Source organism: Procambarus clarkii, chromosome 71 (assembly GCF_040958095.1).
Source record: "Procambarus clarkii isolate CNS0578487 chromosome 71, FALCON_Pclarkii_2.0, whole genome shotgun sequence".
Classification (NCBI taxonomy): Eukaryota; Metazoa; Arthropoda; class Malacostraca; order Decapoda; family Cambaridae; genus Procambarus; species Procambarus clarkii.
The window spans coordinates 29,441,519-29,513,607 of record NC_091220.1 but is presented as its reverse complement, the minus strand read 5'-3'; the positions used below and the strand labels follow the sequence as shown (position 1 = coordinate 29,513,607).

Sequence of the window (72,089 nt, the reverse complement as noted above, 5' to 3'; positions counted from 1 at the left end):
CTTCAAATCACAGAGCGAGGTTTCGTATTATTTAGATCCAAGAAAAGACATATGACAATGTTGTTTCCAATACAAATGATAAAAATCAATGTGTTTTCATTAGTATTAACTAAAATGTTACTTATTTTCCGTTTATATTACCGATGGAAGATGTACACGAAAATCGCTCTATTCCGGCTGAAACGTCGATATATGCAATAAAAACAGAACTTCTCCCCTTTTCAATATCTTACTCAGTATTTTAACGAGAAACAAATAGATGATTGAAAATGAAGTATTTAAGGTTATTATCTAATCAATTATGTGTTTGCATCATTTTTATCGTATATTTATGAATTAATACCCATAGACTGTAAATTCACAAAAACGTGGAAAACGGTAAAATATTGCCTAATTCGATGATATTTTGTTTAAGTCACAAAGGAAAAGGGGATGATAAACGTCAAAATATTGCTAATTTCGATGATTTTTCGTACGAAACAAAATGCAAGAAAACTTGCTTAAAATGCAATATTTTGCGAAATTCTGATATTTGACGGCCAAATCACATATCGTGATTCTACATGAAATAGAATCGAAATATTGGTTAAAATGAATATATTTACGTAGTATTAAACTACATGAAAAAGGTGAAAAAAGTCACTATTTAACCATATTTGAGGATTTTAACTTCAAATCATAGAGCGAGGTTTCGTATTATTTAGATCCAAGAAAAGACATATGACAATGTTGTTTCCAATACAAATGATAAAAATCAATGTGTTTTCATTAGAATTAACTAAAATGTTCCTGATTTTCCGTTTATATTACGGATGGAAGATGTACACGAAAATCGCTCTATTCCGGCTGAAACGTCGATATATGCAATAAAAATAGAACTTCTCCCCTTTTCAATATCTTACTCAGTATTTTAACGAGAAACAAATAGATGATTGAAAATGAAGTATTTAAGGTTATTATCTAATCAATTATGTGTTTGCATCATTTTTATCGTATATATATGAATTAATACCCATAGACTGTAAATTCACAAAAACGTGGAAAACGGCAAAATATTGCCTAATTCGATGATATTTTGTTTAAGTCACATAAAGGAAAAGGGGATGATAAACGTCAAAATATTGCTAAATTCGATGATTTTTCGTACGAAACAAAATGCAAGAAAACTTGCTAAAAATGCAATATTTTGCGAAATTCTGATATTTGACGGCCAAATCACATATCGTGATTCTACATGAAATAGAATCGAAATATTGGTTAAAATGAATATATTTACGTAGTATCAAACAACATGAAAAACGTGAAAAAGTCCCTATTTAACCATATTTGAGGATTTTATCTTCAAATCATAGAGCGAGGTTTCGTATTATTTAGATCCCAGAAAAGACATATGACAATGTTGTTTCCAATACAAATGATAAAAATCAATGTGTTTTCATTAGAATTAACTAAAATGTTCCTGATTTTCCGTTTATATTACCGAGGTAAGATATACACGTAAAACCGCTCTAATCCGGGTGAAACGTCGATATATGCAATAAAAACCGAACTTCTCCCCTTTTCAATATCTTACTCAGTATTTTAACGAGAAACAAATAGATGATTGAATATGAAGTATTTAAGGTTATTATCTAATCAATTATGTGTTTGCATCATTTTTATCGTATATATATGAATTAATACCCATAGACTGTAAATTCACAAAAACGTGGAAAACGGCAAAATATTGCCTAATTCGATGATATTTTGTTTAAGTCACATAAAGGAAAAGGGGATGATGAACGTCAAAATATTGCTAAATTCGATGATTTTTCGTACGAAACAAAATGCAAGAAAACTTGCTTAAAATGCAATATTTTGCGAAATTCTGATATTTGACGGCCAAATCACATATCGTGATTCTACATGAAATAGAATCGAAATATTGGTTAAAATGAATATATTTACGTAGTATCAAACTACATGAAAAACGTGAAAAAGTCCCTATTTAACCATATTTGAGGATTTTATCTTCAAATCATAGAGCGAGGTTTCGTATTATTTAGATCCCAGAAAAGACATATGACAATGTTGTTTCCAATACAAATGATAAAAATCAATGTGTTTTCATTAGAATTAACTAAAATGTTCCTGATTTTCCGTTTATATTACCGAGGTAAGATATACACGTAAAACCGCTCTAATCCGGGTGAAACGTCGATATATGCAATAAAAACCGAACTTCTCCCCTTTTCAATATCTTACTCAGTATTTTAACGAGAAACAAATAGATGATTGAATATGAAGTATTTAAGGTTATTATCTAATCAATTATGTGTTTGCATAATTTTTATCGTATATATATGAATTAATACCCATAGACTGTAAATTCACAAAAACGTGGAAAACGGCAAAATATTGCCTAATTCGATGATATTTTGTTTAAGTCACATAAAGGAAAAGGGGATGATAAACGTCAAAATATTGCTAAATTCGATGATTTTTCGTACGAAACAAAATGCAAGAAAACTTGCTTAAAATGCAATATTATGCGAAATTCTAAGATTTGAAGGCCAAATCACATATCGTGATACTACATGAAATAGTATCGAAATATTGGTACAAATGAATATATTTACGTAATATCAAACTACATGAAAAACGTGAAAAAAGTCAATACTTAACCATATTTGAGGATTTTAACTTCAAATCACAGAGCGAGGTTTCGTATTATTTAGATCCAAGAAAACACATATGACAATGTTGTTTCCAATACAAATGATAAAAATCAATGTGTTTTCATTAGAATTAACTAAAATGTTCCTGATTTTCCGTTTATATTACCGAGTGAAGATATACACGTAAAACCGCTCCAATCCGGCTGAAACGTCGATATATGCAATAAAAACCGAACTTCTCCCCTTTTCAATATCTTACTCAGTATTTTAACAAGAAACAAATAGATGATTGAAAATGAAGTATTTAAGGTTATTATCTAATCAATTATGTGTTTGCATAATTTTTATCGTATATATATGAATTAATACCCATAGACTGTAAATTCACAAAAACGTGGAAAACGGCAAAATATTGCCTAATTCGATGATATTTTGTTTAAGTCACATAAAGGAAAAGGGGATGATAAACGTCAAAATATTGCTAAATTCGATGATTTTTCGTACGAAACAAAATGCAAGAAAACTTGCTTAAAATGCAATATTATGCGAAATTCTAAGATTTGAAGGCCAAATCACATATCGTGATACTACATGAAATAGTATCGAAATATTGGTAAAAATGAATATATATACGTAATATCAAACTACATGAAAAACGTGAAAAAAGTCAATATTTAACCATGTTTGAGGATTTTAACTTCAAATCACAGAGCGAGGTTTCGTATTATTTAGATCCAAGAAAAGACATATGACAATGTTGTTTCCAATACAAATGATAAAAATCAATGTGTTTTCATTAGTATTAACTAAAATGTTACTGATTTTCCGTTTATATTACCGATGGAAGATGTACACGAAAATCGCTCTATTCCGGCTGAAACGTCGATATATGCAATAAAAACAGAACTTCTCCCCTTTTCAATATCTTACTCAGTATTTTAACGAGAAACAAATAGATGATTGAAAATGAAGTATTTAAGGTTATTATCTAATCAATTATGTGTTTGCATCATTTTTATCGTATATTTATGAATTAATACCCATAGACTGTAAATTCACAAAAACGTGGAAAACGGTAAAATATTGCCTAATTCGATGATATTTTGTTTAAGTCACAAAGGAAAAGGGGATGATAAACGTCAAAATATTGCTAATTTCGATGATTTTTCGTACGAAAAAAATGCAAGAAAACTTGCTTAAAATGCAATATTTTGCGAAATTCTGATATTTGACGGCCAAATCACATATCGTGATTCTACATGAAATAGAATCGAAATATTGGTTAAAATGAATATATTTACGTAGTATTAAACTACATGAAAAAGGTGAAAAAAGTCACTATTTAACCATATTTGAGGATTTTAACTTCAAATCATAGAGCGAGGTTTCGTATTATTTAGATCCAAGAAAAGACATATGACAATGTTGTTTCCAATACAAATGATAAAAATCAATGTGTTTTCATTAGAATTAACTAAAATGTTCCTGATTTTCCGTTTATATTACGGATGGAAGATGTACACGAAAATCGCTCTATTCCGGCTGAAACGTCGATATATGCAATAAAAATAGAACTTCTCCCCTTTTCAATATCTTACTCAGTATTTTAACGAGAAACAAATAGATGATTGAAAATGAAGTATTTAAGGTTATTATCTAATCAATTATGTGTTTGCATCATTTTTATCGTATATATATGAATTAATACCCATAGACTGTAAATTCACAAAAACGTGGAAAACGGCAAAATATTGCCTAATTCGATGATATTTTGTTTAAGTCACATAAAGGAAAAGGGGATGATAAACGTCAAAATATTGCTAAATTCGATGATTTTTCGTACGAAACAAAATGCAAGAAAACTTGCTAAAAATGCAATATTTTGCGAAATTCTGATATTTGACGGCCAAATCACATATCGTGATTCTACATGAAATAGAATCGAAATATTGGTTAAAATGAATATATTTACGTAGTATCAAACAACATGAAAAACGTGAAAAAGTCCCTATTTAACCATATTTGAGGATTTTATCTTCAAATCATAGAGCGAGGTTTCGTATTATTTAGATCCCAGAAAAGACATATGACAATGTTGTTTCCAATACAAATGATAAAAATCAATGTGTTTTCATTAGAATTAACTAAAATGTTCCTGATTTTCCGTTTATATTACCGAGGTAAGATATACACGTAAAACCGCTCTAATCCGGGTGAAACGTCGATATATGCAATAAAAACCGAACTTCTCCCCTTTTCAATATCTTACTCAGTATTTTAACGAGAAACAAATAGATGATTGAATATGAAGTATTTAAGGTTATTATCTAATCAATTATGTGTTTGCATCATTTTTATCGTATATATATGAATTAATACCCATAGACTGTAAATTCACAAAAACGTGGAAAACGGCAAAATATTGCCTAATTCGATGATATTTTGTTTAAGTCACATAAAGGAAAAGGGGATGATAAACGTCAAAATATTGCTAAATTCGATGATTTTTCGTACGAAACAAAATGCAAGAAAACTTGCTTAAAATGCAATATTTTGCGAAATTCTGATATTTGACGGCCAAATCACATATCGTGATTCTACATGAAATAGAATCGAAATATTGGTTAAAATGAATATATTTACGTAGTATCAAACTACATGAAAAACGTGAAAAAGTCCCTATTTAACCATATTTGAGGATTTTATCTTCAAATCATAGAGCGAGGTTTCGTATTATTTAGATCCCAGAAAAGACATATGACAATGTTGTTTCCAATACAAATGATAAAAATCAATGTGTTTTCATTAGAATTAACTAAAATGTTCCTGATTTTCCGTTTATATTACCGAGGTAAGATATACACGTAAAACCGCTCTAATCCGGGTGAAACGTCGATATATGCAATAAAAACCGAACTTCTCCCCTTTTCAATATCTTACTCAGTATTTTAACGAGAAACAAATAGATGATTGAATATGAAGTATTTAAGGTTATTATCTAATCAATTATGTGTTTGCATAATTTTTATCGTATATATATGAATTAATACCCATAGACTGTAAATTCACAAAAACGTGGAAAACGGCAAAATATTGCCTAATTCGATGATATTTTGTTTAAGTCACATAAAGGAAAAGGGGATGATAAACGTCAAAATATTGCTAAATTCGATGATTTTTCGTACGAAACAAAATGCAAGAAAACTTGCTTAAAATGCAATATTATGCGAAATTCTAAGATTTGAAGGCCAAATCACATATCGTGATACTACATGAAATAGTATCGAAATATTGGTACAAATGAATATATTTACGTAATATCAAACTACATGAAAAACGTGAAAAAAGTCAATACTTAACCATATTTGAGGATTTTAACTTCAAATCACAGAGCGAGGTTTCGTATTATTTAGATCCAAGAAAACACATATGACAATGTTGTTTCCAATACAAATGATAAAAATCAATGTGTTTTCATTAGAATTAACTAAAATGTTCCTGATTTTCCGTTTATATTACCGAGTGAAGATATACACGTAAAACCGCTCCAATCCGGCTGAAACGTCGATATATGCAATAAAAACCGAACTTCTCCCCTTTTCAATATCTTACTCAGTATTTTAACAAGAAACAAATAGATGATTGAAAATGAAGTATTTAAGGTTATTATCTAATCAATTATGTGTTTGCATAATTTTTATCGTATATATATGAATTAATACCCATAGACTGTAAATTCACAAAAACGTGGAAAACGGCAAAATATTGCCTAATTCGATGATATTTTGTTTAAGTCACATAAAGGAAAAGGGGATGATAAACGTCAAAATATTGCTAAATTCGATGATTTTTCGTACGAAACAAAATGCAAGAAAACTTGCTTAAAATGCAATATTATGCGAAATTCTAAGATTTGAAGGCCAAATCACATATCGTGATACTACATGAAATAGTATCGAAATATTGGTAAAAATGAATATATATACGTAATATCAAACTACATGAAAAACGTGAAAAAAGTCAATATTTAACCATGTTTGAGGATTTTAACTTCAAATCACAGAGCGAGGTTTCGTATTATTTAGATCCAAGAAAAGACATATGACAATGTTGTTTCCAATACAAATGATAAAAATCAATGTGTTTTCATTAGTATTAACTAAAATGTTACTGATTTTCCGTTTATATTACCGATGGAAGATGTACACGAAAATCGCTCTATTCCGGCTGAAACGTCGATATATGCAATAAAAACAGAACTTCTCCCCTTTTCAATATCTTACTCAGTATTTTAACGAGAAACAAATAGATGATTGAAAATGAAGTATTTAAGGTTATTATCTAATCAATTATGTGTTTGCATCATTTTTATCGTATATTTATGAATTAATACCCATAGACTGTAAATTCACAAAAACGTGGAAAACGGTAAAATATTGCCTAATTCGATGATATTTTGTTTAAGTCACAAAGGAAAAGGGGATGATAAACGTCAAAATATTGCTAATTTCGATGATTTTTCGTACGAAAAAAATGCAAGAAAACTTGCTTAAAATGCAATATTTTGCGAAATTCTGATATTTGACGGCCAAATCACATATCGTGATTCTACATGAAATAGAATCGAAATATTGGTTAAAATGAATATATTTACGTAGTATTAAACTACATGAAAAAGGTGAAAAAAGTCACTATTTAACCATATTTGAGGATTTTAACTTCAAATCATAGAGCGAGGTTTCGTATTATTTAGATCCAAGAAAAGACATATGACAATGTTGTTTCCAATACAAATGATAAAAATCAATGTGTTTTCATTAGAATTAACTAAAATGTTCCTGATTTTCCGTTTATATTACGGATGGAAGATGTACACGAAAATCGCTCTATTCCGGCTGAAACGTCGATATATGCAATAAAAATAGAACTTCTCCCCTTTTCAATATCTTACTCAGTATTTTAACGAGAAACAAATAGATGATTGAAAATGAAGTATTTAAGGTTATTATCTAATCAATTATGTGTTTGCATCATTTTTATCGTATATATATGAATTAATACCCATAGACTGTAAATTCACAAAAACGTGGAAAACGGCAAAATATTGCCTAATTCGATGATATTTTGTTTAAGTCACATAAAGGAAAAGGGGATGATAAACGTCAAAATATTGCTAAATTCGATGATTTTTCGTACGAAACAAAATGCAAGAAAACTTGCTTAAAATGCAATATTTTGCGAAATTCTGATATTTGACGGCCAAATCACATATCGTGATTCTACATGAAATAGAATCGAAATATTGGTTTAAATGAATATATTTACGTAGTATCAAACTACATGAAAAACGTGAAAAAGTCCCTATTTAACCATATTTGAGGATTTTATCTTCAAATCATAGAGCGAGGTTTCGTATTATTTAGATCCCAGAAAAGACATATGACAATGTTGTTTCCAATACAAATGATAAAAATCAATGTGTTTTCATTAGAATTAACTAAAATGTTCCTGATTTTCCGTTTATATTACCGAGGTAAGATATACACGTAAAACCGCTCTAATCCGGGTGAAACGTCGATATATGCAATAAAAACCGAACTTCTCCCCTTTTCAATATCTTACTCAGTATTTTAACGAGAAACAAATAGATGATTGAATATGAAGTATTTAAGGTTATTATCTAATCAATTATGTGTTTGCATAATTTTTATCGTATATATATGAATTAATACCCATAGACTGTAAATTCACAAAAACGTGGAAAACGGCAAAATATTGCCTAATTCGATGATATTTTGTTTAAGTCACATAAAGGAAAAGGGGATGATAAACGTCAAAATATTGCTAAATTCGATGATTTTTCGTACGAAACAAAATGCAAGAAAACTTGCTTAAAATGCAATATTATGCGAAATTCTAAGATTTGAAGGCCAAATCACATATCGTGATACTACATGAAATAGTATCGAAATATTGGTACAAATGAATATATTTACGTAATATCAAACTACATGAAAAACGTGAAAAAAGTCAATACTTAACCATATTTGAGGATTTTAACTTCAAATCACAGAGCGAGGTTTCGTATTATTTAGATCCAAGAAAACACATATGACAATGTTGTTTCCAATACAAATGATAAAAATCAATGTGTTTTCATTAGAATTAACTAAAATGTTCCTGATTTTCCGTTTATATTACCGAGTGAAGATATACACGTAAAACCGCTCCAATCCGGCTGAAACGTCGATATATGCAATAAAAACCGAACTTCTCCCCTTTTCAATATCTTACTCAGTATTTTAACAAGAAACAAATAGATGATTGAAAATGAAGTATTTAAGGTTATTATCTAATCAATTATGTGTTTGCATAATTTTTATCGTATATATATGAATTAATACCCATAGACTGTAAATTCACAAAAACGTGGAAAACGGCAAAATATTGCCTAATTCGATGATATTTTGTTTAAGTCACATAAAGGAAAAGGGGATGATAAACGTCAAAATATTGCTAAATTCGATGATTTTTCGTACGAAACAAAATGCAAGAAAACTTGCTTAAAATGCAATATTATGCGAAATTCTAAGATTTGAAGGCCAAATCACATATCGTGATACTACATGAAATAGTATCGAAATATTGGTAAAAATGAATATATATACGTAATATCAAACTACATGAAAAACGTGAAAAAAGTCAATATTTAACCATGTTTGAGGATTTTAACTTCAAATCACAGAGCGAGGTTTCGTATTATTTAGATCCAAGAAAAGACATATGACAATGTTGTTTCCAATACAAATGATAAAAATCAATGTGTTTTCATTAGTATTAACTAAAATGTTACTGATTTTCCGTTTATATTACCGATGGAAGATGTACACGAAAATCGCTCTATTCCGGCTGAAACGTCGATATATGCAATAAAAACAGAACTTCTCCCCTTTTCAATATCTTACTCAGTATTTTAACGAGAAACAAATAGATGATTGAAAATGAAGTATTTAAGGTTATTATCTAATCAATTATGTGTTTGCATCATTTTTATCGTATATTTATGAATTAATACCCATAGACTGTAAATTCACAAAAACGTGGAAAACGGTAAAATATTGCCTAATTCGATGATATTTTGTTTAAGTCACAAAGGAAAAGGGGATGATAAACGTCAAAATATTGCTAATTTCGATGATTTTTCGTACGAAAAAAATGCAAGAAAACTTGCTTAAAATGCAATATTTTGCGAAATTCTGATATTTGACGGCCAAATCACATATCGTGATTCTACATGAAATAGAATCGAAATATTGGTTAAAATGAATATATTTACGTAGTATTAAACTACATGAAAAAGGTGAAAAAAGTCACTATTTAACCATATTTGAGGATTTTAACTTCAAATCATAGAGCGAGGTTTCGTATTATTTAGATCCAAGAAAAGACATATGACAATGTTGTTTCCAATACAAATGATAAAAATCAATGTGTTTTCATTAGAATTAACTAAAATGTTCCTGATTTTCCGTTTATATTACGGATGGAAGATGTACACGAAAATCGCTCTATTCCGGCTGAAACGTCGATATATGCAATAAAAATAGAACTTCTCCCCTTTTCAATATCTTACTCAGTATTTTAACGAGAAACAAATAGATGATTGAAAATGAAGTATTTAAGGTTATTATCTAATCAATTATGTGTTTGCATCATTTTTATCGTATATATATGAATTAATACCCATAGACTGTAAATTCACAAAAACGTGGAAAACGGCAAAATATTGCCTAATTCGATGATATTTTGTTTAAGTCACATAAAGGAAAAGGGGATGATAAACGTCAAAATATTGCTAAATTCGATGATTTTTCGTACGAAACAAAATGCAAGAAAACTTGCTTAAAATGCAATATTTTGCGAAATTCTGATATTTGACGGCCAAATCACATATCGTGATTCTACATGAAATAGAATCGAAATATTGGTTTAAATGAATATATTTACGTAGTATCAAACTACATGAAAAACGTGAAAAAGTCCCTATTTAACCATATTTGAGGATTTTATCTTCAAATCATAGAGCGAGGTTTCGTATTATTTAGATCCCAGAAAAGACATATGACAATGTTGTTTCCAATACAAATGATAAAAATCAATGTGTTTTCATTAGAATTAACTAAAATGTTCCTGATTTTCCGTTTATATTACCGAGGTAAGATATACACGTAAAACCGCTCTAATCCGGGTGAAACGTCGATATATGCAATAAAAACCGAACTTCTCCCCTTTTCAATATCTTACTCAGTATTTTAACGAGAAACAAATAGATGATTGAATATGAAGTATTTAAGGTTATTATCTAATCAATTATGTGTTTGCATAATTTTTATCGTATATATATGAATTAATACCCATAGACTGTAAATTCACAAAAACGTGGAAAACGGCAAAATATTGCCTAATTCGATGATATTTTGTTTAAGTCACATAAAGGAAAAGGGGATGATAAACGTCAAAATATTGCTAAATTCGATGATTTTTCGTACGAAACAAAATGCAAGAAAACTTGCTTAAAATGCAATATTATGCGAAATTCTAAGATTTGAAGGCCAAATCACATATCGTGATACTACATGAAATAGTATCGAAATATTGGTACAAATGAATATATTTACGTAATATCAAACTACATGAAAAACGTGAAAAAAGTCAATACTTAACCATATTTGAGGATTTTAACTTCAAATCACAGAGCGAGGTTTCGTATTATTTAGATCCAAGAAAACACATATGACAATGTTGTTTCCAATACAAATGATAAAAATCAATGTGTTTTCATTAGAATTAACTAAAATGTTCCTGATTTTCCGTTTATATTACCGAGTGAAGATATACACGTAAAACCGCTCCAATCCGGCTGAAACGTCGAAATATGCAATAAAAACCGAACTTCTCCCCTTTTCAATATCTTACTCAGTATTTTAACAAGAAACAAATAGATGATTGAAAATGAAGTATTTAAGGTTATTATCTAATCAATTATGTGTTTGCATAATTTTTATCGTATATATATGAATTAATACCCATAGACTGTAAATTCACAAAAACGTGGAAAACGGCAAAATATTGCCTAATTCGATGATATTTTGTTTAAGTCACATAAAGGAAAAGGGGATGATAAACGTCAAAATATTGCTAAATTCGATGATTTTTCGTACGAAACAAAATGCAAGAAAACTTGCTTAAAATGCAATATTATGCGAAATTCTAAGATTTGAAGGCCAAATCACATATCGTGATACTACATGAAATAGTATCGAAATATTGGTAAAAATGAATATATTTACGTAATATCAAACTACATGAAAAACGTGAAAAAAGTCAATATTTAACCATGTTTGAGGATTTTAACTTCAAATCACAGAGCGAGGTTTCGTATTATTTAGATCCAAGAAAAGACATATGACAATGTTGTTTCCAATACAAATGATAAAAATCAATGTGTTTTCATTAGTATTAACTAAAATGTTACTGATTTTCCGTTTATATTACCGATGGAAGATGTACACGAAAATCGCTCTATTCCGGCTGAAACGTCGATATATGCAATAAAAACAGAACTTCTCCCCTTTTCAATATCTTACTCAGTATTTTAACGAGAAACAAATAGATGATTGAAAATGAAGTATTTAAGGTTATTATCTAATCAATTATGTGTTTGCATCATTTTTATCGTATATTTATGAATTAATACCCATAGACTGTAAATTCACAAAAACGTGGAAAACGGTAAAATATTGCCTAATTCGATGATATTTTGTTTAAGTCACAAAGGAAAAGGGGATGATAAACGTCAAAATATTGCTAATTTCGATGATTTTTCGTACGAAACAAAATGCAAGAAAACTTGCTTAAAATGCAATATTTTGCGAAATTCTGATATTTGACGGCCAAATCACATATCGTGATTCTACATGAAATAGAATCGAAATATTGGTTAAAATGAATATATTTACGTAGTATTAAACTACATGAAAAAGGTGAAAAAAGTCACTATTTAACCATATTTGAGGATTTTAACTTCAAATCATAGAGCGAGGTTTCGTATTATTTAGATCCAAGAAAAGACATATGACAATGTTGTTTCCAATACAAATGATAAAAATCAATGTGTTTTCATTAGAATTAACTAAAATGTTCCTGATTTTCCGTTTATATTACCGATGGAAGATGTACACGAAAATCGCTCTATTCCGGCTGAAACGTCGATATATGCAATAAAAACAGAACTTCTCCCCTTTTCAATATCTTACTCAGTATTTTAACGAGAAACAAATAGATGATTGAAAATGAAGTATTTAAGGTTATTATCTAATCAATTATGTGTTTGCATCATTTTTATCGTATATTTATGAATTAATACCCATAGACTGTAAATTCACAAAAACGTGGAAAACGGTAAAATATTGCCTAATTCGATGATATTTTGTTTAAGTCACAAAGGAAAAGGGGATGATAAACGTCAAAATATTGCTAATTTCGATGATTTTTCGTACGAAACAAAATGCAAGAAAACTTGCTTAAAATGCAATATTTTGCGAAATTCTGATATTTGACGGCCAAATCACATATCGTGATTCTACATGAAATAGAATCGAAATATTGGTTAAAATGAATATATTTACGTAGTATTAAACTACATGAAAAAGGTGAAAAAAGTCACTATTTAACCATATTTGAGGATTTTAACTTCAAATCATAGAGCGAGGTTTCGTATTATTTAGATCCAAGAAAAGACATATGACAATGTTGTTTCCAATACAAATGATAAAAATCAATGTGTTTTCATTAGAATTAACTAAAATGTTCCTGATTTTCCGTTTATATTACCGATGGAAGATGTACACGAAAATCGCTCTATTCCGGCTGAAACGTCGATATATGCAACAAAAATAGAACTTCTCCCCTTTTCAATATCTTACTCAGTATTTTAACGAGAAACAAATAGATGATTGAAAATGAAGTATTTAAGGTTATTATCTAATCAATTATGTGTTTGCATCATTTTTATCGTATATATATGAATTAATACCCATAGACTGTAAATTCACAAAAACGTGGAAAACGGCAAAATATTGCCTAATTCGATGATATTTTGTTTAAGTCACATAAAGGAAAAGGGGATGATAAACGTCAAAATATTGCTAAATTCGATGATTTTTCGTACGAAACAAAATGCAAGAAAACTTGCTTAAAATGCAATATTTTGCGAAATTCTGATATTTGACGGCCAAATCACATATCGTGATTCTACATGAAATAGAATCGAAATATTGGTTAAAATGAATATATTTACGTAGTATCAAACTACATGAAAAACGTGAAAAAGTCCCTATTTAACCATATTTGAGGATTTTAACTTCAAATCATAGAGCGAGGTTTCGTATTATTTAGATCCCAGAAAAGACATATGACAATGTTGTTTCCAATACAAATGATAAAAATCAATGTGTTTTCATTAGAATTAACTAAAATGTTCCTGATTTTCCGTTTATATTACCGAGGTAAGATATACACGTAAAACCGCTCTAATCCGGGTGAAACGTCGATATATGCAATAAAAACCGAACTTCTCCCCTTTTCAATATCTTACTCAGTATTTTAACGAGAAACAAATAGATGATTGAATATGAAGTATTTAAGGTTATTATCTAATCAATTATGTGTTTGCATCATTTTTATCGTATATATATGAATTAATACCCATAGACTGTAAATTCACAAAAACGTGGAAAACGGCAAAATATTGCCTAATTCGATGATATTTTGTTTAAGTCACATAAAGGAAAAGGGGATGATAAACGTCAAAATATTGCTAAATTCGATGATTTTTCGTACGAAACAAAATGCAAGAAAACTTGCTTAAAATGCAATATTATGCGAAATTCTAAGATTTGAAGGCCAAATCACATATCGTGATACTACATGAAATAGTATCGAAATATTGGTACAAATGAATATATTTACGTAATATCAAACTACATGAAAAACGTGAAAAAAGTCAATATTTAACCATGTTTGAGGATTTTAACTTCAAATCACAGAGCGAGGTTTCGTATTATTTAGATCCAAGAAAAGACATATGACAAAGTTGTTTCCAATACAAATGATAAAAATCAATGTGTTTTCATTAGTATTAACTAAAATGTTACTGATTTTCCGTTTATATTACCGATGGAAGATGTACACGAAAATCGCTCTATTCCGGCTGAAACGTCGATATATGCAATAAAAACAGAACTTCTCCCCTTTTTAATATCTTACTAAGTATTTTAACGAGAAACAAATAGATGATTGAAAATGAAGTATTTAAGGTTATTATCTAATCAATTATGTGTTTGCATCATTTTTATCGTATATAAATGAATTATTACCCATAGACTGAAAATTCACAAAAACGTGGAAAAACGGTAAAATATTGCCTAATTCGATGATATTTTGTTTAAATCACATAAAGGAAAAGGGGATGATAAACGTCAAAATATTGCTAAATTCGATGATTTTTCGTACGAAACAAAATGCAAGAAAACTTGCTTAAAATGCAATATTATGCGAAATTCTGAGATTTGAAGGCCAAATCACATATCGTGATACTACATGAAATAGTATCGAAATATTGGTAAAAATGAATATATTTACGTAATATCAAACTACATGAAAAACGTGAAAAAGTCAATATATAACCATATTTGAGGATTTTAACTTCAAATCACAGAGCGAGGTTTCGTATTATTTAGATCCAAGAAAAGACATATGACAATGTTGTTTCCAATACAAATGATAAAAATCAATGTGTTTTCATTGGTATTAACTAAAATGTTACTGATTTTCCGTTTATATTACCGATGGAAGATGTACACGAAAATCGCTCTATTCCGGCTGAAACGTCGATATATGCAATAAAAACAGAACTTCTCCCCTTTTCAATATCTTACTCAGTATTTTAACGACAAACAAATAGATGATTGAAAATGAAGTATTTAAGTAATCAATTATGTGTTTGCATCAATTTTATCGTATATATATGAATTAATACCCATAGACTGTAAATTCACAAAAACGTGGAAAACGGCAAAATATTGCCTAATTCGATGATATTTTGTTTAAGTTACATAAAGGAAAAGGGGATGATAAACGTCAAAATATTGCTAAATTCGATGATTTTTCGTACGAAACAAAATGCAAGAAAACTTACTTAAAATGCAATATTATGCGAAATTCTGAGATTTGAAGGCCAAATCACATATCGTGATACTACATGAAATAGTATCGAAATATTGGTAAATATGAATATATTTACGTAATATCAAACTACATGAAAAACGTGAAAAAAGTCAATATATAACCATATTTGAGGATTTTAACTTCAAATCACAGAGCGAGGTTTCGTATTATTTAGATCTAAGAAAAGACATATGACATTGTTGTTTCCAATACAAATGATAAAAATCAATGTGTTTTCATTAGTATTAACTAAAATGTTACTGATTTTCCGTTTATATTACCGATGGAAGATGTACACGAAAATCGCTCTATTCCGGCTGAAACGTCGATATATGCAATAAAAACAGAACTTCTCCCCTTTTCAATATCTTACTCAGTATTTTAACGAGAAACAAATAGATGATTGAAAATGAAGTATTTAAGGTTATTATCTAATCAATTATGTGTTTGCATCATTTTTATCGTATATATATGAATTAATACCCATAGACTGTAAATTCACAAAAACGTGGAAAACGGTAAAATATTGCCTAATTCGATGATATTTTGTTTAAGTCACAAAGGAAAAGGGGATGATAAACGTCAAAATATTGCTAAATTCGATGATTTTTCGTACGAAACAAAATGCAAGAAAACTTGCTTAAAATGCAATATTTTGCGAAATTCTGATATATGACGGCCAAATCACAAATCGTGATTCTACATGAAATAGAATCGAAATATTGGTTAAAATGAATATATTTACGTAGTATCAAACTACATGAAAAACGTGAAAAAGTCCCTATTTAACCATATTTGAGGATTTTAACTTCAAATCATAGAGCGAGGTTTCGTATTATTTAGATCCAAGAAAAGACATATGACAATGTTGTTTCCAATACAAATGATAAAAATCAATGTGTTTTCATTAGTATTAACTAAAATGTTACTGATTTTCCGTTTATATTACCGATGGAAGATGTACACGAAAATCGATCTATTCCGGCTGAAACGTCGATATATGCAATAAAAACAGAACTTCTCCCCTTTTCAATATCTTACTCAGTATTTTAACGAGAAACAAATAGATGATTGAAAATGAAGTATTTAAGTAATCAATTATGTGTTTGCATCAATTTTATCGTATATATATGAATTAATACCCATAGACTGTAAATTCACAAAAACGTGGAAAACGGCAAAATATTGCCTAATTCGATGATATTTTGTTTAAGTCACATAAAGGAAAAGGGGATGATAAACGTCAAAATATTGCTAAATTCGATGATTTTTCGTACAAAACAAAATGCAAGAAAACTTACTTAAAATGCAATATTATGCGAAATTCTGAGATTTGAAGGCCAAATCACATATCGTGATACTACATGAAATAGTATCGAAATATTGGTAAATATGAATATATTTACGTAATATCAAACTACGTGAAAAACGTGAAAAAAGTCAATATATAACCATATTTGAGGATTTTAACTTCAAATCACAGAGCGAGGTTTCGTATTATTTAGATCCAACAAAAGACATATGACAATGTTGTTTCCAATACAAATGATAAAAATCAATGTGTTTTCATTAGTATTAACTAAAATGTTACTGATTTTCCGTTTATATTACCGATGGAAGATGTACACGAAAATCGCTCTATTCCGGCTGAAACGTCGATATATGCAATAAAAACAGAACTTCTCCCCTTTTCAATATCTTACTCAGTATTTTAACGAGAAACAAATAGATGATTGAAAATGAAGTATTTAAGGTTATTATCTAATCAATTATGTGTTTGCATCATTTTTATCGTATATATATGAATTAATACCCATAGACTGTAAATTCACAAAAACGTGGAAAACGGTAAAATATTGCCTAATTCGATGATATTTTGTTTAAGTCACAAAGGAAAAGGGGATGATAAACGTCAAAATATTGCTAAATTCGATGATTTTTCGTACGAAACAAAATGCAAGAAAACTTGCTTAAAATGCAATATTTTGCGAAATTCTGATATTTGTCGGCCAAATCACATATCGTGATTCTACATGAAATAGAATCGAAATATTGGTTAAAATGAATATATTTACGTAGTATCAAACTACATGAAAAACGTGAAAAAGTCCCTATTTAACCATATATGAGGATTTTAACTTCAAATCATAGAGCGAGGTTTCGTATTATTTAGATCCAAGAAAAGACATATGACAATGTTGTTTCCAATACACATGATAAAAATCAATGTGTTTTCATTAGAATTAACTAAAATGTTCCTGATTTTCCGTTTATATTACCGAGGTAAGATATACACGTAAAACCGCTCTAATCCGGGTGAAACGTCGATATATGCAATACAAACCGAACTTCTCCCCTTTTCAATATCTTACTCAGTATTTTAACGAGAAACAAATAGATGATTGAATATGAAGTATTTAAGGTTATTATCTAATCAATTATGTGTTTGCATAATTTTTATCGTATATATATGAATTAATACCCATAGACTGTAAATTCACAAAAACGTGGAAAACGGCAAAATATTGCCTAATTCGATGATATTTTGTTTAAGTCACATAAAGGAAAAGGGGATGATAAACGTCAAAATATTGCTAAATTCGATGATTTTTCGTACGAAACAAAATGCAAGAAAACTTGCTTAAAATGCAATATTATGCGAAATTCTAAGATTTGAAGGCCAAATATTGCCTAATTCGATGATATTTTGTTTAAGTCACATAAAGGAAAAAGGGATGATAAACGTCAAAATATTGCTAAATTCGATGATTTTTCGTACGAAACAAAATGCAAGAAAACTGGCTTAAAATGCAATATTATGCGAAATTCTGAGATTTGAAGGCCAAATCACATATCGTGATACTACATGAAAGAGAATCGAAATATTGGTATAAATGAATATATTTACGTAGTATCAAACTACATGAAAAACGTGAAAAAAGTCACTTTAATCATATTTGGGGATTTTAACTTCAAATCATACAGCGAGGTTTCGTATTATTTAGATCCAAGAAAAGACATATGACAATGTTGTTTCCAATACAAATGATAAAAATCAATGTGTTTTCATTAGTATTAACTAAAATGTTACTGATTTTCCGTTTATATTACCGATGGAAGATGTACACGAAAATCGCTCTATTCCGGCTGAAACGTCGATATATGCAATAAAAACAGAACTTCTCCCCTTTTCAATATCTTACTCAGTATTTTAACGAGAAACAAATAGATGATTGAAAATGAAGTATTTAAGGTAATTATCTAATCAATTATGTGTTTGCATCATTTTTAGCGTATTTATATGAATTAATACCCATAGACTGTAAATTCACAAAAACGTGGAAAACGGCAAAATATTGCCTAATTCGATGATATTTTATTTAAGTCACATAAAGGAAAAGGGGATGATAAACGTCAAAATATTGCTAAATTCGATGATTTTTCGTACGAAACAAAATGCAAGAAAACTTGCTTAAAATGCAATATTATGCGAAATTCTGAGATTTGAAGGCCAAATCACATATCGTGATACTACATGAAATAGTATCGAAATATTGGTACAAATGAATATATTTACGTAATATCAAACTACATGAAAACGTGAATAAAGTCAATACTTAACCATATTTGAGGATTTTAACTTCAAATCACAGAGCGAGGTTTCGTATTATTTAGATCCAAGAAAACACATATGACAATGTTGTTTCCAATACAAATGATAAAAATCAATGTGTTTTCATTAGTATTAACTAAAATGTTACTGATTTTCCGTTTATATTACCGATGGAAGATGTACACGAAAATCGCTCTATTCCGGCTGAAACGTCGATATATGCAATAAAAACAGAACTTCTCCCCTTTTCAATATCTTACTCAGTATTTTAACGAGAAACAAATAGATGATTGAAAATGAAGTATTTAAGGTTATTATCTAATCAATTATGTGTTTGCATCATTTTTATCGTATATATATGAATTAATACCCATAGACTGTAAATTCACAAAAACGTGAAAAACGGCAAAATATTGCCTAATTCGATGATATTTTGTTTAAGTCACATAAAGGAAAAGGGGATGATAAACGTCAAAATATTGCTAAATTCAATGATTTTTCGTACGAAACAAAATGCAAGAAAACTTGCTTAAAATGCAATATTTTGCGAAATTCTGATATTTGACGGCCAAATCACATATCGTGATTCTACATGAAATAGAATCGAAATATTGGTTAAAATGAATATATTTACGTAGTATCAAACTACATGAAAAACGTGAAAAAGTCACTATTTAACCATATTTGAGGATTTTAACTTCAAATCATAGAGCGAGGTTTCGTATTATTTAGATCCAAGAAAAGACATATGACAATGTTGTTTCCAACACAAATGATAAAAATCAATGTGTTTTCATTAGAATTAACTAAAATGTTCCTAATTTTCCATTTATATTACCGAGGGAAGATGTACACGTAAAACCGCTCTAATCCGGGTGAAACGTCGAAATATGCAATACAAACCGAACTTCTCCCCTTTTCAATATCTTACTCAGTATTTTAACGAGAAACAAATAGATGATTGAAAATGAAGTATTTAAGGTTATTATCTAATCAATTATGTGTTTGCATAATTTTTATCGTATATATATGAATTAATACCCATAGACTGTAAATTCACAAAAACGTGGAAAACGGCAAAATATTGCCTAATTCGATGATATTTTGTTTAAGTCACATAAAGGAAAAAGGGATGATAAACGTCAAAATATTGCTAAATTCGATGATTTTTCGTACGAAACAAAATGCAAGAAAACTGGCTTAAAATGCAATATTATGCGAAATTCTGAGATTTGAAGGCCAAATCACATATCGTGATACTACATGAAAGAGAATCGAAATATTGGTATAAATGAATATATTTACGTAGTACCAAACTACATGAAAAACGTGAAAAAAGTCACTTTAATCATATTTGAGGATTTTAACTTCAAATCATACAGCGAGGTTTCGTATTATTTAGATCCAAGAAAAGACATATGACAATGTTGTTTCCAATACAAATGATAACAATTAATGTGTTTTCATTAGTATTAACTAAAATGTTACTGATTTTCCGTTTATATTACCGATGGAAGATGTACACGAAAATCGCTCTATTCCGGCTGAAACGTCGATATATGCAATAAAAACAGAACTTCTCCCCTTTTCAATATCTTACTCAGTATTTTAACGAGAAACAAATAGATGATTGAAAATGAAGTATTTAAGGTTATTATCTAATCAATTATATGTTTGCATCATTTTTAGCGTATATATATGAATTAATACCCATAGACTGTAAATTCACAAAAACGTGGAAAACGGCAAAATATTGCCTAATTCGATGATATTTTATTTAAGTCACATAAAGGAAAAGGGGATGATAAACGTCAAAATATTGCTAAATTCGATGATTTTTCGTACGAAACAAAATGCAAGAAAACTTGCTTAAAATGCAATATTATGCGAAATTCTGAGATTTGAAGGCCAAATCACATATCGTGATACTACATGAAATAGTATCGAAATATTGGTAAAAATGAATATATTTACGTAATATCAAACTACATGAAAAACGTGAAAAAAGTCAATATATAACCATATTTGAGGATTTTAACTTCACATCACAGAGCGAGGTTTCGTATTATTTAGATCCAAGAAAAGACATATGAAAATGTTGTTTCCAATACAAATGATAAAAATCAATGTGTTTTCATTAGTATTAACTAAAATGTTACCGATTTTCCGTTTATATTACCGATGGAAGATGTACACGAAAATCGCTCTATTCCGGCTGAAACGTCGATATATGCAATAAAAACAGAACTTCTCCCCTTTTCAATATCTTACTCAGTATTTTAACGAGAAACAAATAGATGATTGAAAATGAAGTATTTAAGGTTATTATCTAATCAATTATGTGTTTGCATCATTTTTAGCATATATATATGAATTAATACCCATAGACTGTAAATTCACAAAAACGTGGAAAACGGCAAAATATTGCCTAATTCGATGATATTTTATTTAAGTCACATAAAGAAAAAGGGGATGATAAACGTTAAAATATTGCTAAATTCGATGATTTTTCGTACGAAACAAAATGCAAGAAAACTTGCTTAAAATGCAATATTTTGCGAAATTCTGATATTTGACGGCCAAATCACAAATCGTGATTCTACATGAAATAGAATCGAAATATTGGTTAAAATGAATATATTTACGTAGTATCAAACTACATGAAAAACGTGAAAAAGTCCCTATTTAACCATATTTGAGGATTTTAACTTCAAATCATAGAGCGAGGTTTCGTATTATTTAGATCCAAGAAAAGACATATGACAATGTTGTTTCCAATACAAATGATAAAAATCAATGTGTTTTCATTAGTATTAACTAAAATGTTACTGATTTTCCGTTTATATTACCGATGGAAGATGTACACGAAAATCGCTCTATTCCGGCTGAAACGTCGATATATGCAATAAAAACAGAACTTCTCCCCTTTTCAATATCTTACTCAGTATTTTAACGAGAAACAAATAGATGATTGAAAATGAAGTATTTAAGTAATCAATTATGTGTTTGCATCAATTTTATCGTATATATATATGAATTAATACCCATAGACTGTAAATTCACAAAAACGTGGAAAACGGCAAAATATTGCCTAATTCGATGATATTTTGTTTAAGTCACATAAAGGAAAAGGGGATGATAAACGTCAAAATATTGCTAAATTCGATGATTTTTCGTACGAAACAAAATGCAAGAAAACTTACTTAAAATGCAATATTATGCGAAATTCTGAGATTTGAAGGCCAAATCACATATCGTGATACTACATGAAATAGTATCGAAATATTGGTAAATATGAATATATTTACGTAATATCAAACTACATGAAAAACGTGAAAAAAGTCAATATATAACCATATTTGAGGATTTTAACTTCAAATCACAGATCGAGGTTTCGTATTATTTAGATCCAAGAAAAGACATATGACAATGTTGTTTCCAATACAAATGATAAAAATCTATGTGTTTTCATTAGTATTAACTAAAATGTTACTGATTTTCCGTTTATATTACCGATGGAAGATGTACACGAAAATCGCTCTATTCCGGCTGAAACGTCGATATATGCAATAAAAACAGAACTTCTCCCCTTTTCAATATCTTACTCAGTATTTTAACGAGAAACAAATAGATGATTGAAAATGAAGTATTTAAGGTTATTATCTAATCAATTATGTGTTTGCATCATTTTTATCGTATATATATGAATTAATACCCATAGACTGTAAATTCACAAAAACGTGGAAAACGGTAAAATATTGCCTAATTCGATGATATTTTGTTTAAGTCACAAAGGAAAAGGGGATGATCAACGTCAAAATATTGCTAAATTCGATGATTTTTCGTACGAAACAAAATGCAAGAAAACTTGCTTAAAATGCAATATTTTGCGAAATTCTGATATTTGTCGGCCAAATCACATATCGTGATTCTACATGAAATAGAATCGAAATATTGGTTAAAATGAATATATTTACGTAGTATTAAACTACATGAAAAAGGTGAAAAAAGTCACTATTTAACCATATTTGAGGATTTTAACTTCAAATCATAGAGCGAGGTTTCGTATTATTTAGATCCAAGAAAAGACATATGACAATGTTGTTTCCAATACAAATGATAAAAATCAATGTGTTTTCATTAGAATTAACTAAAATGTTCCTGATTTTCCGTTTATATTACCGATGGAAGATGTACACGAAAATCGCTCTATTCCGGCTGAAACGTCGATATATGCAATAAAAATAGAACTTCTCCCCTTTTCAATATCTTACTCAGTATTTTAACGAGAAACAAATAGATGATTGAAAATGAAGTATTTAAGGTTATTATCTAATCAATTATGTGTTTGCATCATTTTTATCGTATATATATGAATTAATACCCATAGACTGTAAATTCACAAAAACGTGGTAAACGGCAAAATATTGCCTAATTCGATGATATTTTGTTTAAGTCACATAAAGGAAAAGGGGATGATAAACGTCAAAATATTGCTAAATTCGATGATTTTTCGTACGAAACAAAATGCAAGAAAACTTGCTTAAAATGCAATATTATGCGAAATTCTAAGATTTGAAGGCCAAATATTGCCTAATTCGATGATATTTTGTTTAAGTCACATAAAGGAAAAGGGGATGATAAACGTCAAAATATTGCTAAATTCGATGATTTTTCGTACGAAACAAAATGCAAGAAAACTTGCTTAAAATGCAATATTATGCGAAATTCTAAGATTTGAAGGCCAAATCACATATCGTGATACTACATGAAATAGTATCGAAATATTGGTACAAATGAATATATTTACGTAATATCAAACTACATGAAAAACGTGAAAAAAGTCAATACTTAACAATATTTGAGGATTTTAACTTCAAATCACAGAGCGAGGTTTCGTATTATTTAGATCCAAGAAAACACATATGACAATGTTGTTTCCAATACAAATGATAAAAATCAATGTGTTTTCATTAGAATTAACTAAAATGTTCCTGATTTTCCGTTTATATTACCGAGGGAAGATATACACGTAAAACCGCTCTAATCCGGCTGAAACGTCGATATATGCAATAAAAACCGAACTTCTCCCCTTTTCAATATCTTACTCAGTATTTTAACAAGAAACAAATAGATGATTGAAAATGAAGTATTTAAGGTTATTATCTAATCAATTATGTGTTTGCATAATTTTTATCGTATATATATGAATTAATACCCATAGACTGTAAATTCACAAAAACGTGGAAAACGGCAAAATATTGCCTAATTCGATGATATTTTGTTTAAGTCACATAAAGGAAAAGGGGATGATAAACGTCAAAATATTGCTAAATTCGATGATTTTTCGTACGAAACAAAATGCAAGAAAACTTGCTTAAAATGCAATATTATGCGAAATTCTAAGACTTGAAGGCCAAATCACATATCGTGTTACTACATGAAATAGTATCGAAATATTGGTAAAAATGAATATATTTACGTAATATCAAACTACATGAAAAACGTGAAAAAAGTCAATATTTAACCATGTTTGAGGATTTTAACTTCAAATCACAGAGCGAGGTTTCGTATTATTTAGATCCAAGAAAAGACATATGACAATGTTGTTTCCAATACAAATGATAAAAATCAATGTGTTTTCTTTAGTATTAACTAAAATGTTACTGATTTTCCGTTTATATTACCGATGGAAGATGTACACGAAAATCGCTCTATTCCGGCTGAAACGTCGATATATGCAATAAAAACAGAACTTCTCCCCTTTTCAATATCTTACTCAGTATTTTAACGAGAAACAAATAGATGATTGAAAATGAAGTATTTAAGGTTATTATCTAATCAATTATGTGTTTGCATCATTTTTATCGTATATATATGAATTAATACCCATAGACTGTAAATTCACAAAAACGTGGAAAACGGTAAAATATTGCCTAATTCGATGATATTTTGTTTAAGTCACAAAGGAAAAGGGGATGATAAACGTCAAAATATTGCTAATTTCGATGATTTTTCGTACGAAACAAAATGCAAGAAAACTTGCTTAAAATGCAATATTTTGCGAAATTCTGATATTTGACGGCCAAATCACATATCGTGATTCTACATGAAATAGAATCGAAATATTGGTTAAAATGAATATATTTACGTAGTATTAAACTACATGAAAAAGGTGAAAAAAGTCACTATTTAACCATATTTGAGGATTTTAACTTCAAATCATAGAGCGAGGTTTCGTATTATTTAGATCCAAGAAAAGACATATGACAATGTTGTTTCCAATACAAATGATAAAAATCAATGTGTTTTCATTAGAATTAACTAAAATGTTCCTGATTTTCCATTTATATTACCGAAGGAAGATGTACACGTAAAACCGCTCTAATCCGGGTGAAACGTCGATATATGCAATAAAAATACAATTTCTCCCCTTTTCAATATCTTACTCGGTATTTTAACGAGAAACAAATAGATGATTGAAAATGAAGTATTTAAGGTTATTATCTAATCAATAATGTGTTTGCATCATTTTTATCGTATATATATGAATTAATACCCATAGACTGTAAATTCACAAAAACGTGGAAAACGGCAAAATATTGCCAATTTCGATGATATTTTGTTTAAGTCACATAAAGGAAAAGGGGATGATAAACGTCAAAATATTGCTAAATTCGATGATTTTTCGTACGAAACAAAATGCAAGAAAACTTGCTTAAAATGCAATATTTTGCGAAATTCTGATATTTGACGGCCAAATCGCATATCGTGATTCTACATGAAATAGAATTGAAATATTGGTTAAAATGAATATATTTACGTAGTATCAAACTACATAAAAAAGGTGAAAAAAGTCACTTTAATCATATTTGAGGATTTTAACTTCAAATCATACAGCGAGGTTTCGTATTATTTAGATCCAAGAAAAGACATATGACAATGTTGTTTCCAATACAAATGATAAAAATCAATGTGTTTTCATTAGTATTAACTAAAATGTTACTGATTTTCCGTTTATATTACCGATGGAAGATGTACACGAAAATCGCTCTATTCCGGCTGAAACGTCGATATATGCAATCAAAACAGAACTTCTCCCCTTTTCAATATCTTACTCAGTATTTTAACGAGAAACAAATAGATGATTGAAAATGAAGTATTTAAGGTTATTATCTAATCAATTATGTGTTTGCATCATTTTTAGCGTATATATATGAATTAATACCCATAGACTGTAAATTCACAAAAACGTGGAAAACGGCAAAATATTGCCTAATTCGATGATATTTTGTTTAAGTCACATAAAGGAAAAGGGGATGATAAACGTCAAAATATTGCTAAATTCGATGATTTTTCGTACGAAACAAAATGCAAGAAAACTTGCTTAAAATGCAATATTATGCGAAATTCTAAGATTTGAAGGCCAAATCACATATCGTGATACTACATGAAAGAGAATCGAAATATTGGTATAAATGAATATATTTACGTAGTATCAAACTACATGAAAAACGTGAAAAAAGTCACTTTAATCATATTTGAGGATTTTAACTTCAAATCATACAGCGAGGTTTCGTATTATTTAGATCCAAGAAAAGACATATGACAATGTTGTTTCCAATACAAATGATAAAAATCAATGTGTTTTCATTAGTATTAACTAAAATGTTACTGATTTTCCGTTTATATTACCGATGGAAGATGTACACGAAAATCGCTCTATTCCGGCTGAAACGTCGATATATGCAATAAAAACAGAACTTCTCCCCTTTTCAATATCTTACTCAGTATTTTAACGAGAAACAAATAGATGATTGAAAATGAAGTATTTAAGGTTATTATCTAATCAATTATGTGTTTGCATCATTTTTAGCGTATATATATGAATTAATACCCATAGACTGTAAATTCACAAAAACGTGGAAAACGGCAAAATATTGCCTAATTCGATGATATTTTGTTTAAGTCACATAAAGGAAAAGGGGATGATAAACGTCAAAATATTGCTAAATTCGATGATTTTTCGTACGAAACAAAATGCAAGAAAACTTGCTTAAAATGCAATATTATGCGAAATTCTAAGATTTGAAGGCCAAATCACATATCGTGATACTACATGAAATAGTATCGAAATATTGGTACAAATGAATATATTTACGTAATATCAAACTACATGAAAACGTGAAAAAAGTCAATACTTAACCATATTTGAGGATTTTAACTTCAAATCACAGAGCGAGGTTTCGTATTATTTAGATCCAAGAAAACACATATGACAATGTTGTTTCCAATACAAATGATAAAAATCAATGTGTTTTCATTAGTATTAACTAAAATGTTACTGATTTTCCGTTTATATTACCGATGGAAGATGTACACGAAAATCGCTCTATTCCGGCTGAAACGTCGATATATGCAATAAAAACAGAACTTCTCCCCTTTTCAATATCTTACTCAGTATTTTATCGAGAAACAAATAGATGATTGAAAATGAAGAATTTAAGGTTATTATCTAATCAATTATGTGTTTGCATCATTTTTATCGTATATATATGAATTAATACCCATAGACTGTAAATTCACAAAAACGTGAAAAACGGCAAAATATTGCTTAATTCGATGATATTTTGTTTAAGTCACATAAAGGAAAAGGGGATGATAAACGTCAAAATATTGCTAAATTCGATGATTTTTCGTACGAAACAAAATGCAAGAAAACTTGCTTAAAATGCAATATTTTGCGAAATTCTGATATTTGACGGCCAAATCACATATCGTGATTCTACATGAAATAGAATCGAAATATTGTTTAAAATGAATATATTTACGTAGTATCAAACTACATGAAAAACGTGAAAAAGTCACTATTTAACCATATTTGAGGATTTTAACTTCAAATCATAGAGCGAGGTTTCGTATTATTTAGATCCAAGAAAAGACATATGACAATGTTGTTTCCAACACAAATGATAAAAATCAATGTGTTTTCATTAGAATTAACTAAAATGTTCCTAATTTTCCATTTATATTACCGAGGGAAGATGTACACGTAAAACCGCTCTAATCCGGGTGAAACGCCGATATATGCAATACAAATCGAACTTCTCCCCTTTTCAATATCTTACTCAGTATTTTAACGAGAAACAAATAGATGATTGAAAATGAAGTATTTAAGGTTATTATCTAATCAATTATGTGTTTGCATAATTTTTATCGTATATATATGAATTAATACCCATAGACTGTAAATTCACAAAAACGTGGAAAACGGCAAAATATTGCCTAATTCGATGATATTTTGTTTAAGTCACATAAAGGAAAAAGGGATGATAAACGTCAAAATATTGCTAAATTCGATGATTTTTCGTACGAAACAAAATGCAAGAAAACTGGCTTAAAATGCAATATTATGCGAAATTCTGAGATTTGAAGGCCAAATCACATATCGTGATACTACATGAAAGAGAATCGAAATATTGGTATAAATGAATATATTTACGTAGTATCAAACTACATGAAAAACGTGAAAAAAGTCACTTTAATCATATATGAGGATTTTAACTTCAAATCAAACAGCGAGGTTTCGTATTATTTAGATCCAAGAAAAGACATATGACAATGTTGTTTCCAATACAAATGATAACAATTAATGTGTTTTCATTAGTATTAACTAAAATGTTACTGATTTTCCGTTTATATTACCGATGGAAGATGTACACGAAAATCGCTCTATTCCGGCTGAAACGTCGATATATGCAATAAAAACAGAACTTCTCCCCTTTTCAATATCTTACTCAGTATTTTAACGAGAAACAAATAGATGATTGAAAATGAAGTATTTAAGGTTATTATCTAATCAATTATGTGTTTGCATCATTTTTAGCGTATATATATGAATTAATCAACCCGTTCTCACACAAGACAGTACATATATGACTAGTGCTTAAAGTCAATATGTGGAATGTGATTTAGTACATATGTGATATATTCCCAGTTAACTTTTTTACCAAGGCTCAAACTCTTCCTCACGTACCAATTTACGTCTCACAGTACTCGTCCATCAACGTAGATAGCTGAATAGTCGTGATTGGTTCAATTATAACGAAAATTGTAGTTTTCAGGTCCCACATGGGTTGTGAAATTCACCTACTATTGTCCATGCTCTTATAATATTACAGATCAGCTACATCCTATTGAAGGCTCGTAGTTTTGTTTTGAGAAATATTAGTTGTTCTTAGTAAATTATAATAAGCACAATAAATTATTACATAGAATAAGTGCTTCACCAATCAATATTATATACCATAGTTTGTGCTTTAGAAATCTTTAAAGAATGTTTTGTAGGAACGCTAACAGAAAACGATGTTATGTTGGAATGTATATAGGGTAAACTACTGCAAACAGGATGGTATGGTGTGGATTATTGGAAACTATAGGATTAGTATAGGGTCCACTACCACCTGTTAGGTGGGTAAGGGGTCCAATAACACCCGCAGGATGAGTATGGGGGTCACATCCACCCACAGGAATGGTATGGGGATCACTTCCACCCACAGGAAGGGTATGGGATCCAATACCATCCACTGGATGTGTATTGCGTCCACTACCACCGACAGGATGGGTATGGGCTCACAACCACCCACAGGATAGGTATGGGGTCCAATACCACCCACAGGATGAGTATGGGGTCCACTATAACCCACAGGATGGGTATGGGGCTCCAACCACCCACAGAATAAGTATGGGGTACAATAACACCCACTGGATATGTATGGCATCCATTGCCCCCACAGGATGACTATAGGGTACAGTATCGCCCACAGGATTAGTATATAGGGTTCACTGCCGCCCACAGAGTCGGTATGGGGTCCACCGCCACCCACAGGGTCGGTATGGGGTCCACTACCGCCCACAGGGTCGCTATGAAGTCAACTACCGTCCACAGGGTCGGTAGGGGTCCACTACCGCCCACAGGGTCGGCAGGGGGTCCACTGCCACCCACTGGGTCGGTAGGGGGTCCACTGCCGCCCACAGGATCGATAGGGGGTCCACTGCCGCCCACAGGGTCGATATGGGGGGGGGTCCACTACCGCCCACAGGATCGATAGGGGGTCCACTGCCGCCCACAGGGTCGGTAGGGGGTCCACTGCCGCCCACACGTTCGGTAGGGGTCCACTGCCGCCCACAGGGTCGGTAGGGGGTCCACTGCCGCCCACAGGATCGATAGGGGGTCCACTGCCGCCCACAGGGTCGATAGGGGGTCCCTTACCGCCCACAGGGTCTCTATGAAGTCAACTACCGCCCATAGTGTTTGTATAGTGTCCACTATCGCCCATAGTGTTATTATGGGGTCCACTACCCCTCATAGGGTCGGTATGGGGGTCCATTACTACCCACAGGGTGTGTCTGGGGTCTATTTTGGCAATACTGCTTTTCCAATCTCATTTGTTGTTCAATGTAAAATATTTGTTGCTCGACTTGCAACAATTTATATATATATATATATATATATATATATATATATATATATATATATATATATATATATATATATATATATATATATATATATATATATATATAGTATAGTGCCTTTGCAATAATGTACCAATGTGTGTATTTTCATAACTCGTTTTAAATTGTTGAAAAATAAATAACTACATTGTGAATGCAAGTCAATGTTTACATGCTAAATCAGAGTTGCCAGATTCCGCTTAAAATAGCAAATTGTGCTTATTTTCAAAGCTTGAGAATTTAGCTTTAAAGTAGTTAAAAAACTACGAATTTCGCAATTTGCTATGTACTTTAGTGTACTATTTTAAAATAAGATTGGTTTTTAAGCTGCAAGTCATATGAATCTCAAAAAAAGTATATTATTAACAATCTTATCTCCATAGTTCACTAGTTTCTGTAAATCAGATCTGGTAACTGTAGGCCAAGTACTGGAAGACTCAAGACACAATGTGTTGAAGCTATTCTCTTTGAAGAAGTCATCTCGACAGGATCTTCCAGCTCCAGCTATAAAACTTCACCAAACATGGATCTACCTAGTACATCAAATGGTAAGGAATTACTAAACTGTACAAAGTTTTATGCTAGAACATTTGTTACAGAATTGTCCCTGTCTGGGACAATTCAGTCCCTATTCTATGTGTACTCCATCACATAGTGACGGAGTATGTGGGAATAATTTTGTTGACACTGTCCATTTTGTCAATTCTACAACAGCAGATAATATGAATTCCCAGAGATATTTGTAACTTGAGATACTTGGTTTGGTTTGGTTAAGTTAGGTTAGGTTAGCCTAACCCAGTAAATCCTCCCCGGCTAGAATATAAACCCCGGACAAAGTGCTCGTGAAATGCCAGGCATTTGCAAATATGAGGATGTGGTTGATTAGATTATATTCTTTTCTATATCATAGATGTTCAATATATGAAAAATATTTTAGACTTAAAAATGGACCCCTGAGGTACTCAACTTAACACATTTCTTCATATTCATTCCCATTTAGTATGACCTTTTGCTCTCTTTGTTTTAACTATTGTTTTGTGCACTTTACAATTTTTTTCATGAACCTGTAATTTCCTTGCTAGTCTTCCATGTGGTACCTTATTAAAGTCTTTAGCATAATCCATGTATACTACATCCACCGGAAACCCTTTATCTGAGTACCATGTTACCATGTCCCAAAAGTGAGGAGGTTTATAAGGTAGCATCTGTTTTTAAGAAGACCATGGTGTGTCGATTGAATAAGATTGTTCACTGAAAGATGGTAAATGATTCCCTCCCTTAGGATTTTCGCCATGAGCTTGCAGATGTGTTATACCTAGCTGATTGGACATTAGTTTTGTGCTTAACTCTTTCTGCTTTTTTTTAAATACTGTAAGGGTGAAATTTTCATATTTCAAATCTCGGGGTACTATCCCTTGGTTCAGATATTTTGTGGAAAGTATTTTCAGCAGTATTCATAGTTCTTCTGTCAGTTTATTTTCCTTTATAATTAAGGTTTGTTTTCTTTTGTACCATAGAAAGTACCACAGAAAGGTGTTATAATGTTGTGTTAGCTTTTCTGTACAATTTTTCTTTTTTGTTTGTATAAAAGGCTATGCAATGAATTCAAATATTTACGCTACCAATCAATTTTTCAGATAGATCATCGGATTTTGACAGTATGCTGTACATACCAGATGTTCCAAAAATAACTACAGACAACAATAATGGTACTGTGTTTACTATTTTTATACTTTATATATAGGAAGACAAGTTCAATCAATGAGCATTTTAATATATCATCAAAATTTTCATACATTTCTTTCACTTTGTTACACTTGTAAAAACTTATTCTTAGCTATATTTATATAAATGTTAATACCACTGTTAAATGAACATATTGATTTGTGTCCTTATTAGTTATAGCTTATTTATGTTGACCCAGCACCTTACTAAAGGGATTACCTTAACTTGTGTCACTATCTCTCTAGGGGGCTCCAGGTAGGCAGTATAGGTAATGCCACTAACATGCATATCATTATGGGAAAGTCCATAATTTAACACATAATTATAAGTAGGAAATTTGTAGCAAATTTTAAGATTATTAATAGGTACATTGTAGCATAATTTTGCATAAGCATAATTTTCTTGTTTTGTTCTTGTACTTTTCCTTCGAACAGTATTATTTTCTCTTCAGAATTTCACCGGAGAATAGCAGTGATGACTAGAGAACATCTTGAACGTGAGTACCAGAAAGCACGTGCTGCAATGATACAAAGAAATGAGTACTTGAAGAGACTCTTAAACGTGGAGGAACCAAACTCAATAAAGGTGACAAACAAGAAACAGAAAAAAGATAACATACAGGATGTATCACACATTAATTCAAAACAAAGACCAGCTGCACCCCAATCTGATGGTAATCTTCTATTATTTTCTTAACAATATTTCTACAGCTGTTATTTGTGTACTTTCCAATAATATTTGTTGCCTATTTTTAAGTGTATGCTAGACAATTATGGAGATTAAATTACTATAACACTGAACAACTTGGTAGCATAAAGTTAGTTATAGTAATATCTTGAGATTTGTCTGAAAATATTAATACTTGTATACAATTTGCAATTATGTACCATGCTTAAATCTTCAAATGTGCCACCCAGACATTCTGCCTGCTATACTTTCACCACCACACATTCAAAATGCGGGCTATTCTACTAGTGGCAGAACGTACACTCAAAGTTATTTGGCAGCTGGTGAAGAAACTTTGGAATCATTTGATGTTGGTATGTCCCAACATCATTTGTTGGTATTTAAATGAGGGTTTATTTAATGGACACACGTCATAAATATTATGTACCAAAATTGTGCTTAATGCCTATGAAATTTTGTTTAACATATTATACTAATCATTCCTTTCACTTACAAATTTTTCTTACTAATTTGTAATCCCATATTTCAAAGTACTTGCTGCAGAACTTGAACAAATTAAAGATTCTCAGCCAAGTGTTTCTGACTGGCAAAAAAGAAGAAAAAATGCAGAGATTAATTGGGGAGAAAGCAGGGCAATGCTGTTCGATTGGACATTGTCTGAGTTGGGTGTTCCAGATAAAGGTAAATTAAATATTGCTGTGTTCATTAAGGTTATACTGTATAATAAGCATCATATGCATATTAATGACACTCTATTAATACATTTAGACTTCAGATTGTTTAAAATGTTAGGTATACAGTATTTAAAATTAGTATAAATAATTACCCCTTTTTTCATCAGGTAAAGTTTGTGTACAATGTACAAATTGTGAGGCAAGCATCAAATGTGAAGACTGTTTTGCATTTTTGTGTCACATTTGTGACCAAATGCAACATTTTCTCATGCCTTTCCACCACAGATTATATTGGAAAAATGGCTTTTATGAGCCATTAGACCCGACACAAACTGTGTGCCCTGAAGGAAATATCTTTCACTGGAGTAAGTATACGATACCTGTATAAAATCCGTACTTTGTTCCGAGATTACTTCTACTTCCCAATCCCAGTCTAGAGCTACGATTATCTTGGTATAACAAAATAAAATGAATAAATGTTTCATTTCAGTCATTACAACATTTGGAGAAGTCTTAAAGTTTAAACCTGACACTTGGTTTTATAGATTGATTTAATCGTCTGATTGTTTCTTTTCTGTGAATTTCTCAGTCATTATCTGGAGAATAATGTCAATATTTTGTACAATCAAGAAACAATGAAATATTCAGTCTGAAATTCTTTTCCATAAAACTCATTTTGTCAAACTGTCTTCCTTTTCTTTGTTACCAGAACCTGTTGTACCAGCCCAACCACCAAATTCTTGCCCCAACTGCACAGATTGCAAGTTTAAAATTTCAAGCTCCAGCAATCTCTGCATCTTCATCACTATAATGGGTAAATAAACTTTAAAATTTACCCTTTTATTTCCATTACCGGATATTCCTGAATCACAATACATTTTGAAATTTTTGTTGCTATAAATGTTAATTTTTACATCACTATTTTAGCAAGTCGCCACACCACTCAATGCACTGTATTTTAAACTACAGGAAGGTATGACCTCTATACTCCAATCTATACATGCCACTGTGGATATGAGCATCAACAACTAGGCAAGACCATGCACAAGTCTGGTTTCTATTCATCATTAGGAAAGAGCAGCACATTCTACAGCACCAGTCTGCTTGAATCATGGCACCATACAAAAAGAAATTGTCCTGGAACATCATTTCGGGCATTAGTCACTGCACTGGAATCCTTTGGTGCTTCTCGTGGGCGTGTATGTTTTGATACCGTTATTCTTAATATTTTCAGTTTTATATTTCAATACAAAAATTATCAAAATTTTGTAGTAATGTATATTCATTTATTAATAATTAGTTTTTAATTTTGTTCAAACACAAAATGGAATGTTTTTTTTGTTTATTTATCTTATGTCATAATATGCATTTTAAATGTCACCATCTAAAAAATTCTATTCCTAGATTGGACCCATTAATTATATAACTTCGAAGAGAGTGTTCTTCGAATGGCGATTCCAGCAATATGAGCTGAGAAAAATTAGAGGAGAAGCTGACAATGAGTGTCCTGCTTGTGATAAAACCCCTTTAGCAGTACATATTGATGGCAACAAGAAGCTGTATCGTTACAACAAAGTTGGGAGGTAATAAAATGTGCTTTACAGATACTTAATGTATAGTATTCTTTTGTTCTCTACACACACTATATTATAATGAATTATATTGTCTTCAAATTAATGTTCTTATAAATAAAGTATGCACATATAAATATACATTGTCATATGACATATTTTTTAACTGAGTATGTCTTTATAGTTTGCCTTTCAATTGCATCCATATCATCATTTTATTTATCTAACACCATGTAAATTTTTGTTTTATGTAAAATTTAGCAGTGCATCAGAATTCTTCATATAAAACATTTTTTGATACCCCATTACCCATTGTTTAATATTAGCCACAAGCAAAGCCATTTTTAGGAGTCCTACATGCAAAAGGACATGCTTGGTATTGTCAGGTAAATAAAAATATAACATTACATTTATGTATACTAATTAAATTTAATGTAATGTATACATTACATTAAATATAATAAGTACAGTTTGTGTAAAAAAATTTAAGATTTCTGATTGTTTAAGATTAATGATATACGTATCATTTAATATAGTAGGAGGCTTTTAATTTTTGTACAATAATTTGAATTTTTTTTTACTGTATACTTTTATGTTAAAGGTATTATATGGAGGGCGGTGGCAAGAAGGAAGTGGCATGACTTTAGGGGAAGAGGCAGAGCAAGTGTTTGCATACCTCTCACGATACAACTCTACAACTAAAAACATGCTGAAAGCTGGTATTTGTTTATATGGTTCATCTGATCAAGTTTTTTATTATTTTACCTGCCCTGTAATCAGTATAATGCGATTTGTATTCAGTATTCAATAAGTATCAACTCCCTCAAATAATCAATAAAAGAATGAAAACATATTGGTCAAACTTGAGTTGGTCTTGGTGAGTAAAGGTATGTTATGAAACTGTTATTAATCTATGCTCTTCAAGATGTTCATTGCTATAAATATTTTTCTCAGAAAGAACAGAAGAACTCACAGAGGGTGCAGTCTTTTGGAACCATCGAAAAATTGATGGACTGGCTCGTGCATTAGTTACTCGACTCAGAAAGGTACTAAAAATAATATATATTTATTTTATTTATTTGTATTTATTTTGAAACTTATTATAATGCATTTATATGTGAAAGGTATTATAATGCATTTATAGGTTAGTTATGTGTTCAGATCATGTACTACATATATTTTCCATTATAAATTAGCGACCATTTCCTTGAATTAACTGCTTGAACTTTTTCAATATATCAATAAGGTTAATTTGTATAAAGTATATAGTATTTAATTAACCTAAATGTATGATTCCGAGATATATCAAATGTGTTCACAGAGAAATCACAGTATCGTGATATATCACGGGAACTGTGATGAGGGTTTGAACCCCATGCACTGAGTGCTCTCAGATGCATGCTCTAGTTCACTACGCCACGACATGGTCAGATGAATTGCAACTTGGAGTACTACTGCACCCACAAGGATCCCAAGGCTTCCACTGAAGCCAAACCAGGTTTCACACAATTCCCCCATGAACTCGGTCTCTGTCATTCAGTAGTTCTGCCTTTGATGCCCCCATTTCAATGTCTTTCTCCATGTATTGATATATCACAATAATATGAATTCTATGTGTATTGAAAGGGCCATCAGAGGTAAAACTACTGGAGGACACAGACCAAGTACATGGGAAACTGCATGCACAACCGCCCATGGAATGGGTATGGGGGTGCATAATTAACAAAAATTGAATTGTGGGTTCATTAGTACCCTAGGTTGCAATTCTTTTGACCATGTTGTGGCGCATTCAACTACAGCAAGCATCTGGGAATGCCAAGCCCATAGGTTCGAACCACTCATCATGGTTAATGTGATTTGTTCATTAAATTTATTATATTTTCAAATAGGCCAGAGAGACGGAAATAACAGTTTCAAATGAGATCGACAAACTTGATGTTCAAAAGTCATTGATTCAAGAATGGCGATCTGACCTACAAATGATTTGTAAGGAGTTAGAGTTAAACACTGGAACAACCTCGAAGAACATAAAATATTCTATCGAGGCAGTTGCAGACTCTATCAGGCATCGCAAAAATCTGATTGCCACTGATGCAGGTAGGCTTACTATTTCTTTGTTAACTCTGAAGCAATTTCTATTTAGCTCTTGTCTATAATTTCTATGTAGGTAAATGATGAGGAAATTTTTTTAACAACTTTAAAACTTTCAGCCAAAAAACTTTATTTGCAGCATCCAGTAAAATGCGCTCTTCCCTCCGGCACAGAAATGAGTGTGATAGGAAAAAGCTTCAAGGCTTCATAAAAATCTACAATAGTGAAAACTCTGAAATTCAACCAAAAATAAGAGTGGAATCTTGGCTCTTTTGAAGCAAGGGCAAAAGATGTGTTCTGACAAGCTGAGTGATGCAAAGCGTTTATTTGGATACCAGGAAGAGGATGTTGATGTTTCCGAGCCCTACCTGGAGCTTTGTGACAGTGAAGATGATGATGATGAAGATGAAGATTTACTACTAAACTCATGATACAAAAGTTAAGTATAATAAATTTTACCTGATTTCTCTTGCTAATTTCTCTTACTTAATTTCTCTAATTTCTAATTATCCTAGCCCTAAGATTACTACTGGCCTCCATTGCCTTGCCTGCACTTTGTTTCCCCCTTAACCATATCACTCATTCTTACAGGTGTGAGACAGAGAGGTACAAGATCATCCAAGAGGAACAACACCTGAAGCACCCAACATTTGGGTGTTTTAATTAATAAAAACGCCCTTCATGGCTTCACTCATCCTGGCTGGTTTAATTAAAAAAACCTAACCTAAACCTAATATATATACCTCTAGAGTCAAGGGAGTTAAGTTTTAGGCTGCACAATGAAACTGCTATTGACAATTTTATAACTGCTGCTGATAATGTCTGTCCTGTGACTTTTTTGTAAGCATAACCAAAAGGCTTAACAATCCCTTGCTTACAAAGGGAATACTTAAACCCATTAATAAAAAACATGACCTTGAGAAGAAGTATAGGTTAGGAATTGTCTCCAAAGAATTCTCATGCTCTTCAACAGGTCACTTGAACTCCAAACCTTTCCAGTTATCCTAAAAAAAGCGAGTTACCCCTGTACACAAATGTGGTGATCTCACAGATGTTAACAATTACAGACCTATATCAATCCTGCCTAACTTGTCAACATTTTTTGAAAAACTAATCTACAAGCAGTTTTACTCTTATCTAGCCAAACACCATATACTTAGTACTAGGCTGTACAAGAATATAACAACTCTTGTATATATCTCAAAAAAAAAAAAAAAAAAAAAAAAGCACAAGACGAAGCTTGAAAAAGTTTAGTGGTATGCAAATAGGCTAGTCCCAGGACTAAGAGGCATGAGTTACGAGGACAGGCTGCGAGAAATGCAATTGATAGGGTACATAAAGATAAACTGTTTAACACGGGTGGTAGGCGAACAAGGGGACACAGGTGGAAACTTAGTACCCAAATGAACCACTAGGATGTTAGAAAGAACTTTTTCAGTGTCAGAGTAGTTAATAGATGGAATGCATTAGGCAGTGATGTGGTGGAGGCTGACTCCATACACAGTTTCAAATGCAGATATGATAGAGCCCAGTAGGCTCAGGAATCTGTACATCAGTTGATTGCCAGTTGAGAGGTGGGACCAAAGAGCCAGAGCTCAACCCCCCGCAACCACAACTAGGTGAGTTTACACACACACACACACACACACGTATACACACACACACACAGACACAAACATACACACACTAATGCCTCTATTCACCTTGCAGTAAATAGGAACCTGAAAGTCAGGAAGCTGCTAAAGGCTGCATCTTGGGGATGTGTGAGTGTGTTAGATAAAAATATATGTTGTTTAGATATGATGGAGGAAAAGAGGCCGAGAGTCGGTACATTAGACAACCGACGCTTAGAAAGGCGGGGTCCAAGAGCTAACAGCTAAATCTTGGAAATAATAAATTAAAATATTTAATACACCCACATACATGTTTCACATTATTTTGGCTGAGGGAACACTGAGGGCTGATGGCCCCGTCGACGGGGCAGGAAGTCGGTGGTTGATCAAAGGCCTCCCACATCCTCCACATACATGAGGATTATTCCGGCTTAATTTTAAACGGAAGTAATGTCTTGGCATTTACGGCTTCAGCGGGTGGGTGGGTCCGTGGGTTTATTACACTGTGAGTGAAAACAATCGCCTATTCTCTATTTTATATTGCGGCTTGTAGAGCTAGAAGCTGTTGCCTCTTGTGTGCGTTGCACAAGGGGATTAATATCTGGATTAATAGCTTTCAATATTTCCAGTATTTTTTAAGGTAACGCTTAAATACCGAAGATACTGCTATTGGACACCGCTTAATTGACAATGTCTCAACAACGCAGGCTAAAGATGTGCGTGGCTCCTGCTATTGCAATGATGCTCATTTGTTTTTCAATGATGGGCCTTAGTTGCCCCCTCTCTAACTTACCGTTCTAAATACCCCTTCTCCATCTTCCGCAAACATTTCCCCTCATACATCTCCCCCCTTTCCTCCTGTCCCCCTTGTCCATCTTTGTCCCCCTGTCCATCTTTGTCCCCTGTCCCTCACTTTGTCCCCTTGCCCACATTTTCTGTCCTCTGTCCCAGATCCCTTTCCCCCTCTCTGTCCCCCTGTCCCCCCTTTCCATCTCTCTGTCCCCCTGTCCCTCTCTATCCCATTGTCCCTGTCTCTGTCCCCCCTGTCTCTCTCTGTCCCCCTGTTCTTCTCTGTCCTCCTGTTCCTCTCTCTGTCCCCCTGTCACTCTCTGTCCCCCTGTTCCTCTATGTCCCCCTGTCCATCTCTCTGTCCCCTGTACCTCTCTGTCCCCCTGCCCACTCTTTCTGTCCGCTGTCCATCATCTGTCCCCCTCCCTTTCCTCCAGTCCCCCTATCCATCTCTGTCCCCTTGTCCCTGTCTCTCCTCTGTCCCCTCTCTCTTGGTCTCCTGCCCCCCTCTCCTCCCTCTGTCCCCCGGTCCCCCTCTCTGACCCTGTCCCTCTGTCTCTGTCTCTGTCCATGTCCCCCTCTCTGTCCCTGTCTCCCTCCCTGTCCCACTGCTCCCCCTCTGTTCCCCCGTCCCTCCTCTGGCCCTGTCCGTCTGTCCCTGTCCCTCTGTCTCTGCCTCTCCTCGTTTCTGACATTCTCTGTGTCAGCCTATCTCTCTGTCTCTTTCCTCGCTCTATCTCTGTCATTCTCTCACTGACTTTGCATATCCTTATCTATACGTCTCTGTGTCTAACATTCTCTCCCTGACTCTGTCTATATCTATTTCTCTGTCTCGATCTTCATCTCTTTCTCTCTCTCTCTCTCTCTCTCTCTCTCTCTCTCTCTCTCTCTCTCTCTCTCTCTCTCTCTCTCTCTCTCTCTCTCTCTCTCTCTCTCTCTCTCTCTCTCTCTCTCTCTCTCTCTCTCTCTCTCTCTTTCTCTCTCTCTCTCTCTCTCTCTCTCTCTCTCTCTCTCTCTCTCTCTCTCTCTCTCTCTCTCTCTCTCTCTCTCTCTCTCTCTCTCTCTCTCTCTCTCTCTCTCTCTCTCTCTCTCTCTCCTTACATACATACATACATACATACATACATACATACATACATACATACATACATACATACATACATACATACGTACATACATACATACATACATACATTTATTTAACACATGTGGTACACGCACAAGGGGACACAGGTGGTGGAGGCTGATTCCATACACAGTTTCAAGTGTATGTATTCAAGTGTATGTATTCAAGTGGCGGGACCAAAGAGCCAAAGTTCAACCCTTGCAACCACAACTAGGTTAGTACATACATACATACATAAGATATAAAACAGTGGAGGATTCCCAGGTAGAACAATCAACCACAATGCCCATTACCCCTTTACCCTGATGTCCTTAACTACACAACTATACAAGAGTCATTAACACGTGTAATGGCTGATCCCCCATCTTTCATTTTATCAGCTTAGTTCCTTTATTATGCCCCAATTACTCATCCCTTGAGCGGTAGTTAAACTGAACCCAAATTTAAAAAAAGTTCCTTGCTAAGCAAGCTACAGTCTTGATAAGTCAGATATATTGTTTGTTAACACATTTCTCAACAATGAACAGTCAGTTTTATCAAGCTAACATATCCTAACACAACGAGTGAGAGTATTAACTGGTATAATTATTTTATTAGACCAGTATATATTATTAGATTATACTGGTATAATTATATATATATATATATATATATATATATATATATATATATATATATATATATATATATATATATATATATATATATATATATAAATATATATGTATGTATGTATGAGTGTGTGTGTACATGTGTATACAACATTAATAATTTTGTAACTAGCGTCAAACATTGTTATTTGCTTAGCTAAACGAACTAGAGGGTTCCGGTCCTGAACCGATTATGTGCCTCTGTAATCCTTTACACCACGGCCCACGGGATGGGTATGGGGTGCATAATAAAGAAAGCAATAGAAGAAATTGAAATTGCATAATACGGTTATTGACATTCAATAATAGTAAGATAAAGCAATGAGGACCAAATGGGAGACCAGTGATCAGTGTCTTGTATTCCCTGCAATACCTCAAATCCTACGTACCTCACTGACAGGCTCCAGTATGTTTCTGTGAATAATTCAATTTCTCCCACCCTACCCATCAACATTGGTGTTCCTCAGGGCAGCATACTTGGCATACTTGGGTATCCTTTGGAGGTGCTTATCCAGTTCTCACTTGAACACTATGAGGGGATTGCCAGTTATGCCATGCAGTTATGCAATGTATGAATCTATCTATAAGTCCACCAATCTTTGTAAAAATTTCTTGTATGGATGTACCTTACCTAAATAAACATTTATTTATTTATTATTTATATTTAGGATTCATCAACTGCCAAAGATATTCACATGTCAGTATAATTCTGGCGAGAGAGAGGTTTGGGAAAAGCCGTTATACCAACTAGTCAGCAATAAGGGTGATATTTGTGGGGCACAGGCACACTCGGCCTGGCCCATTAACCCCCAACTGACACTATAGCTACTAGGTACATGAACATAATTACATAATTTACGAACATAATTTAAGGTACATAATTACTAGGTACATGAGGACTGGCCATTGTACTATATAGACCTGAAAAAGTGTAACTTAGCGACAACAAGAAAATATTGAATCACAAGACCAACGACGACCATTCCCTTACCCTGCCATAAACACTGAAATTTGACACCCTACCTCTGGAGCCACCCTGACCACAGGTCCACCAACTACATTTCCCTCCCTCCAACTCTGCCTCCACTTACATTGTACACCACGCAAGTGTGGACTAGTGTGTAAATCTTACTGATACCACACTTAACCTTTATTCTTTCTCAATGTGTTGTATAAAAGGATCTGATTATACCGTTTCATTTCTAACTCCTTTTCTTGGAAGAATGCCACATATGATCGTACACACACACTAGGTCTGTATAGGGTATAGGCAAGGTCTGACAAGGTATACTAGGTGAGTACTAGTTGAGTACTTACACACAAGATATTCTAGGTGAGACTAGGTGAGTATACACACACACGCAACATATACTAAGTTAGTACACCCAGAAACAAGATATACTAGGTGAATACACACATACAAGGTATACTAGGTGAGTACTAGTTGAGAACTTACACACAAGATATTCTAGGTGAGACTAGGTGAGTATACACACACACACGCAACATATACTAAGTTAGTACACCCAGAAACAAGATATACTAGGTGAATACACACATACAAGGTATACTAGGTGAGTACTAGTTGAGAACTTACACACAAGATATTCTAGGTGAGACTAGGTGAGTATACACACACACACGCAACATATACTAGGTTAGTACACCCAGAAACAAGATATACTAGGTGAATACACACATACAAGGTATACTAGGTGAGTACTAGTTGAGAACTTACACACAAGATATTCTAGGTGAGACTAGGTGAGTATACACACACACACGCAACATATACTAGGTTAGTACACCCAGAAACAAGATATACTAGGTGAATACACACATACAAGGTATACTAGGTGAGTACTAGTTGAGAACTTACACACAAGATATTCTAGGTGAGACTAGGTGAGTATACACACACACACGCAACATATACTAGGTTAGTACACCCAGAAACAAGATATACTAGGTGAATACACACATACAAGGTATACTAGGTGAGTACTAGTTGAGAACTTACACACAAGATATTCTAGGTGAGACTAGGTGAGTATACACACACACACGCAACATATACTAGGTTAGTACACCCAGAAACAAGATATACTAGGTGAATACACACATACAAGGTATACTAGGTGAGTACTAGTTGAGAACTTACACACAAGATATTCTAGGTGAGACTAGGTGAGTATACACACACACACGCAACATATACTAGGTTAGTACACCCAGAAACAAGATATACTAGGTGAATACCCTAACACCAACCTCCTACAGTACACAACACCAACCTCCCACAGTACACCTCCCACAGGTAACCCCAGCACCAACCTCCCACAGTACACAACACCAACCTCCCACAGTACACATCCCACAGGTAACCCCAGCACCAACCTCCCACAGTACACAACACCAACCTCCCACAGTACACAACACCAACCTCCCACAGGTAACCCCAACACCAACCTCCCACAGTACACCTCCCACAGGTAACCCCAGCACCAACCTCCCACAGTAACCCCAACACCAACCTCCCACAGTACACAACACCAACCTCCCACAGTACACATCCCACAGGTAACCCCAGCACCAACCTCCCACAGTACACCTCCCACAGGTAACCCCAACACCAACCTCCCACAGTACACAACACCAACCTCCCACAGTACACCTCCTACAGGTAACCCCAACACCAACCTCACACAGTACACCTCCCACAGTAACCCCAGCACCAACCTCCCACAGTAACCCCAACACCAACCTCCCACAGTACACCTCCCACAGGTAACCCCAGCACCAACCTCCCACAGTAACCCCAACACCAACCTCCCACAGTACACAACACCAACCTCCCACAGTACACATCCCACAGGTAACCCCAGCACCAACCTCCCACAGTACACAACACCAACCTCCCACAGTACACCTCCTACAGGTAACCCCAACACCAACCTCACACAGTACACCTCCCACAGTACACAACACCAACCTCCCACAGGTAACCCCAACACCAACCTCCCACAGTACACCTCCCACAGGTAACCCCAGCACCAACCTCCCACAGTAACCCCAACACCAACCTCCCACAGTACACAACACCAACCTCCCACAGTACACATCCCACAGGTAACCCCAGCACCAACCTCCCACAGTACACCTCCCACAGGTAACCCCAACACCAACCTCCCACAGTACACAACACCAACCTCCCACAGTACACCTCCTACAGGTAACCCCAACACCAACCTCACACAGTACACCTCCCACAGTAACCCCAGCACCAACCTCCCACAGTAACCCCAACACCAACCTCCCACAGTACACAACACCAACCTCCCACAGTACACATCCCACAGGTAACCCCAGCACCAACCTCCCACAGTACACCTCCCACAGGTAACCCCAACACCAACCTCCCACAGTACACAACACCAACCTCCCACAGTACACCTCCCACAGGTAACCCCAGCACCAACCTCCCACAGTACACAACACCAACCTCCCACAGTACACATCCCACAGGTAACCCCAGCACCAACCTCCCACAGTACACAACACCAACCTCCCACAGTACACCTCCCACAGGTAACCCCAGCACCAACCTCCCACAGTACACCTCCTACAGGTAACCCCAACACCAACCTCACACAGTACACCTCCCACAGTAACCCCAGCACCAACCTCCCACAGTACACCTCCTACAGGTAACCCCAACACCAACCTCACACAGTACACCTCCCACAGTAACCCCAGCACCAACCTCCCACAGGTACAAAATGAAGCCATGAGAATTATCTTAGGATGCCCAAGAAATGCTATGATTGAGAAAATCAGGATGGAGTTGAATCTGCAGAGTATTGGGGATAGAATTGCAGAGATAAATGTAGCTTCTGCCATTAGATTAATGAGAGGTGGGGGAGCTAATGAATTGGTCCTCTCAGTTCAAAAGGTGGGAAGTACTGAACAATGTATGATGAAGAAAAGAGCATATATGAATACCTTATGTTCTAATGTTATTAAGTATGATGTTATTTCAGAGTGTATTGCTGTGCCCAAGAGAAAATTTACACCACCATGGGAGGATTGTAATGTAGATGTAGTAATTACTCCCTTGCAAAAGAAAAAAAGTATGTATGAAATAGGAGAGCTGAGGGCAACATATGATTGTATAATTAGAAAATTGCCTACAGAAAACACTCTACTACATGTATATTGTGATGGGTCAGTAGCTAGGGATGGGAAGGCAGGATGTATATTGTGATGGGTCAGTAGCTAGGGATGGGAAGGCAGGATGTATATGTTCTTAACATTCTGAAACCTATATTGTTTGCTGATGATACTACACTCATCTACTCCAACCCCAACCCACATACACTAAATACTGTAATGTTGTTAATAATGAACTAAAAAAAGTCCACTTATGGATGTCAACCAACAAACTAACACTTAACATAGAAAAGACCTACTACATCTTATTTGGAAGCAAATCTACAAATGCAATTCAGCTTCAGATGACAATGTAAACATTAGCAATAACAATGATGGAAAGTTTCTTGGTCTATTCTTAGACAAGAGACTCAACTTCAGTACCCACATACAATACATAACTAAGAAAGTCTCTAAAACAGTTGGTATACTCTCCAAAATCAGATATTATGTACCTAACCCTGCTCTCATCTCTCTATATTATACACTAATCTATCCCTATCTCAACTATGGTATCTGTGCATGGGGTTCAACCACTGCAAACCACTGCAAACCACCTCAAGTCCATCATCACCCAGCAAAAATCTGCTATCAGAATAATATCAAATTCTGCTTTCAGACAACACACAGCCCCCTTGTTTAACTCCCTAAACATGCTAAACATAATCTCACTCCATAAATTCTCTTGTGTCAACTACATTTACAAAACCCTGTTCTTAAATGCAAATCCTGCTCTGAAACTCTTCCTGGACAGATGTAATAGGACCCATTATCACCACACCAGAAATAAATATCTCTTTGATATCCCCAGAGTTAAACTTGTATAAATAAATAAATAAATAAATAAATAAATAAATATGTTTATTCAGGTAAGGTACATACATACAAGTAATGTTACATTAATGGATCGATATATAGATAGAGCTAGTACATACAATGCCTAAAGCCACTATTACGCAACGCGTTTCGGGCAGGAAAAACATTAATATCTAGAACTTAATACTAATTGAGCATAAAGAATAAAATGTGTTGAGAACAAATACAAATAAAGATAAAAAAAAGAGGGAACATGACTGAAAAAGCAGCACAAATACAATAGGTTGACAAACAGTGTTGATTAAAAAAAAAAAAAAATAACAGACATGGGTTGACAATAGAGGGGTAAGGTAGGTTAGTGAATTTATTAGGTAGTGTTTAGTTTTTATCTTAAACTGGTTGAGAGAGGTACAGTCTTTAACATGGTTGGGAAGATCATTCCACATTCTGGGTCCCTTGATTTGTAGAGCATTTCTAGTTTGATTAAGTCGTATTCTTGGAATATCAAAACTGTATTTTTTTCTGGTGTGGTGCTCATGGGTTCTGTTACAACCTTCAATGAAGCTTTTGAGCTTATATGTATGTATTTGTAATGTATGTATGTAAACAATGTATTTATTATCATTTATCAATTCTGATAGAAATTACCTACTTAAAATTATCTGTTAGATTAAGGACCTGCCTGAAACGCTGCGCATACTAGTGGCTTTACAAGATTGTAAATACTGTACTATTCAATGTATTCTCACAACCCCAATGTACCTACTTGTATATATATAAATAAAATAAAATAAAATATTGTGATGGGTCAGTAGCTAGGGATGGGAAGGCAGGATGCAGTATGCCAAACTGAATTCGTGCGCCCCTTGAGGGACTTGAAGTAGAGGGATAGGGATCACAGGATAAGTATGGGTTGCACAAACTACTGGTAACAGGATGAGTATGGGTTGCACAATTAATTACTACAAAGTGGTTGAGTATGGGGTGCACGTAAATGAAGACTCCCAAGAAGCAAATCAGAGATCAGCCCAAGCTTCATCTTGAGGCAAAGCTCAATGCCTTAAGCCATATTGATGCTCTGTCCACAGAGCATTCTCTCTCTCAAATCATAATAGTACACTAATGGTTCCCTACACCACCCCTCAGGTGCAGCTGCAGCAGGCTTGGGTGACATGATGACTATGGGGTGCACAATAAACTAACACTCACAGAATGAGTATGGGCTGCACAATAAGCTACCTCTCACAAGATTAGTAATAAAGAAACATTAATTTTTTGGGTAGGGTGACTGAAACTCATCCTGGGGTAAAAATGTTTATTTAAATTTATTATAGTTAAATGAATTTAGTAAATTATTCCATATATTGTATTATAAGTGAATTGACACTAAACTATAAATGATACTAATAAGGTTTTAAAAATGAAAAACAGTAAAAATCCTTCATGTAAGATATGGAAGTTGAAAAGTAAATTAACTGTAAACTAAATTATAAACTGTAGACATAATATAAAGTATTATAAGTAAAATACCTATAAACTACCAAATAATGTGTAAGGAACCATTTCTATTGTTTGTCCTTTTTTACCTGTTTCCTCAGGTATTTTAAAATTCCCATTCCGTTGTTACTACACTGTTTTCCTGGTGTAGTTCCCTGTGGTTCAAATTTTACTACTTGTACTTCTTGCTGTTTCTGAAGGATTGCTAATGGTAGCCCTTGTTGCACCGGCGGAACTTTTTGTAAATGTTCCACCTGCGGAACTTTTTGTAATTGTTGAATTTCTTGCACCTGCGGTACTTTTTGGACTTTATGCACCTGCTGCACTTGTAGCTCGTCAGGATTTTTTTCCAGGGCATTATCGCTATCACCTTCTGATCCTAATGTAAGTTTATCTGCATCAAGCTTCCTTGTGCGTGCTGGAATAAAAAATAAAAATAAAAAATAAAAAATTTTGAAATGGAAGATCCTGTGTAACAAATTTAATCAGTTACTATGATCGAGCCGCAGAAATTTTACAGGAAAGATATGGTTGGGTTGACTGCATCTATCTGGACCTAAAAGAGGCATTCAATAGAATTCCACATAAGAGTTTGTTCTGGAAACTGGAACATATTGGAGGGGTGACAGGTAAGCTTCTAACATGGATTAAAAAATTTCAAACTGATAGAAAAATGAGGGCAGTAATCAGAGGCAATGTATTGGACTGGAGAAATGTCACGAGTGGAGTACCACAGGGTTTAGTTCTGGCATTCATGGATAAATAATAAATAAATTGTTCATGATTTTTTTAGACAAAAGCTAGAATATGCAGCAGTTGTATGGTGCCCATATCTTAAGAAGTACATGTACAAACTTGAAATGATACAAAGACGTCATGGGTGTCATAGGGGCACCAGCACACTGGTTTGCTAAAGGACCCTTAATGCTGTCGAGACCTTATGGGCCCTTGGACCCATTACGTTAAGACATAGTGCTGTATTGGGCCACACACTTTTTGCCATATACATCAACGACAGAGATGATTGAATTGAAATTATATATATATATATATATATATATATATATATATATATATATATATATATATATATATATATATATATATATACATATATATATATATATATATATATATATATATATATATATATATATATATATATATATATATATGTCGTACCTAATAGCCAGAACGCACTTCTCAGCCAACTATGCATGGCCCAATTTGCATAATAAGCCAAGTTTTCATGAATTAATGTTTTTTCGACTACCTAACCTACCTAACCTAACCTAACCTAACTTTTTCTGCTACCTAACCTAACCTAACCGATAGAGATAGGTTAGGTTAGGTTAGGTAGGGTTGGTTAGGTTCGGTCATATATCTACGTTAATTTTAACTCCAATAAAAAAAATTGACCTCATACGTAATGAATTGGGTAGCTTTATCATTTCATAGGAAAAAAATTAGAAAAAATATATTAATTCAGGAAAACTTGGCCAACTTCTGCCATTTTAAAAAATAAAACCAAAAAGTACCTAAATTTTTTCTTGATAGTTTCCTAACTAGTGTATTAAACTCGCACTGTATCTTATGAAATCCAATGCCAGAATATATGTGCCTAAACCATACAACTTTTCCATTGTAATCATTGCTATCACCTTATATCATGATTGTTATATTGAATGCATATCTTACTATATTATACCTTGAAATATTCCTCAAATTATGCTACAATTTATATGTTGATAACCCTCAAATTTTACTTTAATGTACATAGTAATCTTTGTGATACTTTCTTACAATGTACCAGCCAATTTTTTCCATTTAAGCTTTAAATTGCCTATTTAAAATTATCTGTTAGATTAAGGACCTGCCCAAAACACTATGTGTGCTAGTGGCTTTACAAGAATGTAAAAACATCAATTCTATGTACTCTCATAATCCCAGTGTGCTATCTTGTATATAAATAAATAAACAAATAGTATGTAAGTACTGTACAGCATTATTCATGTTGATTCTATACCTTATCAAGCAAGTTCAGCATAAGAAGAATACAAATGAATACAACAGATGTAGACAAACTTCAATACCTGATTTTCAATCCTTCGTAGAACCCGGCTTGCTGTATTTCGTTCTAAAGCCTTCTTGCCTTTAAGTAGAAAACGGGCTTCCTCTTCATTCTTCATTAATTCTCTACTGTTTCGGAAGTCACACTGGCAGAACTTGCAAACATTGCTTCGGACATGCACACATTGTTTGCAGTTTGTGCATCTCCTCAAGAATTTTCCCTGAAGACCTGAAGGAAATAGTTTCTAATAAAATACTTATATTCAAATGACCTATGCTGCAAAAATTATAAATTAAATTGTTGTTAAAATGTACTACAGTAATTAAATATATTATTTAAATTATGAAATAATCTACATTAACACTAGTGAGAGCAATGTTAAAAATTTTAGGACTGCATCTGGAAATAACTTTAATTTTGGATGTGATTAACCATGCTGTAACTCGTATAACAAAACTGAGAGGAGTTGAATCCAACAGCCTGATTGACCAGGCTGTTAATTTCAAGCGAATACTATATTATTGGAAGAAAAAAAAATTATATATATATATATATATATATATATATATATATATATATATATATATATATATATATATATATATATATATATATATATATATATATATGTCGTACCTAATAGCCAGAACGCACTTCTCAGCCTACTATGCAAGGCCCGATTTGCCTAATACGCCAAGTTTTCATGAACTAATTGTTTTTCGACGACCTAACCTACCTAACCTAACTTTTTCGGCTACCTAACCTAACCTAACCTATAAAGATAGGCTAGGTTAGGTTAGGTAGGGTTGGTTAGGTTCTGTCATATATCTACGTTAATTTTAACTCCAATAAAAAAAAAATGACCTCATACATAATGAAGTGGGTAGCTTTATCATTTCATAAGAAAAAAATTAGAGAAAATATATTAATTCAGGAAAACTTGGCTCATTAGGCAAATCGGGCCTTGCATAGTAGGCTGAGAAGTGCGTTCTGGCTACTAGGTACGACATATATATATATATATATATATATATATATATATATATATATATATATATATATATATATAATCAATATTGTAACTTTTTTTGTGTAATGACGTTTTCAAATAAAGTTAGATAAATATACACACATACCAAAAGAATAAGGGTGGTAGGAGAAGAAAATATGAAAGTGTTCAGTGAGGATCCACAAGGTCTTCTCTGAGTACTCTTTATTTTCTTCTCCGAGGCTATGGGTCCCTACACTTGCACCAGAGGTGGTACCCCTCATATATATATATATATATATATATATATATATATATATATATATATATATATATATATATATATATATATATATATATATATATATGTCGTACCTAGTAGCCCGAACGCACTTCTCAGCCTACTATGCAAGGCCCGATTTGCCTAATAAGCCAAGTTTTTATGAATTAATTGTTTTTCGACTACCTAACCTACCTAAGCTAACCTAACCTAACTTTTTCGGCTACCTAACCTAACCTAACCTATAAATATAGGTTAGGTTAGGTTAGGTAGGGTTGGTTAGGTTCGGCCATATATCTACGTTAATTTTAACTCCAATAAAAAAAATTGACCTCATACATAATGAAATGGGTAGCTTTATCATTTCATCAGAAAACAAATTAGAGAAAATATACTGTCAGGAAAACTTGGCTTATTATGCAAATCGGGCCTTGCATAGTAAGCCGAGTACGACGTTCTGGCTACTAGGTACAACATATATATATATATATATATATACATACATACATACATACATACATACATACATACATACATACATACATACATACATACACACATACATATATATATATATATATATATGACAGTGTCAGATTCAGTTTACTACAGTTTAGTAATTTCTTACCATTTGATGTACTAGGTAGATCCATGTTTGGTGAAGTTTTATAGCTGGAGCTGGAAGATCCTGTCGAGATGACTTCTTCAAAGAGAATAGCTTCAACACACATTGTGTCTTGAGTCTACCAGTACTTGGCCTACAGTTACCAGATCTGATTTACAGAAACTAGTGAACTATGGAGATAAGATTGTTAATAATATACTTTTTTTGAGATTCATATGACTTGCAGCTTAAAAACCAACCTTATTTTAAAATAGTACACTAAAGTACATAGCAAATTGCGAAATTCGTAGTTTTTTAACTACTTTAAAGCTAAATTCTCAAGCTTTGAAAATAAGCACAATTTGCTATTTTAAGCGGAATCTGGCAACTCTGATTTAGCATGTAAACATTGACTTGCATTCACAATGTAGTTATTTATTTTTCAACAATTTAAAACGAGTTATGAAAATACACACATTGGTACATTATTGCAAAGGCACTATACTATATATATATATATATATATAAATTGTTGCAAGTCGAGCAACAAATATTTTACATTGAACAACAAATGAGATTGGAAAAGCAGTATTGCCAAAATAGACCCCAGACACACCCTGTGGGTAGTAATGGACCCCCATACCGACCCTATGAGGGGTAGTGGACCCCATAATAACACTATGGGCGATAGTGGACACTATACAAACACTATGGGCGGTAGTTGACTTCATAGAGACCCTGTGGGCGGTAAGGGACCCCCTATCGACCCTGTGGGCGGCAGTGGACCCCCTATCGATCCTGTGGGCGGCAGTGGACCCCCTACCGACCCTGTGGGCGGCAGTGGACCCCTACCGAACGTGTGGGCGGCAGTGGACCCCCTACCGACCCTGTGGGCGGCAGTGGACCCCCTATCGATCCTGTGGGCGGTAGTGGACCCCCCCCCATATCGACCCTGTGGGCGGCAGTGGACCCCCTATCGATCCTGTGGGCGGCAGTGGACCCCCTACCGACCCAGTGGGTGGCAGTGGACCCCCTGCCGACCCTGTGGGCGGTAGTGGACCCCTACCGACCCTGTGGACGGTAGTTGACTTCATAGCGACCCTGTGGGCGGTAGTGGACCCCATACCGACCCTGTGGGTGGCGGTGGACCCCATACCGACTCTGTGGGCGGCAGTGAACCCTATATACTAATCCTGTGGGCGATACTGTACCCTATAGTCATCCTGTGGGGGCAATGGATGCCATACATATCCAGTGGGTGTTATTGTACCCCATACTTATTCTGTGGGTGGTTGGAGCCCCATACCCATCCTGTGGGTTATAGTGGACCCCATACTCATCCTGTGGGTGGTATTGGACCCCATACCTATCCTGTGGGTGGTTGTGAGCCCATACCCATCCTGTCGGTGGTAGTGGACGCAATACACATCCAGTGGATGGTATTGGATCCCATACCCTTCCTGTGGGTGGAAGTGATCCCCATACCATTCCTGTGGGTGGATGTGACCCCCATACTCATCCTGCGGGTGTTATTGGACCCCTTACCCACCTAACAGGTGGTAGTGGACCCTATACTAATCCTATAGTTTCCAATAATCCACACCATACCATCCTGTTTGCAGTAGTTTACCCTATATACATTCCAACATAACATCGTTTTCTGTTAGCGTTCCTACAAAACATTCTTTAAAGATTTCTAAAGCACAAACTATAGTATATAATATTGATTGGTGAAGCACTTATTCTATGTAATAATTTATTGTGCTTATTATAATTTACTAAGAACAACTAATATTTCTCAAAACAAAACTACGAGCCTTCAATAGGATGTAGCTGATCTGTAATATTATAAGAGCATGGACAATAGTAGGTGAATTTCACAACCCATGTGGGACCTGAAAACTATAATTTTCGTTATAATTGAACCAATCACGACTATTCAGCTATCTACGTTGATGGACGAGTACTGTGAGACGTAAATTGGTACGTGAGGAAGAGTTTGAGCCTTGGTAAAAAAGTTAACTGGGAATATATCACATATGTACTAAATCACATTCCACATATTGACTTTAAGCACTAGTCATATATGTACTGTCTTGTGTGAGAACGGGTTGGAATTAATACCCATAGACTGTAAATTCACAAAAACGTGGAAAACGGCAAAATATTGCCTAATTCGATGATATTTTATTTAAGTCACATAAAGGAAAAGGGGATGATAAACGTCAAAATATTGCTAAATTCGATGATTTTTCGTACGAAACAAAATGCAAGAAAACTTGCTTAAAATGCAATATTATGCGAAATTCTGAGATTTGAAGGCCAAATCACATATCGTGATACTACATGAAATAGTATCGAAATATTGGTAAAAATGAATATATTTACGTAATATCAAACTACATGAAAAACGTGAAAAAAGTCAATATATAACCATATTTGAGGATTTTAACTTCACATCACAGAGCGAGGTTTCGTATTATTTAGATCCAAGAAAAGACATATGAAAATGTTGTTTCCAATACAAATGATAAAAATCAATGTCTTTTCATTAGTATTAACTAAAATGTTACCGATTTTCCGTTTATATTACCGATGGAAGATGTACACGAAAATCGCTCTATTCCGGCTGAAACGTCGATATATGCAATAAAAACAGAACTTCTCCCCTTTTCAATATCTTACTCAGTATTTTAACGAGAAACAAATAGATGATTGAAAATGAAGTATTTAAGGTTATTATCTAATCAATTATGTGTTTGCATCATTTTTAGCATATATATATGAATTAATACCCATAGACTGTAAATTCACAAAAACGTGAAAAACGGCAAAATATTGCCTAATTCGATGATATTTTGTTTAAGTCACATAAAGGAAAAGGGGATGATAAACGTCAAAATATTGCTAAATTCGATGATTTTTCGTACGAAACAAAATGCAAGAAAACTTGCTTAAAATGCAATATTTTGCGAAATTCTGATATTTGACGGCCAAATCACATATCGTGATTCTACATGAAATAGAATCGAAATATTGGTTAAAATGAATATATTTACGTAGTATCAAACTACATGAAAAACGTGAAAAAGTCCCTATTTAACCATATTTGAGGATTTTAACTTCAAATCATAGAGCGAGGTTTCGTATTATTTAGATCCAAGAAAAGACATATGACAATGTTGTTTCCAACACAAATGATAAAAATCAATGTGTTTTCATTAGAATTAACTAAAATGTTCCTAATTTTCCATTTATATTACCGAGGGAAGATGTACACGTAAAACCGCTCTAATCCGGGTGAAACGTCGATATATGCAATACAAACCGAACTTTTCCCCTTTTCAATATCTTACTCAGTATTTTAACGAGAAACAAATAGATGATTGAAAATGAAGTATTTAAGGTTATTATCTAATCAATTATGTTTGCATAATTTTTATCGTATATATATGAATTAATACCCATAGACTGTAAATTCACAAAAACGTGGAAAACGGCAAAATATTGCCTAATTCGATGATATTTTGTTTAAGTCACATAAAGGAAAAAGGGATGATAAACGTCAAAATATTGCTAAATTCGATGATTTTTCGTACGAAACAAAATGCAAGAAAACTGGCTTAAAATGCAATATTATGCGAAATTCTGAGATTTGAAGGCCAAATCACATATCGTGATACTACATGAAAGAGAATCGAAATATTGGTATAAATGAATATATTTACGTAGTATCAAACTACATGAAAAACGTGAAAAAAGTCACTTTAATCATATTTGAGGATTTTAACTTCAAATCATACAGCGAGGTTTCGTATTATTTAGATCCAAGAAAAGACATATGACAATGTTGTTTCCAATACAAATGATAACAATTAATGTGTTTTCATTAGTATTAACTAAAATGTTACTGATTTTCCGTTTATATTACCGATGGAAGATGTACACGAAAATCGCTCTATTCCGGCTGAAACGTCGATATATGCAATAAAAACAGAACTTCTCCCCTTTTCAATATCTTACTCAGTATTTTAACGAGAAACAAATAGATGATTGAAAATGAAGTATTTAAGGTTATTATCTAATCAATTATGTGTTTGCATCATTTTTAGCGTATATATATGAATTAATACCCATAGACTGTAAATTCACAAAAACGTGGAAAACGGCAAAATATTGCCTAATTCGATATTTTATTTAAGTCACATAAAGGAAAAGGGGATGATAAACGTCAAAATATTGCTAAATTCGATGATTTTTCGTACGAAACAAAATGCAAGAAAACTTGCTTAAAATGCAATATTATGCGAAATTCTGAGATTTGAAGGCCAAATCACATATCGTGATACTACATGAAATAGTATCGAAATATTGGTAAAAATGAATATATTTACGTAATATCAAACTACATGAAAAACGTGAAAAAAGTCAATATATAACCATATTTGAGGATTTTAACTTCACATCAAAGAGCGAGGTTTCGTATTATTTAGATCCAAGAAAAGACATATGACAATGTTGTTTCCAATACAAATGATAAAAATCAATGTGTTTTCATTAGTATTAACTAAAATGTTACTGATTTTCCGTTTATATTACCGATGGAAGATGTACACGAAAATCGCTCTATTCCGGCTGAAACGTCGATATATGCAATAAAAACAGAACTTCTCCCCTTTTCAATATCTTACTCAGTATTTTAACGAGAAACAAATAGATGATTGAAAATGAAGTATTTCAGGTTATTATCTAATCAATTATGTGTTTGCATAATTTTTATCGTATATATATGAATTAATACCCATAGACTGTAAATTCACAAAAACGTGGAAAACGGCAAAATATTGCCTAATTCGATGATATTTTGTTTAAGTCACATAAAGGAAAAGGGGATGATAAACGTCAAAATATTGCTAAATTCGATGATTTTTCGTACGAAACAAAATGCAAGAAAACTTGCTTAAAATGCAATATTATGCGAAATTCTAAGATTTGAAGGCCAAATCACATATCGTGATACTACATGAAATAGTATCGAAATATTGGTACAAATGAATATATTTACGTAATATCAAACTACATGAAAACGTGAAAAAAGTCAATACTTAAACATATTTGAGGATTTTAACTTCAAATCACAGAGCGAGGTTTCGTATTATTTAGATCCAAGAAAACACATATGACAATGTTGTTTCCAATACAAATGATAAAAATCAATGTGTTTTCATTAGTATTAACTAAAATGTTACTGATTTTCCGTTTATATTACCGATGGAAGATGTACACGAAAATCGCTCTATTCCGGCTGAAACGTCGATATATGCAATAAAAACAGAACTTCTCCCCTTTTCAATATCTTACTCAGTATTTTAACGAGAAACAAATAGATGATTGAAAATGAAGTATTTAAGGTTATTATCTAATCAATTATGTGTTTGCATCATTTTTAGCATATATATATGAATTAATACCCATAGACTGTAAATTCACAAAAACGTGAAAAACGGCAAAATATTGCCTAATTCGATGATATTTTGTTTAAGTCACATAAAGGAAAAGGGGATGATAAACGTCAAAATATTGCTAAATTCGATGATTTTTCGTACGAAACAAAATGCAAGAAAACTTGCTTAAAATGCAATATTTTGCGAAATTCTGATATTTGACGGCCAAATCACATATCGTGATTCTACATGAAATAGAATCGAAATATTGGTTAAAATGAATATATTTACGTAGTATCAAACTACATGAAAAACGTGAAAAAGTCCCTATTTAACCATATTTGAGGATTTTAACTTCAAATCATAGAGCGAGGTTTCGTATTATTTAGATCCAAGAAAAGACATATGACAATGTTGTTTCCAACACAAATGATAAAAATCAATGTGTTTTCATTAGAATTAACTAAAATGTTCCTAATTTTCCATTTATATTACCGAGGGAAGATGTACACGTAAAACCGCTCTAATCCGGGTGAAACGTCGATATATGCAATACAAACCGAACTTTTCCCCTTTTCAATATCTTACTCAGTATTTTAACGAGAAACAAATAGATGATTGAAAATGAAGTATTTAAGGTTATTATCTAATCAATTATGTTTGCATAATTTTTATCGTATATATATGAATTAATACCCATAGACTGTAAATTCACAAAAACGTGGAAAACGGCAAAATATTGCCTAATTCGATGATATTTTGTTTAAGTCACATAAAGGAAAAAGGGATGATAAACGTCCAAATATTGCTAAATTCGATGATTTTTCGTACGAAACAAAATGCAAGAAAACTGGCTTAAAATGCAATATTATGCGAAATTCTGAGATTTGAAGGCCAAATCACATATCGTGATACTACATGAAAGAGAATCGAAATATTGGTATAAATGAATATATTTACGTAGTATCAAACTACATGAAAAACGTGAAAAAAGTCACTTTAATCATATTTGAGGATTTTAACTTCAAATCATACAGCGAGGTTTCGTATTATTTAGATCCAAGAAAAGACATATGACAATGTTGTTTCCAATACAAATGATAACAATTAATGTGTTTTCATTAGTATTAACTAAAATGTTACTGATTTTCCGTTTATATTACCGATGGAAGATGTACACGAAAATCGCTCTATTCCGGCTGAAACGTCGATATATGCAATAAAAACAGAACTTCTCCCCTTTTCAATATCTTACTCAGTATTTTAACGAGAAACAAATAGATGATTGAAAATGAAGTATTTAAGGTTATTATCTAATCAATTATGTGTTTGCATTATTTTTAGCGTATATATATGAATTAATACCCATAGACTGTAAATTCACAAAAACGTGGAAAACGGCAAAATATTGCCTAATTCGATATTTTATTTAAGTCACATAAAGGAAAAGGGGATGATAAACGTCAAAATATTGCTAAATTCGATGATTTTTCGTACGAAACAAAATGCAAGAAAACTTGCTTAAAATGCAATATTATGCGAAATTCTGAGATTTGAAGGCCAAATCACATATCGTGATACTACATGAAATAGTATCGAAATATTGGTAAAAATGAATATATTTACGTAATATCAAACTACATGAAAAACGTGAAAAAAGTCAATATATAACCATATTTGAGGATTTTAACTTCACATCAAAGAGCGAGGTTTCGTATTATTTAGATCCAAGAAAAGACATATGACAATGTTGTTTCCAATACAAATGATAAAAATCAATGTGTTTTCATTAGTATTAACTAAAATGTTACTGATTTTCCGTTTATATTACCGATGGAAGATGTACACGAAAATCGCTCTATTCCGGCTGAAACGTCGATATATGCAATAAAAACAGAACTTCTCCCCTTTTCAATATCTTACTCAGTATTTTAACGAGAAACAAATAGATGATTGAAAATGAAGTATTTCAGGTTATTATCTAATCAATTATGTGTTTGCATAATTTTTATCGTATATATATGAATTAATACCCATAGACTATAAATTCACAAAAACGTGGAAAACGGCAAAATATTGCCTAATTCGATTATATTTTGTTTAAGTCACATAAAGGAAAAGGGGATGATAAACGTCAAAATATTGCTAAATTCGATGATTTTTCGTACGAAACAAAATGCAAGAAAACTTGCTTAAAATGCAATATTATGCGAAATTCTAAGATTTGAAGGCCAAATCACATATCGTGATACTACATGAAATAGTATCGAAATATTGGTACAAATGAATATATTTACGTAATATCAAACTACATGAAAACGTGAAAAAAGTCAATACTTAAACATATTTGAGGATTTTAACTTCAAATCACAGAGCGAGGTTTCGTATTATTTAGATCCAAGAAAACACATATGACAATGTTGTTTCCAATACAAATGATAAAAATCAATGTGTTTTCATTAGTATTAACTAAAATGTTACTGATTTTCCGTTTATATTACCGATGGAAGATGTACACGAAAATCGCTCTATTCCGGCTGAAACGTCGATATATGCAATAAAAACAGAACTTCTCCCCTTTTCAATATCTTACTCAGTATTTTAACGAGAAACAAATAGATGATTGAAAATGAAGTATTTAAGGTTATTATCTAATCAATTATGTGTTTGCATCATTTTTATCGTATATATATGAATTAATACCCATAGACTGTAAATTCACAAAAACGTGAAAAACGGCAAAATATTGCCTAATTCGATGATATTTTGTTTAAGTCACATAAAGGAAAAGGGGATGATAAACGTCAAAATATTGCTAAATTCGATGATTTTTCGTACGAAATAAAATGCAAGAAAACTTGCTTAAAATGCAATATTTTGCGAAATTCTGATATTTGACGGCCAAATCACATATCGTGATTCTACATGAAATAGAATCGAAATATTGGTTAAAATGAATATATTTACGTAGTATCAAACTACATGAAAAACGTGAAAAAGTCACTATTTAACCATATTTGAGGATTTTAACTTCAAATCATAGAGCGAGGTTTCGTATTATTTAGATCCAAGAAAAGACATATGACAATGTTGTTTCCAATACAAATGATAAAAATCAATGTGTTTTCATGAGAATTAACTAAAATGTTCCTGATTTTCCGTTTATATTACCGAGGGAAGATGTACACGTAAAACCGCTCTAATCCGGCTGAAACGTCGATATATGCAATAAAAACCGAACTTCTCCCCTTTTCAATATCTTACTCAGTATTTTAACGAGAAACAAATAGATGATTGAAAATGAAGTATTTAAGGTTATTATCTAATCAATTATGTGTTTGCATAATTTTTATCGTATATATATGAATTAATACCCATAGACTGAAAATTCACAAAAACGTGGAAAAACGGCAAAATATTGCCTAATTCGATGATATTTTGTTTAAATCACATAAAGGAAAAGGGGATGATAAACGTCAAAATATTGCTAAATTCGATGATTTTTCGTACGAAACAAAATGCAAGAAAACTTGCTTAAAATGCAATATTATGCGAAATTCTGAGATTTGAAGGCCAAATCACATATCGTGATACTACATGAAATAGTGTCGAAATATTGGTAAAAATGAATATATTTACGTAATATCAAACTACATGAAAAACGTGAAAAAAGTCAATATATAACCATATTTGAGGATTTTACCTTCAAATCACAGAGCGAGGTTTCGTATTATTTAGATCCAAGAAAAGATATATGACAATGTTGTTTCCAATACAAATGATAAAAATCAATGTGTTTTCATTAGTATTAACTAAAATGTTACTGATTTTCCGTTTATATTACCGATGGAAGATGTACACGAAAATCGCTCTATTCCGGCTGAAACGTCGATATATGCAATAAAAACAGAACTTCTCCCCTTTTCAATATCTTACTCAGTATTTTAATGAGAAACAAATAGATGATTGAAAATGAAGTATTTAAGGTTATTATCTAATCAATTATGTGTTTGCATCATTTTTATCGTATATATATGAATTAATACCCATAGACTGTAAATTAACAAAAACGTGGAAAACGGCAAAATATTGCCTAATTCGATGATATTTTGTTTAAGTCACATAAAGGAAAAGGGGATGATAAACGTCAAAATATTGCTAAATTCGATGATTTTTCGTACGAAACAAAATGCAAGAAAACTTGCTTAAAATGCAATATTTTGCGAAATTCTGATATTTGACGGCCAAATCACATATCGTGATTCTACATGAAATAGAATCGAAATATTGGTTAAAATGAATATTTTTACGTAGTATCAAACTACATGAAAAACGTGAAAAAAGTCACTATTTAAAAATATTTGAGGATTTTAACTTCAAATCATAGAGCGAGGTTTCGTATTATTTAGATCCAAGAAAAGACATATGACAATGTTGTTTCCAATACAAATGATAAAAATCAATGTGTTTTCATTAGAATTAACTAAAATGTTCCTGATTTTCCATTTATATTACCGAGGGAAGATGTACACGTAAAACCGCTCTAATCCGGGTGAAACGTCGATATATGCAATACAAACCGAACTTCTCCCCTTTTCAATATCTTACTCAGTATTTTAACGAGAAACAAATAGATGATTGAAAATGAAGTATTTAAGGTTATTATCTAATCAATTATGTGTTTGCATAATTTTTATCGTATATATATGAATTAATACCCATAGACTGTAAATTCACAAAAACGTGGAAAACGGCAAAATATTGCCTAATTCGATGATATTTTGTTTAAGTCACATAAAGGAAAAGGGGATGATAAACGTCAAAATATTGCTAAATTCGATGATTTTTCGTACGAAACAAAATGCTAGAAAACTTGCTTAAAATGCAATATTATGCGAAATTCTAAGATTTGAAGGCCAAATCACATATCGTGATACTACATGAAATAGTATCGAAATATTGGTACAAATGAATATATTTACGTAATATCAAACTACATGAAAAACGTGAAAAAAGTCAATACTTAACCATATTTGAGGATTTTAACTTCAAATCACAGAGCGAGGTTTCGTATTATTTAGATCCAAGAAAACACATATGACAATGTTGTTTCCAATACAAATGATAAAAATCAATGTGTTTTCATTAGTATTAACTAAAATGTTACTGATTTTCCGTTTATATTACCGATGAAAGATGTACACGATAATCGCTCTATTCCGGCTGAAACGTCGATATATGCAATAAAAACAGAACTTCTCCCCTTTTCAATATCTTACTCAGTATTTTAACGAGAAACAAATAGATGATTGAAAATGAAGTATTTAAGGTTATTATCTAATCAATTATGTGTTTGCATCATTTTTATCGTATATATATGAATTAATACCCATAGACTGTAAATTCACAAAAACGTGAAAAACGGCAAAATATTGCCTAATTCGATGATATTTTGTTTAAGTCACATAAAGGAAAAGGGGATGATAAACGTCAAATTATTGCTAAATTCGATGATTTTTCGTACGAAACAAAATGCAAGAAAACTTGCTTAAAATGCAATATTTTGCGAAATTCTGATATTTGACGGCCAAATCACATATCGTGATTCTACATGAAATAGAATCGAAATATTGGTTAAAATGAATATATTTACGTAGTATCAAACTACATGAAAAACGTGAAAAAGTCACTATTTAACCATATTTGAGGATTTTAACTTCAAATCATAGAGCGAGGTTTCGTATTATTTAGATCCAAGAAAAGACATATGACAATGTTGTTTCCAATACAAATGATAAAAATCAATGTGTTTTCATTAGAATTAACTAAAATGTTCCTGATTTTCAGTTTATATTACCGAGGGAAGATGTACACGTAAAACCGCTCTAATCCGGCTGAAACGTCGATATATGCAATAAAAACCGAACTTCTCCCCTTTTCAATATCTTACTCAGTATTTTAACGAGAAACAAATAGATTATTGAAAAAGAAGTATTTAAGGTTATTATCTAATCAATTATGTGTTTGCATCATTTTTATCGTATATATATGAATTAATACCCATAGACTGTAAATTCACAAAAACGTGGAAAACGGCAAAATATTGCCTAATTCGATGATATTTTGTTTAAATCACATAAAGGAAAAGGGGATGATAAACGTCAAAATATTGCTAAATTCGATGATTTTTCGTACGAAACAAAATGCAAGAAAACTTGCTTAAAATGCAATATTATGCGAAATTCTGATATTTGACGGCCAAATCACATATCGTGATTCTACATGAAATAGTATCGAAATATTGGTAAAAATGAATATATTTACGTAATATCAAACTACATGAAAAACGTGAAAAAAGTCAATATATAACCATATTTGAGGATTTTAACTTCAAATCACAGAGCGAGGTTTTGTATTATTTAGATCCAAGAAAAGACATATGACAATGTTGTTTCCAATACAAATGATAAAAATCAATGTGTTTTCATTAGTATTAACTAAAATGTTACTGATTTTCCGTTTATATTACCGATGGAAGATGTACACGAAAATCGCTCTATTCCGGCTGAAACGTCGATATATGCAATAAAAACAGAACTTCTCCCTTTTTCAATATATTACTCAGTATTTTAACGAGAAACAAATAGATGATTGAAAATGAAGTATTTAAGGTTATTATCTAATCAATTATGTGTTTGCATCATTTTTATCGTATATATATGAATTAATACCCATAGACTGTAAATTCACAAAAACGTGAAAAACGGCAAAATATTGCCTAATTCGATGATATTTTGTTTAAGTCACATAAAGGAAAAGGGGATGATAAACGTCAAAATATTGCTAAATTCGATGATTTTTCGTACGAAATAAAATGCAAGAAAACTTGCTTAAAATGCAATATTTTGCGAAATTCTGATATTTGACGGCCAAATCACATATCGTGATTCTACATGAAATAGAATCGAAATATTGGTTAAAATGAATATATTTACGTAGTATCAAACTACATGAAAAACGTGAAAAAGTCACTATTTAACCATATTTGAGGATTTTAACTTCAAATCATAGAGCGAGGTTTCGTATTATTTAGATCCAAGAAAAGACATATGACAATGTTGTTTCCAATACAAATGATAAAAATCAATGTGTTTTCATGAGAATTAACTAAAATGTTCCTGATTTTCCGTTTATATTACCGAGGGAAGATGTACACGTAAAACCGCTCTAATCCGGCTGAAACGTCGATATATGCAATAAAAACCGAACTTCTCCCCTTTTCAATATCTTACTCAGTATTTTAACGAGAAACAAATAGATGATTGAAAATGAAGTATTTAAGGTTATTATCTAATCAATTATGTGTTTGCATAATTTTTATCGTATATATATGAATTAATACCCATAGACTGAAAATTCACAAAAACGTGGAAAAACGGCAAAATATTGCCTAATTCGATGATATTTTGTTTAAATCACATAAAGGAAAAGGGGATGATAAACGTCAAAATATTGCTAAATTCGATGATTTTTCGTACGAAACAAAATGCAAGAAAACTTGCTTAAAATGCAATATTATGCGAAATTCTGAGATTTGAAGGCCAAATCACATATCGTGATACTACATGAAATAGTGTCGAAATATTGGTAAAAATGAATATATTTACGTAATATCAAACTACATGAAAAACGTGAAAAAAGTCAATATATAACCATATTTGAGGATTTTACCTTCAAATCACAGAGCGAGGTTTCGTATTATTTAGATCCAAGAAAAGATATATGACAATGTTGTTTCCAATACAAATGATAAAAATCAATGTGTTTTCATTAGTATTAACTAAAATGTTACTGATTTTCCGTTTATATTACCGATGGAAGATGTACACGAAAATCGCTCTATTCCGGCTGAAACGTCGATATATGCAATAAAAACAGAACTTCTCCCCTTTTCAATATCTTACTCAGTATTTTAATGAGAAACAAATAGATGATTGAAAATGAAGTATTTAAGGTTATTATCTAATCAATTATGTGTTTGCATCATTTTTATCGTATATATATGAATTAATACCCATAGACTGTAAATTAACAAAAACGTGGAAAACGGCAAAATATTGCCTAATTCGATGATATTTTGTTTAAGTCACATAAAGGAAAAGGGGATGATAAACGTCAAAATATTGCTAAATTCGATGATTTTTCGTACGAAACAAAATGCAAGAAAACTTGCTTAAAATGCAATATTTTGCGAAATTCTGATATTTGACGGCCAAATCACATATCGTGATTCTACATGAAATAGAATCGAAATATTGGTTAAAATGAATATTTTTACGTAGTATCAAACTACATGAAAAACGTGAAAAAAGTCACTATTTAAAAATATTTGAGGATTTTAACTTCAAATCATAGAGCGAGGTTTCGTATTATTTAGATCCAAGAAAAGACATATGACAATGTTGTTTCCAATACAAATGATAAAAATCAATGTGTTTTCATTAGAATTAACTAAAATGTTCCTGATTTTCCATTTATATTACCGAGGGAAGATGTACACGTAAAACCGCTCTAATCCGGGTGAAACGTCGATATATGCAATACAAACCGAACTTCTCCCCTTTTCAATATCTTACTCAGTATTTTAACGAGAAACAAATAGATGATTGAAAATGAAGTATTTAAGGTTATTATCTAATCAATTATGTGTTTGCATAATTTTTATCGTATATATATGAATTAATACCCATAGACTGTAAATTCACAAAAACGTGGAAAACGGCAAAATATTGCCTAATTCGATGATATTTTGTTTAAGTCACATAAAGGAAAAGGGGATGATAAACGTCAAAATATTGCTAAATTCGATGATTTTTCGTACGAAACAAAATGCTAGAAAACTTGCTTAAAATGCAATATTATGCGAAATTCTAAGATTTGAAGGCCAAATCACATATCGTGATACTACATGAAATAGTATCGAAATATTGGTACAAATGAATATATTTACGTAATATCAAACTACATGAAAAACGTGAAAAAAGTCAATACTTAACCATATTTGAGGATTTTAACTTCAAATCACAGAGCGAGGTTTCGTATTATTTAGATCCAAGAAAACACATATGACAATGTTGTTTCCAATACAAATGATAAAAATCAATGTGTTTTCATTAGTATTAACTAAAATGTTACTGATTTTCCGTTTATATTACCGATGAAAGATGTACACGATAATCGCTCTATTCCGGCTGAAACGTCGATATATGCAATAAAAACAGAACTTCTCCCCTTTTCAATATCTTACTCAGTATTTTAACGAGAAACAAATAGATGATTGAAAATGAAGTATTTAAGGTTATTATCTAATCAATTATGTGTTTGCATCATTTTTATCGTATATATATGAATTAATACCCATAGACTGTAAATTCACAAAAACGTGAAAAACGGCAAAATATTGCCTAATTCGATGATATTTTGTTTAAGTCACATAAAGGAAAAGGGGATGATAAACGTCAAATTATTGCTAAATTCGATGATTTTTCGTACGAAACAAAATGCAAGAAAACTTGCTTAAAATGCAATATTTTGCGAAATTCTGATATTTGACGGCCAAATCACATATCGTGATTCTACATGAAATAGAATCGAAATATTGGTTAAAATGAATATATTTACGTAGTATCAAACTACATGAAAAACGTGAAAAAGTCACTATTTAACCATATTTGAGGATTTTAACTTCAAATCATAGAGCGAGGTTTCGTATTATTTAGATCCAAGAAAAGACATATGACAATGTTGTTTCCAATACAAATGATAAAAATCAATGTGTTTTCATTAGAATTAACTAAAATGTTCCTGATTTTCAGTTTATATTACCGAGGGAAGATGTACACGTAAAACCGCTCTAATCCGGCTGAAACGTCGATATATGCAATAAAAACCGAACTTCTCCCCTTTTCAATATCTTACTCAGTATTTTAACGAGAAACAAATAGATTATTGAAAAAGAAGTATTTAAGGTTATTATCTAATCAATTATGTGTTTGCATCATTTTTATCGTATATATATGAATTAATACCCATAGACTGTAAATTCACAAAAACGTGGAAAACGGCAAAATATTGCCTAATTCGATGATATTTTGTTTAAATCACATAAAGGAAAAGGGGATGATAAACGTCAAAATATTGCTAAATTCGATGATTTTTCGTACGAAACAAAATGCAAGAAAACTTGCTTAAAATGCAATATTATGCGAAATTCTGATATTTGACGGCCAAATCACATATCGTGATTCTACATGAAATAGTATCGAAATATTGGTAAAAATGAATATATTTACGTAATATCAAACTACATGAAAAACGTGAAAAAAGTCAATATATAACCATATTTGAGGATTTTAACTTCAAATCACAGAGCGAGGTTTTGTATTATTTAGATCCAAGAAAAGACATATGACAATGTTGTTTCCAATACAAATGATAAAAATCAATGTGTTTTCATTAGTATTAACTAAAATGTTACTGATTTTCCGTTTATATTACCGATGGAAGATGTAAACGAAAATCGCTCTATTCCGGCTGAAACGTCGATATATGCAATAAAAACAGAACTTCTCCCTTTTTCAATATATTACTCAGTATTTTAACGAGAAACAAATAGATGATTGAAAATGAAGTATTTAAGGTTATTATCTAATCAATTATGTGTTTGCATCATTTTTATCGTATATATATGTATTAATACCCATAGACTGTAAATTCAGAAAAACGTGGAAAACGGCAAAATATTGCCTAATTCGATGATATTTTGTTTAAGTCACATAAAGGAAAAGGGGATGATAAACGTCAAAATATTGCTAAATTCGATGATTTTTCGTACGAAACAAAATGCAAGAAAACTTGCTTAAAATGCAATATTTTGCGAAATTCTGATATTTGACGGCCAAATCACATATCGTGATACTACATGAAATAGTATCGAAATATTGGTAAAAATGAATATATTTACGAAATATCAAACTACATGAAAAACGTGAAAAAGTCAATATTTAACCATATTTGAGGATTTTAACTTCAAATCACAGAGCGAGGTTTCGTATTATTTAGATCCAAGAAAAGACATATGACAATGTTGTTTCCAATACAAATGATAAAAATCAATGTGTTTTCATTAGAATTAACTAAAATGTTCCTGATTTTCCGTTTATATTACCGAGGGAAGATGTACACGTAAAACCGCTCTAATCCGGCTGAAACGTCGATATATGCAATAAAAACCGAACTTCTCCCCTTTTCAATATCTTACTCAGTATTTTAACGAGAAACAAATAGATGATTGAAAATGAAGTATTTAAGGTTATTATCTAATCAATTATGTGTTTGCATAATTTTCATCGTATATATATGAATTAATACCTATAGACTGAAAATTCACAAAAACGTGGAAAAACGGCAAAATATTGCCTAATTCGATGATATTTTGTTTAAATCACATAAAGGAAAAGGGGATGATAAACGTCAAAATATTGCTAAATTCGATGATTTTTCGTACGAAACAAAATGCAAGAAAACTTGCTTAAAATGCAATATTATGCGAAATTCTGATATTTGACGGCCAAATCACATATCGTGATTCTACATGAAATAGTATCGAAATATTGGTAAAAATGAATATATTTACGTAATATCAAACTACATGAAAAACGTGAAAAAAGTCAATATATAACCATATTTGAGGATTTTAACTTCAAATCACAGAGCGAGGTTTTGTATTATTTAGATCCAAGAAAAGACATATGACAATGTTGTTTCCAATACAAATGATAAAAATCAATGTGTTTTCATTAGTATTAACTAAAATGTTACTGATTTTCCGTTTATATTACTGATGGAAGATGTAAACGAAAACCGCTCTATTCCGGCTGAAACGTCGATATATGCAATAAAAACAGAACTTCTCCCCTTTTCAATATCTTACTCAGTATTTTAACGAGAAACAAATAGATGATTGAAAATGAAGTATTTAAGGTTATTATCTAATCAATTATGTGTTTGCATCATTTTTATCGTATATATATGAATTAATACCCATAGACTGTAAATTCACAAAAACGTGGAAAACGGCAAAATATTGCCTAATTCGATGATATTTTGTTTAAGTCACATAAAGGAAAAGGGGATGATAAACGTCAAAATATTGCTAAATTCGATGATTTTTCGTACGAAACAAAATGCAAGAAAACTTGCTTAAAATGCAATATTTTGCGAAATTCTGATATTTGACGGCCAAATCACATATCGTGATTCTACATGAAATAGAATCGAAATATTGGTTAAAATGAATATATTTACGTAGTATCAAACTACATGAAAAACGTGAAAAAGTCACTATTTAACCATATTTGAGGATTTTAACTTCAAATCATAGAGCGAGGTTTCGTATTATTTGATCCAAGAAAAGACATATGACAATGTTGTTTCCAATACAAATGATAATAATCAATGTGTTTTCATTAGAATTAACTAAAATGTTCCTGATTTTCCGTTTATATTACCGAGGGAAGATGTACACGTAAAACCGCTCTAATCCGGGTGAAACGTCGATATATGCAATAAAAACCGAACTTCTCCCCTTTTCAATATCTTACTCAGTATTTTAACGAGAAACAAATAGATGATTGAAAATGAAGTATTTAAGGTTATTATCTAATCAATTATGTGTTTGCATAATTTTTATCGTAAATATATGAATTAATACCCATAGACTGAAAATTCACAAAAACGTGGAAAAACGGCAAAATATTGCCTAATTCGATGATATTTTGTTTAAATCACATAAAGGAAAAGGGGATGATAAACGTCAAAATATTGCTAAATTCGATGATTTTTCGTACGAAACAAAATGCAAGAAAACTTGCTTAAAATGCAATATTATGCGAAATTCTGATATTTGACGGCCAAATCACATATCGTGATTCTACATGAAATAGTATCGAAATATTGGTAAAAATGAATATATTTACGTAATATCAAACTACATGAAAAACGTGAAAAAAGTCAATATATAACCATATTTGAGGATTTTAACTTCAAATCACAGAGCGAGGTTTTGTATTATTTAGATCCAAGAAAAGACATATGACAATGTTGTTTCCAATACAAATGATAAAAATCAATGTGTTTTCATTAGTATTAACTAAAATGTTACTGATTTTCCGTTTATATTACTGATGGAAGATGTAAACGAAAATCGCTCTATTCCGGCTGAAACGTCGATATATGCAATAAAAACAGAACTTCTCCCCTTTTCAATATCTTACTCAGTATTTTAACGAGAAACAAATAGATGATTGAAAATGAAGTATTTAAGGTTATTATCTAATCAATTATGTGTTTGCATCATTTTTATCGTATATATATGAATTAATACCCATAGACTGTAAATTCACAAAAACGTGGAAAACGGCAAAATATTGCCTAATTCGATGATATTTTGTTTAAGTCACATAAAGGAAAAGGGGATGATAAACGTCAAAATATTGCTAAATTCGATGATTTTTCGTACGAAACAAAATGCAAGAAAACTTGCTTAAAATGCAATATTATGCGAAATTCTGATATTTGACGGCCAAATCACATATCGTGATACTACATGAAATAGTATCGAAATATTGGTAAAAATGAATATATTTACGAAATATCAAACTACATGAAAAACGTGAAAAAGTCAATATTTAACCATATTTGAGGATTTTAACTTCAAATCACAGAGCGAGGTTTCGTATTATTTAGATCCAAGAAAAGACATATGACAATGTTGTTTCCAATACAAATGATAATAATCAATGTGTTTTCATTAGAATTAACTAAAATGTTCCTGATTTTCCGTTTATATTACCGAGGGAAGATGTACACGTAAAACCGCTCTAATCCGGGTGAAACGTCGATATATGCAATAAAAACCGAACTTCTCCCCTTTTCAATATCTTACTCAGTATTTTAACGAGAAACAAATAGATGATTGAAAATGAAGTATTTAAGGTTATTATCTAATCAATTATGTGTTTGCATAATTTTTATCGTATATATATGAATTAATACCCATAGACTGAAAATTCACAAAAACGTGGAAAAACGGCAAAATATTGCCTAATTCGATGATATTT

General features: G+C 32.2%; 2 protein-coding genes across 4 annotated transcripts; one reads left to right on the top strand and one right to left on the bottom strand.

Moving 5' to 3' along the window:
* Positions 1-31,507: 31,507 nt before the first annotated feature.
* On the top strand, positions 31,508-38,518 carry LOC123773413 (uncharacterized). Of its 3 annotated transcripts, XM_069312230.1 has the most exons (10): positions 31,508-31,622; positions 32,712-32,783; positions 33,251-34,525; positions 34,870-34,974; positions 35,130-35,359; positions 35,565-35,743; positions 36,333-36,450; positions 36,686-36,777; positions 37,621-37,828; positions 37,962-38,518. In XM_069312230.1, exons 3-7 carry the CDS (start codon positions 34,414-34,416, stop codon positions 36,370-36,372), a joined length of 666 nt encoding a protein of 221 aa, XP_069168331.1. In that variant the 5' UTR covers positions 31,508-31,622; positions 32,712-32,783; positions 33,251-34,413; the 3' UTR covers positions 36,373-36,450; positions 36,686-36,777; positions 37,621-37,828; positions 37,962-38,518. The 3 variants fall into 3 exon arrangements, with proteins under 3 accessions (XP_069168331.1, XP_069168332.1, XP_069168333.1); XM_069312231.1 differs by lacking the exons at positions 31,508-31,622; positions 32,712-32,783 and having other exon boundaries at positions 32,964-34,525; XM_069312232.1 differs by lacking the exons at positions 31,508-31,622; positions 32,712-32,783; positions 33,251-34,525; ... (1 more) ...; positions 35,130-35,359; positions 35,565-35,743 and adding an exon at positions 35,817-36,117.
* A 9,833-nt stretch (positions 38,519-48,351) lies between these two features.
* Positions 48,352-52,620, bottom strand: LOC138356334 (uncharacterized). The gene is made up of 3 exons (XM_069312302.1): positions 52,490-52,620; positions 50,616-50,821; positions 48,352-48,940 (listed from the first exon to the last, which is right to left on the bottom strand). The coding sequence occupies exons 1-3, from the start codon at positions 52,590-52,592 to the stop codon at positions 48,902-48,904; spliced, it is 348 nt and encodes a 115-aa protein (XP_069168403.1). The 5' UTR covers positions 52,593-52,620; the 3' UTR covers positions 48,352-48,901.
* Between the last annotated feature and the right edge of the window lie 19,469 nt (positions 52,621-72,089).

What these genes read in the sequence shown, in the direction of transcription:
- LOC123773413 (XM_069312230.1), top strand. Translation starts at nt 34,414, where the DNA reads ATGCAACATTTTCTCATGCCTTTCCACCACAGATTATATTGGAAAAAT. An exon ending in TTGGTGCTTCTCGTGGGCGT is followed by an intron (nt 35,360 to 35,564) that starts GTATGTTTTGAT and finishes TTCTATTCCTAG; the next exon opens with ATTGGACCCATTAATTATAT. An exon ending in CGTTACAACAAAGTTGGGAG is followed by an intron (nt 35,744 to 36,332) that starts GTAATAAAATGT and finishes TTTATGTTAAAG; the next exon opens with GTATTATATGGAGGGCGGTG.
- LOC138356334 (XM_069312302.1), bottom strand. Translation starts at nt 52,592, where the DNA reads ATGTGTGTTGAAGCTATTCTCTTTGAAGAAGTCATCTCGACAGGATCT. An exon ending in TCTACCTAGTACATCAAATG is followed by an intron (nt 50,822 to 52,489) that starts GTAAGAAATTAC and finishes TATTTCCTTCAG; the next exon opens with GTCTTCAGGGAAAATTCTTG. An exon ending in TACGAAGGATTGAAAATCAG is followed by an intron (nt 48,941 to 50,615) that starts GTATTGAAGTTT and finishes TTTTTATTCCAG; the next exon opens with CACGCACAAGGAAGCTTGAT.